The sequence below is a fragment of the Rutidosis leptorrhynchoides genome, chromosome 4 (genome assembly GCF_046630445.1).
Source record: "Rutidosis leptorrhynchoides isolate AG116_Rl617_1_P2 chromosome 4, CSIRO_AGI_Rlap_v1, whole genome shotgun sequence".
Taxonomy (NCBI): domain Eukaryota; kingdom Viridiplantae; phylum Streptophyta; class Magnoliopsida; order Asterales; family Asteraceae; genus Rutidosis; species Rutidosis leptorrhynchoides.
This window is the reverse complement of record NC_092336.1, coordinates 274,103,151-274,175,239: the sequence shown is the minus strand read 5'-3', so window position 1 is coordinate 274,175,239 and position 72,089 is coordinate 274,103,151.

Genomic DNA, 72,089 nt, shown 5'->3' with positions numbered 1-72,089 from the left:
GTTAGGGCCTGGGCGAAATGTGACTTAATATCAAACAACCAACATATTATAATAAATGAGAACAATACTAAATGATAAAATCAAACTTTATTGAGAGTACGCAGCGGAAAATGAAATGTCGTTACAAAGGAATAAAGTAAATGTTTAAATGCAATAGTAATAAATGCGATATCTCTTGATCCTATGTCCAAGTAGGTTGAGTGAAGTTCATAGGTTTAACAAAAGTTTGACCATTGTTTTAGACCACAAGATTTAGTTTGCAAAGTTGATCTCCCGCATGATCAAAAAGTTATGCCAATGCGTGATATTTAGACTTAACGTTCAAGTTTACCCCAAGACAAGTTGTAGTTTATAATTGTCGGTTTAATTTCATTATTAAGTAATACAAAGACTTAGTCAAATGTATCAGGGACGTTACTCTCGATAGGCCTACCCCCAATAATTAAGCATGCATTCAACGAGCAATTAAAAATATCACTGTAGGGACTTAGTCGGACATAGCCTGGTATAACATAGTTTTACAGTTTGGTACTTGTGTCTAAATTGTAAAATGTAAAAACAGCATGTGTCTCACCCCAAGTAAAAGTAAATAAGTTGTGCATAATCGAAAGTGGGGCTATGAGTTCACCTTAGTAAGCAGAGAGAGATGACGATTATTCCTTGGAATAGAAAGTTGGAACGAACAGAAAGTCAACCTATTGACATTTAAGAGTAGTAAGTATTTTTGCCCATGTTTAAGTAAATGTTTAAGTATGATAGTGTTTTAAGTATAGTTCGTTTTCCTTTTCTAGTAAGTTTATATTTTTAGAAAGTTTCCACTTTTAGTAGGTTCCTTATTTTAGTAAGTTTCTATCACTAGAAAGTTTCTACTTTTAAGAGTGTTTTCCATTTTAGGATACTTGCCGTGTTAGATAAGCTTCCAATCACCCCTTTCCCTTCGAATGGCCATTTTAGGTCTAAGGGCTTGAGCTATATGACCCTTTAAATCGAAAATCCAAACTCTTCCGCGTAGAGTTTCGTAGAAACCATTCGTCAAGAAAGTTCGAAGATCTATACATCTCTAATGCATACCCTAAAATGTTTTTATGTGTTATAATATAAGTAGTAGGTTATAGGTGTTAGTAATAGTAATAGTGTATACATGTTAATTAATAGTATATGTAGTATTAGGGTTTCATTAATTAGGGTTAGTTAATTAAAGTAGTATTTAATAACTAAGGTTTAGTACTTAATGTCCTAGGGTTTAATAAATTAGGGTTTAGTAAATTAGGGTTTTATTTAATGTAGTAATGATTAGGTAATGATTAGGGTTTTAATAATTAAAGTGGTATTAAATAATTAGGGTTAGGTTTAATGAATTAGGGTTTAATAATTAATTAGGTTTAGGGTTTAAGTAATTAGGGTTTAGTATATAAATATGTATATTTTTGTGTGTGTATGTGTGTGTATATATATATATATATATATATATATATATATATATATATATATATATAATAAAAATATTTCTTTACATGTATTTATATTTATTTTTTTTCCTAAATTAACCATAAACAAATTTTTATCTAATCTCCTAGCTTTTAAAGATCAAACTTCCTTTTCCCCTTTTTTTTTAAAAGTCAACATGTATATTTGTATATGTATATTTATATTTTTTTTTACATGATCAATATAAATGTATATGATCTAGGTGTGTTTATGTATATACTTATGAATAAACAAGTTTATAACATGAATTAAAGATCAAAGAGTATGTAAACAAGTTAGGGTTTATGGTATACCTTTGAAGATTTAAGGTGACTAACAAAGAAGTGATGAACACGATGAAGATTGAAGATCAAAACCTTGAAAAACTTGAAGAACTCCTTGAAAATTCTTGAAGAATGCGAAGAACACTTGAAGATCACTTGGAAATCCCTTGAAGATTTCGATGGTGATGATGGTGTTGGGGTTCGGTTTTGGCCAAAAACAAGAGAAGGGAAAGAGATTTTTGGGAGAGAGTTGTAATTGTGATTTAGTATATTGAAAAGGTTTAGGTTAAGCCTCTATTTATATGAGTGTTAGGATTATTCTAGAGTTAGGGTTTAATAAGGAATTACTTAGGGAACAAGTTGGCTTGAAGAGGGGGTTATGGTTGGTCATGGGAGCCAAAATTTTGAGGGGTAGAAGGGGTATTTTACCCTTACAAAATTGGCTAGGATTTATGGGGCTAGGGTTTAGGATTTTTCACTTTAGTCCTTGTACTTAAATTTAGCTTAAATAATTCCTTAATTATCCAAGTTTAATTATTTTAATCACACAAGTTTTAATGTTATTTATTTATTCACAAAAGTTAATAAGCTTATTATTTTTATCTTGTATTAACTTGTCGTTTACAAAGTTAATTATTATTATTCTTAACAATCATTAAATAAAGTCTTAATTGTTAAGTTTAATTATTTAGTTGGGCATTTAATAAGGAAAAGTATTGAATGGAAAAATGAGAAATATATAATGGAAAAATGAGGGTCGTTATAGTACCTCCCCGTTATTGAAAACTTCGTCCCGAAGTTTTTAGGTAGATTCCTCGTTTGCATCAGCAGTTGAGAAGAGATGGAGATATTTCCGTTTCATGTGGTCTTTGCATTCCCAGGTATATTCGGGGCCTCTACGCGAATTCCAACGAACTTTAACGATAGGTATGTTGCTTTTACGCATTTGTTTGACCTCTCCTTCCATGATTTCTATAGGTTCTTCAACGAAGTGCATTTGTTCATCAATGCGGACATCATCCAAAGGAATAACCAGTGTGTCATCAGCAAGACATCGTTTAAGATTTGAGACATGAAACACATCATGTACTTGACTGAGTTCGATTGGTAGTTCTAATCGGTACGCCACGGGACCGACTTTTTGAGAGACTGTGAAAGGTCCAACATATCGTGGACTGAGTTTACTTCGTTTACTGAAGCGGACAACACCTTTCCAAGGGGATACTTTCAACATGACTTTATCTCCAACTTGGTATTCGATGTCTTTTCATTTCTTGTCGGCATAGCTCTTTTGTCGGCTACGAGCAGTTTCTAAATGTTGCTTAATCTGAGCGATCTTTTCGGTTGTTTCGTGAATGATTTCAGGACCAGTTAAATTTCTATCCTCGAGTTCGTCCAAACACAAAGGAGATCTACACTTCTGTCCATATAAAGCTTCAAAAGGTGCAGCTTTAATGCTAAAGTGATCACTGTTATTGTAAGAAAATTCAACTAAAGGTAGATGTCTATCCCATCCTTTGCCGAAATCGATTGCACAAGCACGTAGCATATCTTCCATGGTTTGGATAGTTCGTTCACTTTGACCATCAGTTTGCGGATGATATGCTGTACTCATATCGAGTTGAGTTCCAAGAGCAGATTGTAAAGTTTTCCAGAATTTGGATACGAATCGACTGTCGCGATCAGAAATAATCGAAATAGGAACACCATGACGTGAGACAATTTCTTTAATATAAAGCTGTGATAATCGCTCCATCTTGTCGGTTTCCTTGATCGGTATGAAATGCGCAGATTTAGTAAAGCGATCAACTACGACCCAAATAGTATCGTTACCGTTTACAGTCTTAGGTAACTTAGTAACGAAGTCCATAGTGATGCACTCCTACTTCCACTATGGAATATCGGATTGTGTCAGCAGACCAGAAGGCTTTTGATGTTCGGCCTTGACCTTCAAACAAGTGAGACACTTACTAACATAAGTAGCAATGTCGGCTTTCATGTTATGTGACGACCCGGAAATCTCCGACCAAATTTAAACTTAAATCTTATATGATTTCGACAAGATAAGCAAAGTCTGTAATGTTGGGTTACAAAATTTTGAAACTATTTCATGATAACATTTGACCTTTGACTATTCCCGATGATTCACGAACATTTGCGTGTAAATAAATATGTAAATAAATATATATAGATATATATAAATATCAACATAAGTGTATATATAATAATTTGAATTAATACACTATAATCATTTGAATTAAAAATGTAAAATAATAAACAGAATAATTAAGTATTATTAAAAAGAATAAATATAGATGATTCTTATTAATAATTATAATTATAAAATATAAATGTATAAATATTAAGTATAAATGCTATATAATAATCACATATTACATAATTAATAAATTGTACTTTTAATATAGATACAAAGTAATTGCAAGATATATATTGTTGTTATACTAATAATAATAATATTATTATTATTATTAATTTCATTATTATTATTAAAATAGGTATTAATATTAATACTAATATCAGTGTTATTAATGTTACACTATATGAAATTTGATATATTATGATTACTAATATTATTTTTATCATTATTGATATCATAATTAGTAGTAAAATTATAATTTTAGTTATTATCAAGATTATTAATATTAAGAATACTAAAAACTATCTTTTTATTTGTATCATTATCATTATAGCTAGGAATAAGATTATAATTTTCTTTATAAATAATATTGGTTTTATTATTTATTATTAATACTATTATCATTAAGAATCATTATCATTACTAACATTAGTATATATGTGTTATTATTCTTATTTAATATTTTGATATTATTATTATTATTAGTATAATTGTTAATAATTCGGTATTATTATTAATAATTTTATTATTGTATTAGTATTTTTTTATAACATTATTAATATTAAAAATTTCGAATTACATATATATATAATTAAATATATAAACAAATATATATAAATGCATATACATATATAAAATACAATTATATATATATATATATATATATATATATATATATATATATACACGGATAAATATATAACTAATATATATGTATACAATTATAGATAAATAGGTATTATATTCATAGGATCCTAAGTTCAATTTTTCATCACACTCAGACTGTAATAGATTTTGTTTTTATCACTAAAACTCGTTACTTAACTGTATCAAATGTATGAATTGTTGAAGTTAGATATCTAGTTAATTATTTTACGTATCTGATTAGGTATTCTCTCTCCATTTTTGTTATCAGTTCAAACCACATGGCATTACAGACAAATTGATCAAATCATCTTTAATAAGCTTCAATTATTGGATATCTAAGATTATTTAAAACTCTACTCTTCTGCAAATCGAAATTAAAAAGCCAAAAACCCAGAAAAATAGAACGTATCCCCTGTTCGTGCTCATTTTATTCAATCCTCCTAATTCTTAATGATTTTCAAAAATTTTAAATGCAGTTACGTTTGGAATCTTTATTTCAAACTATTTGCAAATTTCAAATTTCAATTTTACATAACGAATCCGAATTTTTGAAGTCAAACCTGATTTTCAAAAAGTCAAACATTGTTCTTGAATAAAATTCGAAGTTTCTGTTATGATTTAGGTTAAATTAACGAATCATATGGTTTCTAATAATGATTTAAAATATTTTTCATGTTATATGTATAGTCTGAAACATCCTTAAAATTCAGATTCGATTTTGAGTTCATATTACATTCACGTATGTTGTTGCTTTGTTTTTTTTTTCTGTCATGTAATTCAACTCAACCACAACAGGTCATTACTAACTTCATTGAAAGTTTTAAATTAAGTTAGATAAATTGTTGATTAGGTTATTAGAAGCTCTGGTCGAATTGAGAATTTAGAAGATGAAGGAATCAGATATTATGTTATTTTTTTTCTCTTGAAGAACACAGCAAGATACTGTTAACGTTTTATTTATTTATTTATTTTTTTTCTTTTGATTCAATACAATAGCGAAGGTATATGTTTCCATTTTTTTATCCTCAAACCCCAGAGGTATGATTGGACTAGCTCTGATCGTTTTTTTTATATAAATGGAGAAGAAGATGAAAAGCAGATAAATAAATTAGGGGTTAAATAATAATAGATGATGTAATATTTCAGAAATAGGGCAACAGCCCAACTGGTTTAGTGTGTTTGCGGGAGAACGGGTGGTCACGGGTTCGAGTCTTGGCGGAGGCATTATTCTTTTTATAAGCTTAATGAGGTAGTTCCGTTATCAAATTATTGTTATCTAATTATTATTATTATTAATATTATTATTGTTGTTGTTGTTATTATTATTAATTAAGATTGTTGTTATTACAAGTATTATAATTATTATTATTATTATTATAAAAATAATCAAAGTTATTATTACTTTCATCAAATATTAGTATTAGTATCATTTATAAACATTAGTATTATTATTAACATAGTTATAATTATTATTACCTTTATAATTATTATTAATAGTATTACAAGTATTATTACTATCGATATTATTATTATTAGTAAAAGTATTATTACTATAGATATTACTGTTATTATTACTAGTATTAGCATCATTAACATTAATAATAAAAGTATTATTATTAAGATTACCATTAGTAATAAGAATGTTATAAGTATTATTATTATTATTATTAAGTATTATGCACTAATATCAAAAATTATTATTTTCACTACCATTATTACTAAATTATTCATTTTATCAAAAAATACCGATATTATCATTATGATATTTATAATTAAAAACTATCATCAATATTATTATTAACAAAATTATTAACTTTAATATTTTATCAGTAAAATTAAGTATTATCATTATTATCATTTTTACCATTACAAATAACATTTTGGTATTTTTATAATTACTAATTTTAACAAACAAATGTTATATACATATATATATATATATAAATAAAAAGACAATATAACATAACAAGATTTAATATTTTAGAATATAAGTTATTAATATAAATAATTATATCATAAATAATAATATATAGATTTATTCGATTACAAGTATATGTGTTAATACATACATTAATGATATAGGTTCATGAATCCGAGGCCAACCTTGCATTGTTCAGTTCCATCGTATGCATATTTTTACTACAAATATCGTATGGTGAGTTTCATTTGCCTTTTTACCCTTTATATTTTTGGGCTGAAAATACATGCGCAATTTTTATAAATGTTTTACGAAATAGACACAATTAATTGAAACTACATTATATGGGTGAATGATCGAAGCCGAATATGCCCCTTTTGCTTGGTAACCTAAGAATTAGTAAATCAATCTACTAATTGACGTGAATCCTAAAGATAGATCTATTGGGCCTAACGAACCCCATCCAAAGTACCGGATGCTTTAGTACTTCGAATTCGTTTTTATCATGTCCGAAGGATTTCCCGGAATGATAGGGGATATTCTTATATGCATCTTGTTAATGTCGGTTACCAGGTGTTAACCATATGAATGATTTTTGTCTCTATGCATGGGACGTATATTTATGAGAAATGGAAATCTTGTGGTCTATTAAAATGATGAAAATGATCGATTATGATAAACTAATGAACTCACCAACCTTTTGGTTGACACTTTAAAGCATGTTTATTCTCAGGTATGAAAGAAATCTTCCGCTGTGCATTTGTTCATATTAGAGACATTACTTGGAGTCATTCATGACATATTTCAAAAGATGTTGCATTCGAATCGTTGAGTTCATCAAGATTATTATTAAGTCAATTATAGTTGAATATATTATGAAATGGTATGCACGCCGTCAACTTTTGATGAAATGAAAGATTGTCTTTTCAAAAACGAATGCAATGTTTGTAAAATGTATCATATAGAGGTCAAGTACCTCGCGATTTAACCAAATGTAATGTATTCGTCCAGATGGATTAGGACGGGTCATTATAGTTGGTATCAGAGCGGTGGTCTTAGCGAACCATGTCTTGCATTAGTGTGTCTAACTGATAGTTGTTTAGATGCATTAGTGAGTATGGACTTTGACCGTGTCTGCATGTCAAAAGTTTTGCTTATCATTTAGTGTCAAAAATTATTTCCTTATCATCATTAAAGTCTAGATACGTCTTACTGCCTCTATTGCATGAATAGTGTATAGACAAAAAATTCATATCTTAGCGTATTTGTTACTTTAGACTTTTCCTGACAGCTTCCGTAGATTTTTCCGTAACTTATGGGATTTTAGTATTATATATGCATATGTAAATTATGTATTGTAGGGTACAAATCTACATCCTATAATCTATTTCTTATCGAAAATCCTTCATCTGATCGTACGAGATGAATCCCTCAACCAGTTCGAGTCCCTTACATTCCGATAGCTATTCCGATAGTTATTTCAACAGCTATTCCGATATGGATTTTCAATCGAACTCCGAAAGCAGTGTGACCGGAATGGATCAACCAATCATCCATCCCCAATCCATCTAATGGGTTCGTAGTCTACTAAATCATTGGAGACAAGAAGAAGATGATCCTTTCCACCAACCGAATTCACCTCTTGGCGATGAACCTGAAGCACTTACCGGCGAACCTGTTCGTAATACTATTTTCTCTCTCATTTCCAGAGTATCTCGTCACGATTATATACTATCTCACATTTTAGACCTTATTCATCCGCTCGTTCCGACCGACAATCATCCTGGAGTAATAAGTCAACGAACTTCGCTCTCGAATAATCAATTTGAAGAATATGGTGCAAAATGTACCAGCTTCAGGAACATCACCGGCACTAACAGTACCATCAGTAACAGCACCAGTACCATCAACAATCCATGCCTCAACATCTCATTCTGTACCTCGAGTATAATTATCGTTCTACAAATCGTTCTACATCATTTATCTTCGTTCGACATGGCGATTATGTAATCTTTAATGTTTTAGAGATTATATATTCTTATTCTAACGGTAAATTAAATGAGTCTAATATCATATTGACTCATTAAATCCCTGACTACATCTAAAGAAAATATATGTATATATGTTTTCATAAGGATTGTAATTAAAAAAATTCTTTTGTACAAACTGTTAATGGTGAAAATATTTTAACTGGTAGGTAATACCCGAGGAATATTTAGATTTCACATTAATAAGTTACACTGTACATTCTTCGAATCTGATTCAACAGTCATTTACTATCCTACTTACATCTACCGATATACGAATCCGTTCACCACCGAATAACCATTTTCATTCAATTTCATATTTGGATTTTGATTTATCAGAATCCAACAAGTGGCATAATGAAGATAAACATTGGACAAAATAAAATTTTGTTAGAAACAAACAAATTAACTATAAGAAATTTTGTTAAGAAACCACGCTAACAAAATCCTAGCTAACTGTTCCTAGCTAACTGTTAATTCCATATTACAGTTTTTTTATCGCAATTTAATTATCGCAATTTTATTTATCGTCATTTAATTTTTGTTATTTACTTTACGCACTTTATTTATCGTCATTTAATTTCTGTTATTTATTTTATGCACTTTAAATATCGGGACACGTATACAAGGTTTTGACATATCATATCAACGCATCTATATATATTATTTGGAATAACCATAGACACTCTATATGCAATAATGATTGAGTTCTCTATACAGGGTTGAGGTTGATTCTATAATAATATATATACTTTGAGTTGTGATCGAGTCTGGGACATGTACACTGGTCACGATACGTATTAATTAATTTGAATATTATATATTAAACTATATATGAATTATTGGACTGTTAACTGTAGACTATCGACTGTGGACTAATAACATTGGACAATTAAAATGAATTAAAATATTAATTATAACATATGAAACTAAACATTCCTTCAAGTTTGCCACTTGATTTCATCTTAAACCTCATTTGTATCTCGACGATTACAATCTACGTTCAAACCTTTCATGAATCTTGAAAACACCTAAATCGAGAGGATGAACCAACCGCACTTCAACTACGGAAGAAAAGATTGATGCATATAGTTATGCACCTGAAAACACTCGGAACCTAAGCAAACGTTTAACACGTACCTGTGCTAGCTCCTTTGGCATTGTTATTACCGAAAATAACTTTGCAAACCCTTTCCAAAGTAGTCAAATTTGTCATAGCTTCAGCAAATCAATTTTGACTTTTCATTCGAATAAACTCTATTATAACCTTGATATATAAGTTGCCTTTCGTCATCGTTACCGGGAAACCGTTTATATCCCATTACATTAGCAGTAAACTTACCAACAATTTAGTTGATCCTTAAGTTTTCGAAAAATCATCATCTTTATCGAAACCCTATTATATATTCATCCGCATCTCTAACAAAAATGGTCCTACTAATTACCAGAAATCAGCAATCAGTATTTTGAATCTCGCAGCATGCCTACATCAACAGTTATATGTAAACATATAACATTTATCTCTTAGAATTATGATCTTCCATTCTAAATTCTGAAAAACACCCAGTTCACGAACCAATACTCCAAATTCTGAAAAAGGTAAATGAAGCAACAGAAACTGTAGACAACCGTAAACGACCTTAACAGTCAAAAGTGATGATAAAAATAGTATGTTGGCAGGGCTCAGAAAAGTTGGAACTAGAAAATGGATTGAGCGAATCATGAAGGAGACTCTGGACAAATTACAAGGACTAAACTTGTACATAAAGAATCCTGATGATTCTGTTTCTGATAAAATCTTTAGCATATACCTTACTCCTTAATCGCTCTAAATCATCGTGAATGAATTTCTTCATCACAATTTGATTATGAAATTCTAAGATATTATCGTATCTTTCATTGTAAATATCCTCAATATTTCTGAAGATATCTTCATAAATATTCTCGTTCGATATTAATTATCTCTCCACTCTATCTGTAGTACATCATAAAAGAAACTATTTTAGTTTCTAAATTCTGAAACTTTCGAGTTTAAAATAAGAATGTTTTTGAAGTAGTGTTGGGAATTGAAGCATGAGTTAGTATAATATAATGACACTTGATCAACGTCATCATGTGCCATGTTATACGACTCTTACATTCTATCTAATCTATAAACCTATCAAGAACATATCTTCTTGATAGTTCTATTTTTCGAATATTATGGTAATTTGACAAATCAAGATCGTGCCATTATAATATCCTTTTTAGAACATTAACTATGTTCATATCGAAACTCATATCTACAAATTCTGAACCATTATTCGCTTGACTAAAAGTCGAGAAGAGAAAGCAAAAGTATGGGACTCCAAAAAATAAAGGAAATGAAGAGGGTGGATTTATAGTGAAATATTAGACAGAGCAATCAAGTCAGATTATCGCATTTAATCAAAGAGGATCCTAATTTCCTCAATTTCTGAAGGATCAAATCTTATATAGATTACAAAGATTTTCTTTAAATTCCTTGAATTCCGAAATTCAACCGTTACCACGTCAAAGGTTAAAACGAATCTTTAATTCCTAATTAAACTCTTTGGTGATAGCTTCATTCTACTCTTCGAATAATCGAATTATTTATCCTTATTACTCAATGGTGATAAAGCTCTAAATTCCAACTCGTATGAATCATGAAAGCATATTTATTGTTAGCAATGACCATCCATATCAAATTTCAGGACGAAATTTCTTTAACGGGTAGGCACTGTGACGATCCGGAAATCTCTGACCAAATTTAAACTTAAATCTTATATGATTTCGATAAGATAAGCAAAGTCTGTAATGTTGGGTTACAAAATTTTGAAACTACTTCATGATAACATTTGACCTTTGACTATTCCCGATGATTCACGAACATTTGCGTGTAAATAAATATGTAAATAAATATATATAGATATATATAAATATAAACATAAGTCTATATATAATAATTTGAAATAATACACTATAATCATTTGAATTAAAAATGTAAAATAATAAAAAGAATAATCAAGTATTATTAAAAATAATAAATATAGATGATTCTTATTAATAATTATAATTATAAAATATAAACGTATAAATATTAAGTATAAATGCTATATAATTATCAAATATTACATAATTAATAAATTGCACTATTAATATAGATACAAAGTAATTGCAAGATATATATTGTTGTTATACTAATATTATTATTATTAATATTATTATTATTATTAAAATACGTATTAATATTAATACTAATATCAGTGTTATTAATGTTACTCTATATGAAATTTGATATATTATGATTACTAATATTATTGTTATCATTATTGATATCATAATTAGTAGTAAAATTATAATTTTAGTTATTATCATGATTATTAATATTAAGAATACTAAAAACTATCTCTTTATTTGTGTCATTATCATTATAGCTAGTAATAAGATTATAATTTTCTTTATGAATAATATTGGTTTTATTATTTATTATTAATACTATTATCATTAAGAATCATTATCATTACTAACATTAGTATATCTGTATTATTATTCTTATTTAATATTTTGATATTATTATTATAATTATTAGTATAATTGTTAATAATTTGGTATTATTATTAATAATTTTATTATTGTATTAGTATTTTTTATAACATTATTAATATTAAAAATTTCAAATTATATATATATAATTAAATATATAAACAAATATATATAAATGCATATACATATATAAAATACAATTTTATATATATATATATATATATATATATATATATATATATATATATATATATATATATATATATATATATATAATACGGATAAATATATAACTAATATATATGTATACAATTATAGATAAATAGGTATTATATTCATATGATCCTAAGTTCAATTTTTCATCACACTCAAACTGTAATAGATTTTGTTTTTAACACTAAAAATCGTTACTTAACTGTATCAAATGTACGAATTGTTGAAATTAGATATCTAGTTAATTATTTTACGTATCTGATTAGGTATTCTGTCTCCATTTTCGTTATCAGTTCAAACCACATGGTATTACAGACAAATTGATCAAATCATCTTTAATAAGCTTCAATTATAGGATATCTAAGATTATTTAAAACTCTACTCTTCTGCAAATCGAAATTAAAAAGCCAAAACCCAGAAAAATAGAACGTATCCCCTGTTCGTGCTCATTTTATTCAATCCTCCGAATTCTTAACGATTTTCAAAAATTTTAAATGCAGTTACGTTTAGAATCTTTATTTCAAACTATCTGCAAAGTTTCAAATTTTAGTTTTACATAACGAATCCGAATTTTCGAAGTCAAACCTGATTTCAAAAAGTCAAACATTGTTCTTGAACAAAATTCGAAGTTTCTGTTATGATTTAGGTTAAATTAACGAATCATATGGTTTCTAATAACAATCTAAAATATTTTTCATGTTATATGTATAGTCTGAAACGTCCTTAAAATTCAGAATCGATTTTGAGTTCATATTACATTCACGTCTGCTGTTGCTTTGTTTTATTTTATATTTTTCTGTCATGTAATTCAACTCAACCACAGCAGGTCATTACTAACTTCATTGAAAGTCTTAAATTAAGTTAGATAAATTGTTGATTAGGTTATTAGAAGCTCTGGTCGAATTAAGAATTTAGTAGATGAAGGAATCAGATATTATGTTTTTTTTTTCTCGTGAAGAACACAGCAAGATGCTGTTAACGTTTTATTTATTTATTTATTTATTTATTTTTTCTTTCTTTTGATTCAATACAATAGCGAAGGTATCTATTTCCATTTTTTTATCCTCAAACCCCAAAGGTATGATTGGACTAGCTCTGATCGTTTTTTTTATTATATAAATGGAGAAGAAGATGAAAAGGAGATAAATAAATTAGGGGTTAAATAATAATAGATGCTGTAATATTTCAGAAATAGGGCAACAGCCCAACTGGTTTAGTGTGTTTTTAGGAGAGCGGGTGGTCACGGGTTCGAGTCTTGGCGGAGGCATTATTCTTTTTATAAGCTTAATGAGGTAGTTCATTTATCAAATTATTGTTATCTAATTATTATTATTATTAATATTATTATTGTTGTTGTTGTTATTATTATTAATTAAGATTGTTGTTATTACATGTATTATAATTATTATTATTATTATTATTATTATTATTATTATTATTATTATTATTATTATTTTATTATTATTATTATTATTATTATTATTATTATTATTATTATTATAAAAATAATCAAAGTTATTATTACTTTCATCAAATATTAGTATTAGTATCATTTATAAACATTAGTATTATTATTATTAACATAGTTAAAATTATTATTACCATTATTATCATTATTAATAGTATTATAAGTATTATTACTATCGATATTATTATTATTAGTAAAAGAATTATTACTATAGATATTACTGTTATTATTACTAGTATTAGCATCATTAGCATTAATAATAAAAGTATTATTATTAAGATTGTTGGGATTTAACAAGTTTCATAATACTTATAATCATTCAAGAAATAAGATTTGCGAAAGCGTATAAATTACCATTTTAAAACTTGTAAATCTTTAACCATTTAAAGTTAAATCCCAAATAGGATCAAGTTGTGAAACATACTTACAAACTAAGAGTGGGTTTAGAGATTATACCTCCTCAAGCTAGTTGAGGGTTGTTTTCAAAGTTTCAAGATGATGATGAAGATGATGATGAATGCAAGCCTCAAAGTGATGAAACCTCAAGAGATTATACCCCAAACTTGACACCAACACCTTGTACAATGGTTAGGATTTATTAACACTTGAAAATAAGCTTCCAAATAAGCTCAAGAACTCCCTCTTGGATAGCAGAAAAATCAGCCAGAATTCAGTAAAAGGAGCTGAATTTCACTTGCTATTTTTTGTGTATTTTATGTATCACTTGAGTCAAGCCTTGGTAAACTAGTTAGGCATGTTCCTTAGGAGTTGTGTCAACTTTAAAATAACCAAAATAAGCATGGGGTGTCTCCTTGGAGTCCCAAAATCTGCACACTTATAATGTTTAATAATAATACTTGTAAGTTTATAAAAGTTTATAAACTTGTTATAAACTTATGTATTATTTTGTTACTTATATATTTTATAAAACCTTTTATAAAATATAACACAATATAATCACTTAAACCCATAAACAATTATATATAAATTATCCAAATAATTTATCTCAAGTGATGATATTTTAGAAACCCGATTTTCTAAAATCCAAGTGTCGCGTATTTGTTTAATGATCCAATCGTTAAGATCAAATACGTATAAGGTGTCGGTAAGCTTGTTATTGGGTATGACCCGAATTGGATCAAAACATATTAGCCACGTTAATTTGATATGTCTCTCGGGCATACGAAAAACCTTCAATCTCCCACTTGCACGAGAAACATAAGAAATTAATGCAAGTGACGGATACCACCTAACGACGGTCCATCACCCCCAATATGTTATGAATTAGTGCCATTCAATAACATCATCCCTTTCGAGTTCCCATCTCGAATATGAATAGGTGAATCTTTTCATTATATCCTTTCATCCTAGATGTCATGTTAAATCCAAGAGACATAGAGTGATCACTCTCTTCTAGATTTAACTTTATCAGGCCTTAGACATCTGACTCTCAACGAATAAGAGGGACAAATTCCATCTTGACTACATATGTCCTAGATATACACTATGCATTATACCTGAGCTCTTCCTTATGAACTTCCATATTTCAGAATAGCGAAGGAAAGAATCAAGGCACAATACTTAGTGAATATCCGAACCCAATATGTATCTCAGGTCAGAGGATACGATGATATTCGCCTTTACTCAAGATTACATGTGATCAACCACAAAGGCTCCATTTAGTGAATCTTGAGGGCGGGTCTTCCAATATTTGTATCCCACAAATATCTATGAACCTTGGTTGCAACCTTGCCCCACATTCATCCCGTGAATGTATACCAATCCAAGTTCACAATAGTCTAAACCTCACACTTGTTCCCACAAATGTGATCGACTACGAAATTTAGAATAATTACTTATTCTTGGATAAAATATGCAAAATAGGAACATAACTCAAAATAAATTAATACCATAATTATATTAATGAGTTTGAACAATTTCATTCCGTTACAATACTTAAAACAGATCATGACCAATCACTAGAATATCGAAGCCCTAATGCACTAACATGCCCTTAATGTTTTGCACCATGTAAGAGTTTCGTGAGTGGATCCGCTATATTAAGATCTGTGTGAACTTTGTGAATACATATCTTTCCCTTTTCAACTTCATCCCTTATGTAGTTGAATCTCCGCTCAATGTGACGGGTCTTTTGGTGAGCACGAGGTTCCTTGATTTGAGCAATCGCACCCTCGTTGTCACAAAAGATCTCAAGAGGGTCCTGAATGGAAGGGACTACTCCTAAGTCGTCGATGAATTTCTTCATCCATGCAGCTTCCTGCACTGCCAATGAGGCGGCAATGTACTCCGACTCTGTAGTGGATTATGCAACAACATCCTGTTTTGAACTCTTCCAAGAGACCGCACCTCCATTTAACGTGAAGACATAACCGGATTGTGATCGAGAATCATCTCGATCAGTTTGGAAACTCGCGTCCACGTAACCTTTTACAGCGAGTTCCTCCTCACCAGACCCATATATTAGAAACATATCCTTAGTCCTCCTAAGGTATTTCAATATACTTTTAATAGCAATCCAATGACTGTTTCCTGGGTTATTCTGGTATCTACTTGTCAAGCTTAGAGCGCATGACACATCCGGTCTAGTGCATATCATTGCATACATGATTGACCCAATAGCAGATGCATATGGGACATTCTTCATTCTTTCCTGTTCATCTTTCATGGTGGGGCACTGAGATGAACTAAGGAGTGTTCCTCTTTGAATAGGTACCAAACCTTTCTTAGAGTTCTCCATCTTGAACCTTTTCAAGACCTTTTCAATGTATGCACTTTGATTCAAACCTATCAGTTTCTTGGATCTATCCCTGTAGATCCCAATCACCAAAACGTATTGTGCTTCTCCAAGATCCTTAATGGAGAAGCATTTACTTAGCCAAGTTTTAACACCTTGCATTACCGGAATATCATTTCCAAATAACAATATATCATCCACATATAGTACAAGGAACATGATAGTGCTCCTACTAGCTTTCTTGTAAACACAAGCTTCATCACCATTTTTAATGAAGACAAATTTCTTGGCCTCCTCATTAAATCGATGATTCCACATTCTAGATGCTTGTTTCAATCCGTAGATTGACTTCTTTAACTTGCATACCTTTTTAGGATATTTCTGTAGTGACCCGAACTTTTCCATGTTTATATATATTAATTGAGATTGATATTTACATGACTAAATGTTTCCAACGTGTTAAGCAATCAAACTTGTTAAGACTTGATTAACTGAAATAGGTTTCATATAGACAATTGACCACCCAAGTTGACCGGTGATTCACGAAAGTTAAAACTTGTAAAAACTATACGATGACATATATATGGTTATATATATAGTTAACATGATTTTATTATAAGTATGTATCTCATTAGGTATTTTAACAATGATTTATATACATAAAAATGAGACTATTAATTTAAGAAACTCGAAAACGATATATATAACGATTATCGTTATAACAACGTCTTACTAGGTACATATGAATCATATTAAGATATTGATACACTTGGTTAATTATGTTAAATGATAAGTAAATATATTATTAAGTGTATTAACAATGAAATACATATGTAAAAATAAGACTACTAACTTAATGATTTCGAAACGAGACATATATGTAACGATTATCGTTGTAACGACATTTAACTGTATATATATCATACTAAGATATATTATATATCATAATATCATGATAATATAACAATTTAACATCTCATTTGTTATAATAAACAATGGGTTAACAACATTCAACAAGATCGTTAAAATAAAGGTTTTAAATCAACATTTACATATAACGACTAACGATGACTTAACGACTCAGTTAAAATGTATATACATGTAGTGTTTTAATATGTATTCATACATTTTTCAAAGACTTCAAGACACTTATCAAAATACTTCTACTTAATAAAAATGCTTACAATTATATCCTCGTTCAGTTTCATCAACAATTCTACTCGTATACACCCGTATTTGTACTCGTACAATACACAGCTTTTAGATGTATGTACTATTGGTATATACACTCCAATGATCAGCTCTTAGTAGCCCATGTGAGTCACCTAACACATGTGGGAACTATCATTTGGCAACTAGCATGAAATATCTCATAAAATTACAAAAATATGAGTAATCATTCATGACTTATTTACATGAAAACAAAATTACATATCCTTTATATCTAATCCATACACCAACGACCAAAAACACCTACAAACACTTTCATTCTTCAATTTTATTCATCTAATTGATCTCTCTCAAGTTCTATCTTCAAGTTCTAAGTGTTCTTCATAAATTCTACAAGTTCTTGTTTCATAAAATCAAGAATACTTCCAAGTTTGCTAGCTTACTTCCAATCTTGTAGAGTGATCATCCAACCTCAAGAAATCTTTATTATTTACAGTAAGATATCTTTATAATACAAGGTAATAATCATATTCAAACTTTGATTCAATTTCTATAACTATAACAATCTTATTTCAAGTGATGATCTTACTTGAACTTGTTTTCGTGTCAAGATTCTGCTTCAAGAACTTCGAGCCATCCAAGGATCCGTGGAAGCTAGATCCATTTTTCTATTTTCCAGTAGGTTTATCCAAGGAACTTAAGGTAGTAATGATGTTCATAACATCATTCGATTCATACATATAAAGCTATCTTATTCGAAGGTTTAAACTTGTAATCACTAGAACATAGTTTAGTTAATTCTAAACTTGTTCGCAGACAAAAGTTAATCCTTCTAAATTGACTTTTAGAATCAACTAAACACATGTTATATATCTATATGATATTCTAACTTAATGATTTAAAACCTGGAAACACGAAAAACACCGTAAAACCGGATTTACGCCGTCGTAGTAACACCGCGGGCTGTTTTGGGTTAGTTAATTAAAAACTATGATAAACTTTGATTTAAAAGTTGTTATTCTGGGAAAATGATTTTTATTATGAACATGAAACTATATCCAAAAATTATGGTTAAACTCAAAGTGGAAGTATGTTTTCTAAAATGGTCATCTAGACGTCGTTCTTTCGACTGAAATGGCTACCTTTACAAAAACGACTTGTAACTTATTTTTCCGACTATAAACATATACCTTTTCTGCTTAGATTCATAAAATAGAGTTCAATATGAAACCATAGCAATTTGATTCACTCAAAACGGATTTAAAATGAAGAAGTTATGGGTAAAACAAGATTGGATAATTTTTCTCATTTTAGCTACGTGAAAATTGGTAACAAATCTATTCCAACCATAACTTAATCAACTTGTATTGTATATTATGTAATCTTGAGATACCATAGACACGTATACAATGTTTCGACCTATCATGTCGACACATCTATATATATTTCGGAACAACCATAGACACTCTATATGTGAATGTTGGAGTTAGCTATACAGGGTTGAGGTTGATTCCAAAATATATATAGTTTGAGTTGCAATCAATACTGAGATACGTATACACTGGGTCGTGGATTAATTCAAGATAATATTTATCAATTTATTTATGTACTGTTATAGGTTCGTGAATCGACCAGTGGCCAAGTCTTACTTCCCGACGAAGTAAAAAATCTGTGAAAGTGAGTTATAGTCCCACTTTTAAAATCTAATATTTTTGGGATGAGAATACATGCAGGTTTTATAAATGATTTACAAAATAGACACAAGTACGTGAAACTACATTCTATGGTTGAATTATCGAAATCGAATATGCCCCTTTTTATTAAGTCTGGTAATCTAAGAATTAGGGAACAGACACCCTAATTGACGCGAATCCTAAAGATAGATCTATTGGGCCTAACAAACCCCATCCAAAGTACCAGATGCTTTAGTACTTCGAAATTTATATCATATCCGAAGGGTGTTCCGGAATGATGGGGATATTCTTATATATGCATCTTGTTAATGTCGGTTGCCAGGTGTTCACCATATGAATGATTTTTATCTCTATGTATGGGATGTATATTGAAATATGAAATCTTGTGGTCTATTATTATGATTTGATAATATATAGGTTAAACCTATAACTCACCAATATTTTTGTTGACGTTTTAAGCATGTTTATTCTCAGGTGATTATTAAGAGCTTCCGCTGTCGCATACTTAAATAAGGACGAGATTTGGAGTCCATGCTTGTATAATATTGTGTAAAAACTGCATTCAAGAAAACCTATTTCGTTGTAGCATATTTGTATTGTAAACCATTATGTAATGGTCGTGTGTAAACAGGATATTTTAGATTATCATTATTTGATAATCTATGTAAAGCTTTTTAAACCTTTATTGATGAAATAAAGGTTATGGTTTGTTTTAAAATGAATGCAGTCTTTGAAAAACGTCTCATATAGAGGTCAAAACCTCGCAACGAAATCAATTAATATGGAACATTTTTAATCAATAAGAACGGGACATTTCAGTTGGTATCCGAGCGTTGGTCTTAGAGAACCAGAAAATTTGCATTAGTGTGTCTTATCGAGTTTGTTAGGATGCATTAGTGAGTCTGGACTTCGACCGTGTTTTCTTTAAAAATGATTGCTTAACATTTTTGTTGGAAACTATATATTATTAACATGTATATATTATGTGATATATTAATCTCTTAACATGTTTGATATTGTGTGATAGATGTCTACCTCTAGCACAAATCCCATTGACTCATCTAATAATAACGAAGAGTCAAATATATATTGGACTGATTCACAAGTTTCCAAAGAAGAACCGGAAGAAGAGTCGGAACCGGAAGAAGAATCGGAACCGGAAGAAGAATCGGAACCGGATGAAGAAATAGAACCGGTGGGGGAAATAATAAAACGGTTAAGTAAAAGAAAATCCTCAGCCAACCGACCAAAGTTAATTATGGTCAATGGTGTTTCCGCCAAGGAAGCAAAATATTGGGAGGATTACCAATTCTCCGATGAATCGGATTCCGACGAGAATTCCGATGATGTTATAGAAATTACCCTAACTGAATTTAAAAAGTCAAAAGAAAATAATAAGGGAAAGGGCATAAAAATAGAGAAATCTAATTCCAACCCCGATGAACTTTATATGTATCGTCAACCCCCGAAGTCCTTAAGTTGTAACAATGACCCGGGAACCTCTAAACCACCAGGTTTTTCTAAACCAATGTGGACAACGACGGCTCGTATTAGGGGAACATCATATATCCCTAGAAACTTGGCAAAACGAACCAAAACCGAAGAAGAAGAAACGAGCGAGTCGGAATAAGATAGTTGTATTCGTGTGGTGTAATATATGGAATATAGTGTTCTTATGCTTTATGATATATGTAAAAATTGCTTGTATTAATAAGTATTTTTTTTATGAATCTAACTCTTGTCTATTTTACAGTTTAAAAACACAAAATGGATAGACAACCCAATATTTTAAGAGACCTACCCGGAGACATGATTGATGAAATCTTGTCTAGAGTCGGCCAGAATTCTTCGGCACAACTATTTAAGGCGAGATCAGTTTGTAAGACATTCGAAGAACGTTCCAAGAATGTCTTGGTTTATAAGAGACTTTCGTTTGAAAGATGGGGGATATCACATTGGGAAACCCATAAGTTACGATGTGTTTACTTTGACGCATATATTGCGGGGAACCCAAATGCTATTTTACGCAACGGGTTAAGAAATTATTTTGACTCAATATATCCGAATATTGGACTTCGTGATTTAGAAAAAGCGGCTAACATGCAACATAAAGAAGCATGTTATGCTTACGGATTAGTAATGTTCGCTTCTCACCAAAGTGAGAACAAGAACATCGGGCTACAACTATTAAACAAAACGTTTCCACAAGTGACGGAGTCGGTAATTGGGGTAAGAAATGAGGTTTTTAGATTATTACGGGACTGTTGGACATTACGTAACCCTCGTCCCTTTGATGACGTTACAACACGCTGTCTTATCAACGGCCATAACGGTTATGTTGCACAAGACCAAGGATGGGAAGTAGTCCTAGTAAAACCAGAATGCATGACTTGTTTCTGGACGTATGAATTACGTGTCTTTATTGCCTTTGCTGAACGACTTGTGTACTAGCTAGAATTGTCTTCACAACTATCTTGTATCAAAGTTATTGTGTGCTATATTTCATGCTTTATGTAAAATAAGCGGTATTGTAAGTTTGTAAAATATTGTATAACAGTTTGAACGCGAAATATTATTATAATCAGTTTTTCATATAGAATTGTAGTAGTTGAATTGTATATTAGCTACTAAGTATGAACTTAACGGGTAGGTACTACCCGAATTTAAACTTATAAAACGCTAATATGAAGAAAAAGCTTTTATAAATGAGTTCATATTATGCTACGAAATACTATTAACTACTCTTAATATTCTGTATGATTAACTTGTTCCATTTAACTATTTTGAAGGAAATGGCACCGACTACTCGACACACCGTGAATATGAATGAAGAGGAATTCCGTACTTTTCTAGCTTCAAACATAGCCGCAGTACAGGCTGCGCTACATACCAACAATAACCTTGGATCTAGCAGTACAGGAAATCGTGTAGGATGCACCTACAAAGAATTCACTGCCTGCAAACCTTTGGAATTTGATGGAACCGAAGGACCGATCGGATTGAAACGGTGGACCGAGAAGGTTGAATCGGTGTTTGCCATAAGTAAGTGTACTGAAGAGGACAAAGTGAAGTACGCTACGCATACCTTCACAGGTTCTGCGTTAACATGGTGGAATACCTATCTAGAGCAAGTGGGACAAGATGATGCGTACGCACTACCGTGGTCAGCATTCAAGCACTTGATGAACGAGAAGTACCGTCCCAGAACCGAGGTCAATAAGCTCAAGACAGAACTTAGAGGGTTACGAACCCAAGGATTTGATATTACCACGTACGAAAGACGATTCACAGAATTGTGCCTATTGTGTCCGGGAGCGTTCGAAGATGAGGAAGAGAAGATCGACGCGTTTGTGAAAGGATTACCGGAAAGAATCCAAGAAGATATAAGTTCACACGAGCCCGCCTCCATACAACAGGCATGTAGAATGGCTCACAAACTAGTGAACCAGATTGAAGAAAGAATTAAAGAACAGACTGCTGAAGAGGCCAATGTGAAGCAAGTCAAAAGAAAGTGGGAGGAAAACGGTGATAAGAATCACCAATACAACAACAACAGCAATTACAACAATAATCGCAACAATTATCCCAACAATCGAAACATCAATCGCAACTACAACAAACGGCCCAACAACAACAACAACAACAACAACAACAACAACAGCAACTACAACAATCATCCCAACAACAATAATAACCGCAACAACAACAACAATCAGAAGCAACTATGCCAAAGGTGTGAAAAGAATCACTCGGGGTTCTGCACCAAATTTTGCAACAAGTGTAAAAGAAATGGTCATAGCGCGGCGAAGTGTGAGGTCTACGGACCAGGGGTTAATAGAACGAAAGGAACAAATGGTGTCGGAACGAGTAATGGCGGAGCAAGTAGTGTCGGAGCAAGTTATGCCAATGTAGTTTGTTATAAATGTGGAAAACCAGGCCACATTATTAGAAATTGCCCGAACCAGGAGAACACGAATGGACAAGGCCGTGGAAGAGTTTTCAATATTAATGCGGTAGAGGCACAGGAAGACCCGGAGCTTGTTACGGGTACGTTTCTTATTGACAATAAATCTGCTTACGTTTTATTTGATTCGGGTGCGGATAGAAGCTATATGAGTAGAGATTTTTGTGCTAAATTAAGTTGTCCATTGACGCCTTTGGATAGTAAATTTTTACTCGAATTAGCAAATGGTAAATTAATTTCAGCAGATAATATATGTCGGAATCGAGAAATTAAACTGGTTAGCGAAACATTTAAGATTGATTTGATACCAGTAGAGTTAGGGAGTTTTGATGTGATAATCGGTATGGACTGGTTGAAAGAAGTGAAAGCGGAGATCGTTTGTTACAAAAATGCAATTCGCATTATACGAGAAAAAGGAAAACCCTTAATGGTGTACGGAGAAAAGGGCAACACGAAGCTACATCTTATTAGTAATTTGAAGGCACAAAAACTAATAAGAAAAGGTTGCTATGCTGTTCTAGCACACGTCGAGAAAGTACAAACTGAAGAAAAGAGCATCAATGATGTTCCCATTGCAAAAGAATTTCCCGATGTATTTCCGAAAGAATTACCGGGATTACCCCCACATCGATCCGTTGAATTTCAAATAGATCTTGTACCAGGAGCTGCACCAATAGCTCGTGCTCCTTACAGACTCGCACCCAGCGAGATGAAAGAACTGCAAAGCCAATTACAAGAACTTTTAGAGCGTGGTTTCATTCGACCAAGCACATCACCGTGGGGAGCTCCTGTTTTGTTTGTCAAGAAGAAAGATGGTACATTCAGGTTGTGTATCGACTACCGAGAGTTGAACAAACTTACCATCAAGAACCGCTACCCACTACCGAGAATCGACGACTTATTTGATCAACTACAAGGCTCGTCTGTTTATTCAAAGATTGACTTACGTTCCGGGTATCATCAAATGCGGGTGAAAGAAGATGATATTCCAAAGACTGCTTTCAGAACACGTTACGGTCATTACGAGTTTATGGTCATGCCGTTTGGTTTAACTAATGCACCAGCTGTGTTCATGGACCTTATGAACCGAGTGTGTGGACCATACCTTGACAAGTTTGTCATTGTTTTCATTGATGACATACTTATTTACTCAAAGAATGACCAAGAACACGGTGAACATTTGAGAAAGGTGTTAGAAGTATTGAGGAAGGAAGAATTGTACGCTAAGTTTTCAAAGTGTGCATTTTGGTTGGAAGAAGTTCAATTCCTCGGTCACATAGTGAACAAAGAAGGTATTAAGGTGGATCCGGCAAAGATAGAAACTGTTGAAAAGTGGGAAACCCCGAAAACTCCGAAACACATACGCCAGTTTTTAGGACTAGCTGGTTACTACAGAAGGTTCATCCAAGACTTTTCCAGAATAGCAAAACCCTTGACTGCATTAACGCATAAAGGGAAGAAATTTGAATGGAATGATGAACAAGAGAAAGCGTTTCAGTTATTGAAGAAAAAGCTAACTACGGCACCTATATTGTCATTGCCTGAAGGGAATGATGATTTTGTGATTTATTGTGACGCATCAAAGCAAGGTCTCGGTTGTGTATTAATGCAACGAACGAAGGTGATTGCTTATGCGTCTAGACAATTGAAGATTCACGAACAAAATTATACGACGCATGATTTGGAATTAGGCGCGGTTGTTTTTGCATTAAAGACTTGGAGGCACTACTTATATGGGGTCAAAAGTATTATATATACCGACCACAAAAGTCTTCAACACATATTTAATCAGAAACAACTGAATATGAGGCAGCGTAGGTGGATTGAATTATTGAATGATTACGATTTTGAGATTCGTTACCACCCGGGGAAGGCAAATGTGGTAGCCGATGCCTTGAGCAGGAAGGATAGAGAACCCATTCGAGTAAAATCTATGAATATAATGATTCATAATAACATTACTACTCAAATAAAGGAGGCGCAACAAGGAGTTTTAAAAGAGGGAAATTTAAAGGATGAAATACCCAAAGGATCGGAGAAGCATCTTAATATTCGGGAAGACGGAACCCGGTATAGGGCTGAAAGGATTTGGGTACCAAAATTTGGAGATATGAGAGAAATGGTACTTAGAGAAGCTCATAAAACCAGATACTCAATACATCCTGGAACGGGGAAGATGTACAAGGATCTCAAGAAACATTTTTGGTGGCCGGGTATGAAAGCCGATGTTGCTAAATACGTAGGAGAATGTTTGACGTGTTCTAAGGTCAAAGCTGAGCATCAGAAACCATCAGGTCTACTTCAACAACCCGAAATCCCGGAATGGAAATGGGAAAACATTACCATGGATTTCATCACTAAATTGCCAAGGACTGCAAGTGGTTTTGATACTATTTGGGTAATAGTTGATCGTCTCACCAAATCAGCACACTTCCTACCAATAAGAGAAGATGACAAGATGGAGAAGTTAGCACGACTGTATTTGAAGGAAGTCGTCTCCAGACATGGAATACCAATCTCTATTATCTCTGATAGGGATGGCAGATTTATTTCAAGATTCTGGCAGACATTACAGCAAGCATTAGGAACTCGTCTAGACATGAGTACTGCCTATCATCCACAAACTGATGGGCAGAGCGAAAGGACGATACAAACGCTTGAAGACATGCTACGAGCATGTGTTATTGATTTCGGAAACAGTTGGGATCGACATCTACCGTTAGCAGAATTTTCCTACAACAACAGCTACCATTCAAGCATTGAGATGGCGCCGTTTGAAGCACTTTATGGTAGAAAGTGCAGGTCTCCGATTTGTTGGAGTGAGGTGGGGGATAGACAGATTACGGGTCCGGAGATTATACAAGAAACTACCGAGAAGATCATCCAAATTCAACAACGGTTGAAAACCGCCCAAAGTCGACAAAAGAGCTACGCTGACATTAAAAGAAAAGATATAGAATTTGAAATTGGAGAGATGGTCATGCTTAAAGTTTCACCTTGGAAAGGCGTTGTTCGATTTGGTAAACGAGGGAAATTAAATCCAAGGTATATTGGACCATTCAAGATTATTGATCGTGTCGGACCAGTAGCTTACCGACTTGAGTTACCTCAACAACTCGCGGCTGTACATAACACTTTCCACGTCTCGAATTTGAAGAAATGTTTTGCTAAAGAAGATCTCACTATTCCGTTAGATGAAATCCAAATCAACGAAAAACTCCAATTCATCGAAGAACCCGTCGAAATAATGGATCGTGAGGTTAAAAGACTTAAGCAAAACAAGATACCAATTGTTAAGGTTCGATGGAATGCTCGTAGAGGACCCGAGTTCACCTGGGAGCGTGAAGATCAGATGAAGAAGAAATACCCGCATCTATTTCCAGAAGATTCGTCAACACCTTCAACAGCTTAAAATTTCGGGACGAAATTTATTTAACGGGTAGGTACTGTAGTGACCCGAACTTTTCCATGTTTATATATATTAATTGAGATTGATGTTTACATGATTAAATGTTTCCAACATGTTAAGCAATCAAACTTGTTAAGACTTGATTAATTGAAATATGTTTCATATAGACAATTGACCACCCAAGTTGACCGGTGATTCACGAACGTTAAAACTTGTAAAAACTATATGATGACATATATATGGATATATATATAGTTAACATGATACTATGATAAGTAAATATATCATTAAGTATATTAACAATGAACTACATATGTAAAAACAAGACTACTAACTTAATGATTTTTAAACGAGACATATATGTAACGATTATCGCTGTAAAGACATTTAATGTATATATATCATATTAAGAGATATTCATACATGATAATATCATGATAATATAATAATTTAAAATCTCATTTGATATTATAAACATTGGGTTAACAACACTTAACAAGATCGTTAACCTAAAGGTTTCAAAACAACACTTACATGTAACGACTAACGATGACTTAACGACTCAGTTAAAATGTATATACATGTAGTGTTTTAATATGTATTTATAAACTTTTGAAAGACTTCAATACACTTATCAAAATACTTCTACTTAACAAAAATGCTTACAATTACATCCTCGTTCAGTTTCATCAACAATTCTACTCGTATGCACCCGTATTCGTACTCGTACAATACACAGCTTTTAGATGTATGTACTATTGGTATATACACTCCAATGATCAGCTCTTAGCAGCCCATGTGAGTCACCTAACACATGTGGGAACCATCATTTGGCAACTAGCATGAAATATCTCATAAAATTACAAAAGTATGAGTAATCATTCATGACTTATTTACATGAAAACAAAATTACATATCCTTTATATCTAATCCATACACCAACGACCAAAAACACCTACAAACACTTTCATTCTTCAATTTTCTTCATCTAATTGATCTCTCTCAAGTTCTATCTTCAAGTTCTAAGTGTTCTTCATAATTTCCAAAAGTTCTAGTTTCATAAAATCAAGAATACTTTCAAGTTTGCTAGCTCACTTCCAATCTTGTAAGGTGATCATCCAACCTCAAGAAATCTTTGTTTCTTACAGTAGGTTATCATTCTAATACAAGGTAATAATCATATTCAAACTTTGGTTCAATTTCTATAACTATAACAATCTTATTTCAAGTGATGATCTTACTTGAACTTGTTTTCGTGTCATGATTCTGCTTCAAGAACTTCGAGCCATCCAAGGATCCATTGAAGCTAGATCCATTTTTCTCTTTTCCAGTAGGTTTATCCAAGGAACTTAAGGTAGTAATGATGTTCATAACATCATTTGATTCATACATATAAAGCTATCTTATTCGAAGGTTTAAACTTGTAATCACTAGAACATAGTTTAGTTAATTCTAAACTTGTTCGCAAACAAAAGTTAATCCTTCTAACTTGACTTTTAAAATCAACTAAACACATGTTATATATCTATATGATATGCTAACTTAATGATTTAAAACCTGGAAACACGAAAAACACCGTAAAACCGGATTTACGCCGTCGTAGTAACACTGCGGGCTGTTTTGGGTTAGTTAATTAAAAACTATGATAAACTTTGATTTAAAAGTTGTTATTCTGAGAAAATGATTTTTATTATGAACATGAAACTATATCCAAAAATTATGGTTAAACTCAAAGTGAAAGTATGTTTTCTAAAATGGTCATCTAGACGTCGTTCTTTCGACTGAAATGACTACCTTTACAAAAACGACTTGTAACTTATTTTTCCGACAATAAACCTATACTTTTCTGTTTAGATTCATAAAATAGAGTTCAATATGAAACCATAGCAATTTGATTCACTCAAAACGGATTTAAAATGAAGAAGTTATGGGTAAAACAAGATTGGATAATTTTTCTCATTTTAGCTACGTGAAAATTGGTAACAAATCTATTCCAACCATAACTTAATCAACTTGTATTGTATATTATGTAATCTTGAGATACCATAGACACGTATACAATGTTTCGACCTATCATGTCGACACATCTATATATATTTCGGAACAACCATAGACACTCTATATGTGAATGTTGGAGTTAGCTATACAGGGTTGAGGTTGATTCCAAAATATATATAGTTTGAGTTGTGATCAATACTGAGATACGTATACACTGGGTCGTGGATTGATTCAAGATAATATTTATCGATTTATTTCTGTACATCTAACTGTGGACAACTAGTTGTAGGTTATTAACGAGGACAGCTGACTTAATAAACTTAAAACATCAAAATATATTAAAAGTGTTGTAAATATATTTTGAACATACTTTGATATACATGTATATATTGTTATAGGTTCGTGAATCAACCAGTGGCCAAGTCTTACTTCCCGACGAAGTAAAAATCTGTGAAAGTGAGTTATAGTCCCACTTTTAAAATCTAATATTTTTGGGATGAGAATACATGCAGGTTTTATAAATGATTTACAAAATAGACACAAGTACGTGAAACTACATTCTATGGTTGAATTATCGAAATCGAATATGCCCCTTTTTATTAAGTCTGGTAATCTAAGAATTAGGGAACAGACACCCTAATTGACGCGAATCCTAAAGATAGATCTATTGGGCCTAACAAACCCCATCCAAAGTACCGGATGCTTTAGTACTTCGAAATTTATATCATATCCGAAGGGTGTCCCGGAATGATGGGGATATTCTTATATATGCATCTTGTTATTGTCGGTTACCAGGTGTTCACCATATGAATGATTTTTATCTCTATGTATGGGATGTGTATTGAAATATGAAATCTTGTGGTCTATTATTATGATTTGATATATATAGGCTAAACCTATAACTCACCAACATTTTTGTTGACGTTTTAAGCATGTTTATTCTCAGGTGATTATTAAGAGCTTCCGCTGTCGCATACTTAAATAAGGACGAGATTGGAGTCCATGCTTGTATGATATTGTGTAAAAACTGCATTCAAGAAACTTATTTTGTTGTAACATATTTGTATTGTAAACCATTATGTAATGGTCGTGTGTAAACAGGATATTTTAGATTATCATTATTTGATAATCTACGTAAAGCTTTTTAAACCTTTATTGATGAAATAAAGGTTATGGTTTGTTTTAAAATGAATGCAGTCTTTGAAAAACGTCTCATATAGAGGTCAAAACCTCGCAACGAAATCAATTAATATGGAACGTTTTTAATCAATAAGAACGGGACATTTCACATCACCCCTAATATGTTATGACTTTGTGCCATTCAATAACATCATCCCTTTCGAGCTCCCTACTCGAACTGATATATGTAGGTGAATCTTTCATTATATCCTTTCGTCCTAGATGTCATGTTAAATCCAAGAGATACAGAGTGATCACTCTCTTATAGATTTAACTTTTCAGGCCTTAGACATCTGACTCTCAACGAATAAGAGGGACAAATTCCATCTTGACTACATACGTCCTAGATATACACTTTGTAATATACCTGAGTTCTTCCTTATGTACTATCATGTTTCAGAATAGCGAAGGAAAGAATCAAGGCACAGTACTTGGTGAATATCCGAACCCAATATGTATCTCAGGTCAGAGGATACAATGATATTCTCCTTTACTCAAAATTACATGTGATCAACCACAAAGGCTCTATACAGTAATTCTTGAGAGCGGGTCTTCCAATATTTGTTTCCCACAAATATCTATGAACCTTGGTTGCAACCTTGCCCCACATTCAACCTATGAATGTATACCAATCTGAGTTCATAATAGTCTAAACCTCACACTTGTTCCCACAAATGTGATCGACTATGGAAATTTAGAATAATTGCTTATTCATGGATGAAATATGCAAAATAGGAACATAACTCAGATAAATTAACACCATAGTTATATTAATGAGTTTGAATAATTTCGTTCCGGTACAATACATAAAATAGATCATATCCAATCACTAGAATATCGAAGCCCTAATGCACAAACATGTCCCTCATGTTTTGGCCCATGTAAAAGCTTCGTGAGTGGATCCGCAACATTATGATCTGTGTGAACTTTGCGAATACATATCTTTCCTTTTTCAACTTCATCCCTTATGTAGTTGAATCTCCGCTCAATGTGACGAGTCTTTTGATGGGCACGAGGTTCCTTGATTTGAGCAATCGCACCCTCGTTGTCACAAAAGATCTCAAGAGGGTCCTGAATGGAAGGGACCACTCCTAAGTCGTCTATGAATTTCTTCATCCATGCAGCTTCCTGAGCTGCCAGTGAGGCGGCAATGTACTCTGACTCTGTAGTGGATAACGCAACAACCTCCTGTTTCGAACTCTTCCAAGAGACCGCACCACCATTTAACATGAAGACATAACCGGATTGTGATCGAGAGTCATCTCGATCAGTTTGGAAACTCGCGTCCACGTAACCTTTTACAGCGAGTTCCTCCTCACCAGACCCATATATTAGAAACATATCCTTAGTCCTCCTAAGGTATTTTAATATACTTTTAACAGCAATCCAATGACTGTTTCCTGGGTTATTCTGGTATCTACTTGTCAAGCTTAGAGCGCATGACACATCCGGTCTAGTACATATCATTGCATACATGATAGACCCAATAGCAGATGCGTATGGGACTTTCTTCATTCTCTCTTGTTCATCTTTCGTGGTAGGACACTGAGATGAATTGAGAACGGTTCCTCTTTGAATAGGTACCAAACCTTTCTTAGAGTTTTCCATCTTGAACCTTTTCAAGATTTTATCAATGTATGTACTTTGACTTAAACCTATCAATCTCTTGGATCTATTCCTATAGATCCCTATCCCCAATATGTATTGTGCATCTCCAAGATCCTTAATGGAGAAGCAACTCTTTAGCCAAGTTTTGACTCCTTGCATTGTGGTAATATCATTCCCAAATAATAATATATCATCCACATATAGTACAAGGAACATGATAGTGCTCCCACTAGCTTTCTTATATACACAAGCTTCATCACCATTTTTAATGAAGCCAAATTTCTCGGCTTCCTCATTAAAACGATGATTCCACATTCTAGATGCTTGTTTCAATCCGTAGATTGATTTCTTCAACTTGCATACCTTTTTAGGATTTTTCGGATCAACAAAACCTTCGGGCTGTACCATATAGACATTTTCCTCAAGATATCCATTTAGGAAAGCGGTTTTGACATCCATTTGCCATATTTCATAGTCATAGTGAGCAGCAATGGCAAATAATATCCTAATAGACTTTAGTATTGCCACTGGCGAGAAAGTTTCATCATAATCAACCCCTTGAGTTTGAGTGAAACCTTTTGCTACAAGTCTAGCTTTGTATGTATCCAAGTTTCCATGTATGTCAGTTTTCTTCTTGAAAAGCCATTTACAATCAACTAGCTTGGAGCTAGGAGGTTGCACAACAAGTTCCCAAACTTGGTTTTCATACATGGATTGCATCTCGGCGTTCATGGCTTCCTGCCATTTATCTTTATCAATTCTTGATAAAGCATCTTTGTAGTTTGTCGGTTCATCCAAATCAACCGTATAGCAACCTTCCACGAGAAACCCATATCTCTCGGGAGGATTACTAATCCTACTAGATCTTCGAACGTCTTGTGTACCTTGATCATCCACTTGATCATTTTCAACATCCTCATGTTGAGTACTAGTGCCAACCAATTGTGTATCATCGGCTTGATCTTGTACCTCTACAAGATCTATCTTCCTTTCACCATCACCTTCCATAAGGAACTTGGTTTCAAGGAATTTCGCTTTTCGAGCAACAAATACTGTTTGCTCGGATGTATCATAGAAGTAATATCCCATGTCATCTTTGGGATATCCTATGAAGATACACTTTGTGGATCGAGCATGTAGCTTATTTGCTACATAACGCTTAGGATAAGCTTCACATCCCCATACTTTCAAGTATGAAAGAGAAGGAGGTTTTCCAAACCACATCTCATGAGGAGTTCGTTCCACCTTCTTGGTTGGGGCCATATTTAAAATACGAGCCGCGGAGCTTAGACAATAACCCCAAAATGATAGAGGCAGCGAGCTTCTTGCCATCATAGATCGAACCATATCCATTAGGGTTCGGTTCCTCCTTTCGGAAACTCCATTAAGTTGGGGTGTTCCGGGTGGAGTAAGTTGTGAGATAATCCCACAACTCCTAAGATGATCTTGGAAGGCATCGCCTAGGTATTCACCTCCTCTATCGGTACGTAGTACCTTAATTGTCTTATTGAGTTGATTTTGTACTTCGTTTTGATATTCTTTGAATGCTTCAAACGTTTCGTCCTTGTGTCTTAATAAGTAGACATATCCGAAACGACTAAAGTCATCAATGAAAGTAACAAAGTATCTTTCACCTTTCCTAGTCATGGGTTTAAAGGGTCCACATACATCCGAATGTATTAATCCCAATAAATCTTTAGCCCTTTCATAGGTCCCTTTGAAAGGTGCTTTAGTCATCTTGCCTTGTAAACAAGATTCACATACTTCAAACGAATCCATTTCATTTGATTTCAAAAGTCCATTCTTTTGAAGTGTATGTATTCGGTTCTTGTTTATATGACCAAGGCGACAATGCCATAAGTAGGAATCACTCAAATCCCTTTTGAGTTTCTTGGTGCTTGTATGGTACATTGAGCTACTAGATGATGTGTCATCATGAACCAATTCATAAATTCCATTTGAAGGCGAAGCCTTGAAATAGAATACATTATCTTTAGAAACATGAATATCATCATCAATTAAATTAACAACGTAACCACATTGTTTTAAGCGAGAAATAGAAATAATGTTTCTACACAAATCCGGAGCATACAAAACATTTTCTAAAATAAGTTCCAATCCGCTTGGAAGCTTTAAAATAAAATCTCCTTGAGCTTTAACATGCACCTTTGCACCATTGCCCATATAGAGACTTGATGTTCCCGCCTTATGATCACTTCTTTTGAACCCCTGCAAAGAATTGCAAATATGAGTTCCACATCCAGTGTCTAATACCCATGTATTAGAGGAAGTAATACTTAGCTCTATATATACCATATATATATTACCTGAGGTTTGCCCTGCATCCCTCTTGTCCTTCAACTCCTTAAGGTAGACCGGACAGTTTCGTTTCCAATGACCCATCTCACCGCAACCGAAACATGGGTCTTCCTTAGGGTTTGCCTTCTCGGTGACCTTTTGCTTCTTGGCCTTGTTGATGGTTGGGGTAACCATCTTCCCCTTCCCTTTGCCTTGATAAGCGGGTCCTTTTCTCTTAGCCACCTTTGGCTTAGAGGTCTTACCTTTGGACCCACCTTGGTCGATTGCTAACACGGGTAAAGCCCTTTTACCCATGCTAGTTTCCGCCGTTCTAAGCATACCGTGAAGCTCACCTATGCTCTTATCCATCCCATTCATATTGTAATTAATTACAAATTGATCAAACCTTTTTGATAGGGAATTAAGGATAAGATCGGTGGCTAACTCATTTGATATGTTTAGGTTAAGACGGTTAGCACGATCAATAAGGCTCTTCATTTTGAGGACATAAGAGGAGACGGATTGGGTGTCATCCATACGACATGCATGTAGCGCTCGAACCGTTTCGAAGCGCTCGACACGTGCTTGTTGAAGGAACATCTCCTTCAATTGCGTAATCATGTCATATGCACTATGATGTTCGAAATCCTTTTGGAGTTCGGGTATCATAGTCCCAAGCATTAGACAAGCGACTTGCACCGAATCGGCGCAATACTTGTCATAATAAGCCATGCCCTCTATATCTTCCTCATCCGGTTGGTCGGGAATAGGGTCCTCCAACACATACGCTTTGTCCTCAAGTTTGAGGACAATCCTAAGATTACGGAACCAATCCATAAAGTTCGTATGGTTGAGTTTGTCTTTCTCGAGGAGAGACCTTAATGATAGGTTGTTTAGGTTAAGTGGTGCATTTTGCATGTTGTTGTTATTTGCGGCCATCTACAAAATTTAACAAAGTCCTTTTAAGTATCGATTTTAAATTTAATAAACAATACCCTTTTATTTTTAATTGTTTTATTAAATCTTAGAATCCAACGGTAAATTAAATTTCGGTTAGGTGACCTTTATCCCGTTATTTGATTTAGCTAGGTAGTCATTTATGTGACAATTGCAATCCTTTTGCAACTTCTAAGTTATGGGATCATGCAATCCTTTTGCATGGCATATTTATCCCATCAACGCCTATTTGTTCATCATGCTTCGGTGACCCTAAGTTCATGATTCCCAAATCAAGTCGTCCTACTTGTGTAAACATGTAGACTTAACATACAAGTGGTTAGGTGACCTTTATCCCACATGTATGCGAAGTGCACCTTATTCATATTAGTTCGCTCATGACGGTTAGGTGACCTTTATCCCATCAAGAGTTTCCTAATACGTCTAAGTGTTTCCACAAAAGGATGGCATTTAACTTGTTTACCTTGTTTTAGTTAAGGGATTTTAAGTTTTCATAAATTCTAGTTTAAGAAAACATTTGCCATACACCAACATGCATTTGGTGTATAGTTCATTATGAAAAGCCAATTTCATGTCTATAAACCATTTTATATATATGATCCTAATCATGATCTTAATAACCGTTTATTAATGTCCTTTTAGCCATTTTTAATTTAACCATTTAAATTGACGTTTAGCATGTCGTTAATAATGTCAATTTTAACCAATTTAAATTGCCATTTTAGATTGTTGTTAACTTGTGTGATTAACTTGTAGCATACAAACATACAATCCACATAATCATACAAAACAACCACGCATGCAAAATCATATGTTCACAATCAAGCCATTTTTGGTAGACATTTGTTTAGCCGAAAACAAATGCCACCGGTTAAGGGTAATTACACAAAGTAGGAGATTTCAAATCTCCCACTTAACCTTGCATCCAAATGCTTCTTCATGTGTTCTTCAAGTCTTCATCATTCTTCATCATTTTACAAAATATATCCTAATACATTTTGTCTAAAAAATGAAATTACAACCTAATCTATTTTACATACCAAATATAAAATAAATTACATAACCAAATGAATTATTACATGCCAAATGAATAAATATCAATCAACCATGCATGCAACCAAACACAAGGTCAAGGCTTAGATTGTGAACATCATCAACATAAGTGATAGGCAATACAGAATCACAAGTGATTGGAAACACAGAATCACAAGTGATCTGCAACACAGAATCACAAGTGATTGGCAATACAGAATCACAAGTGATCGGCAACACAGAATCACAAGTGATTGGCAATACAGAATCACAAGTGATCGGCAACACAGAATCACAAGTGATTGGCAGTACAGAATCACAAGTGATTGGGAGTACAGAATGCAGAATCACAAGTGATTTTGGCCAAAATGACAACCACCCAAAACCGAAAATTTTACATTCTACTTCATGCATGTTCATAGAATGCAAAATTATAGTGGGTTTAATAACCATCTCGAAGCATATTTCAACAACTTCGGCTCTAGATACCATTGTTGGGATTTTAAGTTTTCAAAATATACTTAAACCATTTTGAGAATTAAGAAAGCGGAAGCATGTTAATTACCAATTTTAGACTTGTTAAACTTTAACCAATTAAAGTTAAATCCCAATTAGGATCAAGTTGTGATATATACTTACAAACTACAAGCAAGTAAAGAGATTATTTATACCTTCTCCAAGCAAGGTAGTAAGTAATGAAGATGATGAAGAATGGAGCTTCAAAATGATGAAACCTCAAGGAGAAATACCCCAAACTATTAACCCAACACTCTTGCTATTGGTTAGGATTTGTGTGACACTTGAAACTTGCTTGCAAAACCAAATTTTGACCCTCTCTTGCTCCCAAACAGTCCACGGCAGCTGCAGGGTTTTTTTTTGCAGTTTTTTCTTGCTAGTTTTAATGTCTAGTTGCATGTGAGAGTCAAGGTTACTTGGTAGAAGTGTGTGGTCTTGCACTTGAGGAATTGTGCATATAGAAAGTAACAAAAGGCAAGCATGGGTGGTCTCCTAGGAGTCCCAAAATCTGCACTCTTCTTATATTAATAACAATGTTTTAATATATAAAACATGTTACATATATATAAAACATGTAATTGTTTTTGTTACTTTTATATTTTATAAAACCTTTTATAAAATATAACACAATATAATCATTTAAACCTATAAACAATTATATATAAATTATCCAAATAATTTATCTCAAGTAATAATATTTTAGAAACCCGATTTTCTAAAATTCAAGTGTCGCGTATTTGTTTAATGATCCAATCGTTAAGATCAAATACGTATAAGGTGTTGGTAAGTTTGTTATTGGGTATGACCCGACTTGGATCATAACATATTAGCCACATTACTTTAATATGTCTCTCGGGCACACGAAATACCTTCAGCGCGCCGCGCCATCTGTCTGCGATAGATTCCTTTCTTCTTTTTTAAATAGATATTTTGAGGGTGATTGTGTAATTTCACTTTGGGGCCTAATTTAATACCCTAGATCAGTTTTGGGGAGCTCATTTACTACTCCCACAACAACCTCATCTTCTCCAATTAAACTCTAGAGAGAGAGTGCAATCCTTGAGAGAGAAAGCTCCATTAAAGGGTAAAAGAGGTTGAATCGGGTCTCGGTGCAAGTTATAAAGTCGTTCATCTAGTCGATAGCTACGTGGTGATTGTGTTGGTAAGTTATAAAACCCAATTTCTTACTTTAATTGCTTTAAGGGTTAGGGTTTGGGCTAGTGATGAAGCAAAGACCCATTTTGTTAGTATTTTGGGGATTTTGGGTGAATATGGGTTATGAAGGCTCATTGATGACTAACCTAGGGTTTGAATGTGTTAATTGGACTTTTGAGTCTTAAATTTAGTTAGTTAGTGCTAGAACACTTTAATAATATGTAAATGGGTGTTATTGGGTATGGATGACCCAAATGGGTGTGTTGACCTTGAAATGGGTCAAATGAGTCTTTAATGACCTAAGTGGCCTAGCAATTATGAAAACGATTTAGCCTTGTGACCTAAATGTTTTTTAAACCCATCTTGACGAATGATTAGGGTTTTGGTGTGTGTTGACCCAATTTAGGGTTAAGGGTGCAAATGGGTTGAAATTGCACCATTGGGTCAAAATGGCTTAGAATGGTGAAAGGGTTTGGTTGACCGACTTGAGTTTGCGTTTGATGATGTGTATAATATGATAGGTACGTTACTTTGAGGTCTTGCAAGCTCGGGTATCTTTTCACAAGACTTTAAGGTGAGTGGAATAATTATATGTGTAGGTATATAATGTATCTATTTGTTGTAGCGTGAAATGTGTAGTGTCGAGGTGTTAAGACACCACGTTTCACGTGAAGAGTGTAGCATCGAGGTGTTAAGATGCCACTCGGGTGTAGCATCGAGGTGTTAAGATGCCACCTAGGAGTGTAGTGTCGAGGTGTTAAGACACCACTCCGTAAAAATAATGAGTGATGCATCGAGGTGTTAAGATGCCACTCGGGGTGATGTGCCGAGGTGTTAAGGTGCCACCCTAGGGGTTAGTGGTGCGAGGTGTTAAGTGCCCTAACGGATGTTACGAACACCGATGGTGTTTTCGCGAGCGCCGTTCCCTTGTACTATTGGTTAACCATGGTTATTTGTGTTGTAAGCATATTATATTATTCGAGTTATATTCATATGCGGTTATTATGCTAGCTTGTAGTATTGGTGATTTATAGCTCGTTATTGTGACGGTAAGCTAAGTGTGTATGCTAGCGTGTTTGCGGTTTGGTGTGTAAATGTATGCAAGTAGGTATAATTATATATGTATTTGTATAATTATTGCATTCACTATGCTTTGCTTACCCTCTCGTTGTTTACCATTTTATAGGTTTGGTTTTGGACAAGGGTAAGGGCATCGTTTTGGACTAGAGATCCCGCTTGATGCTAGGGGACGCCTTTGGCTTTAGTAGCTCTTGGAGTTTGACCGATAGTTGGGTAGTTTAATCTCAAACGCCATGCTCATTGTGTAGTTTGGAACTTAAACTTTTTGGTGGTCGAAACTCGTAGATTGTATTAAACTCGTAAAACGGCCGATGTGGGCCCCACTTGTAAAACATCATTTTTATGTTTGGATCGTGATAGTTTTACATATTTGAATGTGTGGTTAAAAGCGTGTCGTCTAAAAATGTCGGGAACTAGCCGATCTTTTTCGCATTTTAAAACTTTCCGGACAGACCACTTTGGCGCGCCGCGCCCCTACCTGGCGCGCCGCGCGGGTATGCTGCAAAGGAAATTTTTTTTTTTTTGTATTTTCGCGTGGTTTGGTCGAGCGTTGGTTTGGGTTGTTACAAGTGGTATCAGAGCATGGTCTAAGGGATTTAGGTGACTTGAGATAGGCGCCTAGACTTAGACTTTTTGTGTGCGCGTTTATGCGAGACTTGTAGGACTTTGGGTCGGATCGGGATGGTTAGTGCATAGGTTTATGTGAACTAATCATGCGCTATTTGTTGTGTTGTGTTTAGCAATCATCAAGCGAGATGGACGTTGTACTAGCGAGTTAACGCGACGTGCTCGCGTAGTAATGACTAGCTACCATCACTACGAGTGCAAATCGTGTCAAACAAGTAATGTACGACGATTGTTGAGCGAGATGGAGTAGTGTGGCATATATGTATGTATATATGTAATCTGTCCTTCCGTTTTGTGGTTTAACCTAATTCGTTTTATAGAATGAAGACGAGACACGGTCCCGAACATGATAATGGAAGTACAAGCGGGGACGCCGAGTTCTCAACCAAGGTTGAGGCCATCTTTAAGAAGTTAAAATCGGATTTTCTTGTGGACGTTCGAAAGGTCTTCCAAGATTCGGTTGATGAGAAAATAACCGATCTAATTAATGAACGAATGAAGGCCACTATCGAAGAGGCCCTTGACGCTAGGAATATCTACCCTCGCGGTGAAGGAGGTGAAGGAAGGCGGGACTTCCACTACAAGAACTTCAAGGATGCTTAACCCCCGATGTTTAATGGGGTGCGGGATCCTTTAAAAAGTACATGTTGGATCTCCGATATTAAGGGAGCTTTCCGTACCGCGGAATGTCCTCCCGAAAGGAAGACGAGGTATGGTTCTAGCATGTTACGCGAAGAAGCTAAGTTGTGGTGGGACGATAAAATCAACTTGTATGGTGAAGAACAATGTATGGGCTTGACATGGGAGGAGTTCAAGAAAGAATTTTTCAGAGAATACCGAACTTCATCCGATCTCGATAGAATCCGGGACGAGTTGCACCATTTGCAACAAGGTTCCATGGATTTGGTTACCCTCAAGTCTACATTCTTGGCAAAGACTCGTTTTTGCCCGGAATATGTGGGTGATGATCATAAGCTCATGAAGGATTTCTACCGTACTTTGAATGATGAGTACAAGGGGAAGATTAGTCGGGGTATGGCTAAGTCTTTTGATGAATTGTTCGAGTTGGCTCGGGGTTTTGAGCCGGAGGTTCCAAGAAAGAGTGATTTCATGTTTTCCAAAAGAAAGTTTGAAGGTTCTAGTTACTCTAACGCCTCAAGCAAGAAGAGCAAGAGCAAGAGGGGGGCCGAAAGTGTCAATAGTGCGAAGAAGGGCAATACCGGCGGGTTTTCTTATACGTGCTACAACTATGGGCAACCTGGTCATATGGCTCGTGAGTGTCCAAAACCACGTTCCGGAAACAAAATCACTTGTTTTATTTGCGGCAAAGAGGGGCATAAGAAGCCGGAGTGTCCCGATTTGCGAAATGATAATGTGAAGCGGTTAGAGAAGGCGGCGGGTACGGCTAGGGGTTGCAACTACTTGATGACTAATGATGAAGCCAAACAATCGAACGAAGTTGTCTCAGGTACTTTCATGGTTAATTCTAATCCGACGAGGATTCTTTTTGATAGCGGTGCAAATTTGTCGTTTGTGTCTCCTAAATTTGTGCCTAAACTTGATAGACCATTAGATAAGTTGAGTCGTCCGGTAGAAGTCGAAATAGCGAACGGCAAGACGGTGCTAGTGGTTGATGTGTGTGAAAATTGTGATGTTGTTTTTGGTGCCGAAACCTTTAAAATTAATCTTATTCCAATGACCTTGGGCGACTTTGATATTTTCATTGGTATGTATTGGCTTGATCGTTATAGAGCCGATATTGCATGCCATGATAAGTTTATTCGTGTGAAGACCCCAAGTGGGGGAGAGTTGATTATTCATGGTGATAGGCGGAGGAGACCGGTGCCGATATGCACTTTTGCACGGGCACATCGTCATGTTGTTACCGGCGGCATGGCTTTCCTTGCTCATGTTGTTGATACTCGTGATGAGCCGCCACCCATTCGTGGAATTCCGGTTGTTAGTGATTTCGAAGACGTTTTTCCGGACGAATTACTGGGTGTTCCGGCGGAAAGACAAGTTGAATTTTGCATCGAGTTGGTTCCGGGGGCTACCCCCATTGCTAAAACTCCTTATCGTTTAGCGCCAACGGAGATGCAAGAGTTGTTAAATCAAATTCAAGAATTGCTCGAGAAGGGTTTTATTCGACCGAGTGCTTCACCGTGGGGCGCTCCGGTGTTATTTGTGAAGAAGAAAGATGGTAGTATGCGTATGTGCATTGAATACCGTGAGTTGAATAAAGTGACGATCAAGAATCGTTATCCATTACCTAGGATTGACGATTTATTTGATCAACTTCAAGGTGCAACGTATTTCTCTAAGATCGACCTACGGTCCGGCTATCACCAAATGCGGGTCCGTGAGGAAGATATTGAGAAAACGGCTTTTAGAACGCGGTATGGGCATTTTGAGTTTGTGGTGATGCCTTTTGGCCTTACGAATGCACCGGCGGCATTCATGGATCTTATGAACCGAGTGTGCCAACCTATGTTGGACAAGTCGGTAATAGTGTTCATTGACGACATACTAGTCTACTCGAAAAGTATGAACGAGCATGAACGTCATTTGCGTGAAGTATTGAAGACGTTACGAAAGGAGAAGTTGTATGCTAAGTTCTCCAAATGTGAATTTTGGCTAAGGGAAGTCCAATTCCTTGGTCATATTGTGAACAAAGACGGTATTCAAGTAGATCCGGGGAAGATAGAGACGGTGAAGAGTTGGAGACGACCGACTACACCTACGGAAATCCGAAGTTTTCTCGGATTGGCCGGTTATTATCGTCGATTTATCCAAGACTTTTCTAAGATTGCTTCTCCATTAACGAAGTTGACGAGGAAGAATGCTAAGTTTATTTGGGAGAACGAACAAGAAATTGCTTTTCAATTGTTAAAAGTGAAGTTGTGTCAAGCTCCGGTGTTAGTATTACCGGAAGGTGTGGAAGATATGACGGTTTATTGTGATGCTTCGCTAAATGGGCTCGGGTGTGTTCTAATGCAAAGAGGTAAAGTCATCGCTTATGCTTCTCGACAATTAAAGGAACACGAAACAAGATATCCGACTCATGATCTTGAGTTGGCGGCGGTAGTGCATGCGTTGAAAATTTGGCGCCATTACTTGTATGGTGTCAAGTGTACGATTTATTCGGATCATAAGAGTTTGAAACATCTCTTTAATCAACGAGATTTGAATTATCACCAACATAGGTGGATGGATGTGGTGAAAGACTACGATTGTGAAATACTTTATCATCCGGGTAAGGTGAATGTTGTCGCGGATGCGTTGAGTCGAAAGAGTCAACATCCGGTGATAAAAGTGGGGTCGTTACGTTTGATTATTTCCAACGATTTTCTTGAGAAGCTTGGCGAGATTCAAATAGAGGCTTACGTTCACAATAAGCATGTGGAACGAATCGTGGGCCAATCGGAGTTCATTACTATGGGCCCGCGTGGTTTGTTGTCCTTTCAAGGAAGGGTGTGGGTGCCTAAGATGGGTGATTACCGACGGGTGCTACTTGATGAAGCACATAAGTCAAAATATTCCATTCATCCGAGCGCGACAAAAATGTATCATGACTTGAAGAAAGATTATTGGTGGCCGGGCATGAAACGTGATGTTGTGAAGTATGTTGAGCAATGTGTCACGTGTTTACAAGTAAAAGCCGAACACCAAAAGCCGTATGGTAAGTTGCAACCGTTAGAAATCCCAAAATGGAAATGGGAGCACATTACCATGGATTTCATTACAAAGTTACCTAAAACGGCGAGAACCCAATTCGATTCGATTTGGGTTATAGTTGACCGATTGACAAAAAGCGCTTTGTTTCTTCCCATTAAAGAAGCGATATCGTCGGAGACCTTGGCTAAGTTGTTTATCAAGGAAGTGGTCTCGCGACATGGGGTTCCAATATCTATTATTTCGGATCGAGATACCCGTTTTACATCTCGGTTTTGGGAAAAGTTTCATGAAGATATGGGTACGCAATTGAAGTTGAGCATAGCGTATCATCCTCAAACGGACGGTCAAACCGAACGTACGAATCAAACTTTGGAAGATATGCTACGAGCGTGCATCATTGACTTCGGTGGTAGTTGGGATGAGCATTTGCCTTTGGTGGAATTCTCGTACAATAATAGTTATCATACTAGTATCGGGATGCCACCTTACGAAATGCTTTATGGGCGTAGGTGTCGAACTCCCGTTTGTTGGGGAGAAGTGGGTCAAAGAGAGATCGGGAGTACCGATTTGGTTTTAGAGACTAATAGCAAGATCGATTTGATTCGGGAACATTTGAAGAAGGCTCAAGATAGGCAAAATTCGTATGCCGATAGACGTAGGCGATTGATTGAGTTCCAAGAAGGCGATATGGTGATGCTTAAGGTTTCGCCATGGAAAGATATTATTCGATTTCGAAAACGGGGAAAGTTAGCTCCTCGGTTTATTGGACCGTTCAAGGTTTTAGCTCGTGTTGGTGAAGTTGCATATCGATTAGAATTACCCGAAGAGCTTGCGGGGATCGATAATACATTTCATGTTTCCCACCTCCGTAAGTGTCTTGCGGATGATTCCTCATGGATGCCTTTAGACGAGATCGAGCTAAACAACAAGTTAGAATATGTCGAAGAACCGATTGCTATCCTTGACGAGAAGGTGAAAATGTTGAGGAATAAAGAGGTGAGGACCTTTAAGGTTCAATGGCGACGAAGTAAAGGTTCCGTGTTCACTTGGGAGCCCGAAGAGTTCGTGTTAGTTTATCTTCCCTCGTGTCATGCGGCTTGGATTGCGAGGACGCAATCCGAATAAGTGGGGGAGAGTTGTAAGACTCGAATATTCGTAGTGTACATATGTGTATATGAGTTACTCAAGTTTGGGGTTTTTGTTGCACATAATTAAAAAGACAAAACATGCTGAACTAGGAGGAGGCGCGCCGCGCGGCTAGGTGGCGCGCCGCGCCATCTGTCTGCGACAGATTCCTTTCTTCTTTTTAAAATAGATATTTTGAGGGCGATTGTGTAATTTCACTTTGGGGCCGAATTTAATACCCTAGATCAGTTTTGGGGAGCTCATTTACTACTCCCACAACAACCTCATCTTCTCCAATTAAACTCTAGAGAGAGAGTGCAATCCTTGAGAGAGAAAGCTCCATTAAAGGGTAAAAGAGGTTGAATCGGGTCTCGGTGCAAGTTATAAAGTCGTTCATCTAGTCGATAGCTACGTGGTGATTTTGTTGGTAAGTTATAAAACCCAATTTCTTATTTTAATTGCTTTAAGGCTTAGGGTTTGGGCTAGTGATGAACCAAAGACCCATTTTGTTAGTATTTTGGGGATTTTGGGTGAATATGGGTTATGAAGGCTCATTGATGACTAACCTAGGGGTTGAATGTGTTAATTGGACTTTTGAGTCTTAAATTTAGTTAGTTAGTGCTAGAACACTTTAATAATATGTAAATGGGTGTTATTGGGTATGGATGACCCAAATGGGTGTGTTGACCTTGAAATGGGTCAAATGAGTCTTTAATGACCTAAGTGGCCTAGCAATTATGAAAACGAGTTAGCCTTGTGACCTAAATGTGTTTTAAACCCATCTTGACGAATGATTAGGGTTTTGGTGTGTGTTGACCCAATTTAGAGTTAAGGGTGCAAATGGGTTGAAATTGCACCATTGGGTCAAAATGGCTTAGAATGGTGAAAGGGTTTGGTTGACCGACTTGAGTTTGCGTTTGATGATGTGTATAATATGATAGGTACGTTACTTTGAGGTCTTGCAAGCTCTGGTATCTTTTCACAAGACTTTAAGGTGAGTGGAATAATTATATGTGTAGGTATCTAATGTATCTATTTGTTGTAGTGTGAAATGTGTAGTGTCGAGGTGTTAAGACACCACGTTTCACGTGAAGAGTGTAGCATCGAGGTGTTAAGATGCCACTCGGGTGTAGCATCGAGGTGTTAAGATGCCACCTAGGAGTGTAGTGTCGAGGTGTTAAGACACCACTCTGTAAAAATAATGAGTGATGCATCGAGGTGTTAAGATGCCACTCGGGGTGATGTGCCGAGGTGTTAAGGTGCCACCCTAGGGGTTAGTGGTGCGAGGTGTTAAGTGCCCTAACGGATGTTACGAACACCGATGGCGTTTTCGCGAGCGCCGTTCCCTTGTACTATTGGTTAACCATGGTTATTTGTGTTGTAAGCATATTATATTATTCGAGTTATATTCATATGCGGTTATTATGCTAGCTTGTAGTATTGGTGATTTATAGCTCGTTATTGTGACGGTAAGCTAAGTGTGTATGCTAGCGTGTTTGTGGTTTGGTGTGTAAGTGTATGCAAGTAGGTATAATTATATATGTATTCGTATAATTATTGCATTCACTAAGCTTTGCTTACCCTCTCGTTGTTTACCATTTTATAGGTTCGGTTTTGGACAAGGGTAAGGGCATCCTTTTGGACTAGAGATCCCGCTTGATGCTAGGGGACGCCTTTGGCTTTAGTAGCTCTTGGAGTTTGACCGATAGTTGGGTAGTTTAATCCCAAACGCCATTCTCATTGTGTAGTTTGGAACTTAAACTTTTTGGTGGCCGAAACTCGTAGATTGTATTAAACTCGTAAAACGGCCGATGTGGGCCCCACTTGTAAAACATCATTTTTATGTTTGAATTGTGATAGTTTTACATATTTGAATGTGTGGTTAAAAGCGTGTCGTCTAAAAATGTCGGGAACTAGCCGATCTTTTTCGCATTTTAAAACTTTCCGGACAGGCCACTTTGGCGCGCCGCGCCCCTACCTGGCGCGCCGCGCGGGTATGCTGCAAAGGAAATTTTTTTTTTTTGTATTTTCGCGTGGTTTGGTCTAGGGTTGGTTTGGGTTGTTACAAGATTGCAGAACCAATCCATGAAGTTCGTATGGTTGAGTTCCTTTTTGAGGATTGACCTCAACGATAGGTTGTTAAAGTTTAGTGGTGCGTTTGGAATGTTGTTGTTATTGGCGGCCATCTACAAAATTTAACAAAGTTGTTTAAGTATCAATTTTAATTTAACGATCAATACCCTTTAAATCCAATTGATATTTATTAAATTTTAGAATCCAACGGTAAACCAAATTTCAGTTAGGTGACCTTTATCCCGTCATTTGATTTAGCTAGGTAGTCATTATATGACAATTGCAATCCTTTTGCAACTTCTAAGTTATGGGATCATGCAATCCTTTTGCATGGCATATTTATCCCATCAACGCCTATTTGTTCCTCATGCTTCGGTGACCCTAAGTTCATGATTTCCAAATCAAGTCGTCCTACTTGTGTAAACGTGTAAACTTAACATACAAGTGGTTAGGTGACCTTTATCCCACAAGCATGCGAAATTCACCTTAATCATATTAGTTTGCTCATAACGGTTAGGTGACCTTTGTCCCATTGTGAGTTCCCTAATATTTTTAAGTGTTGCACAAAAGGATGGCGTTTAACTTGTTTGCCTTGTTAATAAGGGATTTTAAGTATTCATTAATTCTAGTTTGAGAAAACTTTTATGCCATACACCAACATGCATTTAGTGTATGGTTCATTTGAAATCCATTTTCATATCTATAAACCATTTTATATATATGATCCTAATCATGTTCTTAATAACCGTTTATTAATGTCCTTTTAGCCATTTTTAATTTAACCAATTAAATTATCGTTATGCATGTCGTTAATTAATGTATAATTTAACTAATTAAATTGCCATTTTGCTTGTTGTTAACTTGTGTGATTAACTTGTAGCATACAAACATACAATCCACAATCATACAATAAACAACCATGCATGCAAAACAAATATGTTCACAATCAAGCCATTTTGGTAGACATTTGTTTAGCCGAAAACAAATGCCACTGGATAAGGGGTTATAACACAAAGTAGGAGATTTTAAATCTCCCACTTAATCTTGCATCCAAATGCTTCTTCTTGTGTTCTTCAAGTCTTCATCATCTTCATCTTTTTACAAAATATATCTTAATACATTTTGTCTAAACAAGTGAAATTACAACCTAATCTATTTTACATACCAAATATAAAATAAATTACATAACCAAAATAATATTATTACATACCAAATGAATAAATATTAAATCAACCAAACACAAGGTCAAGGCTTAGATTGTGAACATCATCAACATAAGTGATAGGAAATACAGAATCACAAGTGATTGGAAACACAGAATCACAAGTGATTGGCAACACAGAATCACAAGTGATCGGCAACACAGAATGCAGAATCACAAGTGATTTTGGCCAAAATGACAAACCACTTAAAACCGAAAATTTTACATTCTACTTCATGCATGTTCATAGAATGCAAAATTATAGTGGGTTTAATAACCATCTCGAAGCATATTTCAACCTCTAGATACCATTGTTGGGATTTAACAAGTTTCATAATACTTATAATCATTCAAGAAATAAGATTTGCGGAAGCGCATAAATTACCATTTTAAAACTTGTAAATCTTTAACCATTTAAAGTTAAATCCCAAATAGGATCAAGTTGTGAAACATACTTACAAACTAAGAGTGGGTTTAGAGATTATACCTTCTCAAGCTAGTTGAGGGTTGTTTTCAAAGTTGCAAGATGATGATGAAGATGATGATGAAGATGATGATGAATGCAAGCCTCAAAGTGATGAAACCTCAAGAGATTATACCCCAAACTTGACACCAACACCTTGTACAATGGTTAGGATTTATTGACACTTGAAAATAAGCTTCCAAATAAGCTCAAGAACTCCCTCTTGGACAGCAGAAAAATCAGCCAGAATTCAGCAAAAGGAGCTGAATTTCACTTGCTATTTTTTTGTGTATTTTATGTATCACTTGAGTCAAGCCTTAGTAAACTAGTTAGGCATGTTCCTTAGGAGTTGTGTCAACTTTAAAGTAACCAAAATAAGCATGGGGTGTCTCCTTGGAGTCCCAAAATCTGCACACTTATAATGTTTAATAATAAGACTTGTAAGTTTATAAAAGTTTATAAACTTGTTATAAACTTATGTATTATTTTGTTACTTATATATTTTATAAAACCTTTTATAAAATATAACACAATATAATCATTTAAACCTATAAACAATTATATATAAATTATCCAAATAATTTATCTCAAGTGATAATATTTTAGAAACCCGATTTTCTAAAATCCAAGTGTCGCGTATTTGTTTAATGATCCAATCGTTAAGATCAAATACGTATAAGGAGTAGGTAAGCTTGTTATTGGGTATGACCCGACTTGGATCAAAACATATTAGCCACGTTAATTTGATATGTCTCTCGGGCATACGAAAAACCTTCAAAGATTACCATTAGTAATAAGAATGTTATAATTATTATTATTATTATTAAGTTTTATGCACTAATATCAAAAATTATTATTTTCACTACCATTATTACTAAATTATTCATTTTATCAAAAAATACCGATATTATCATTATGAGATTTATAATTAAAAACTATCATCAATATTATTATTAACAATATTATTAACTTTAATATTTTTATCAGTAAAATTAAGTATTATCATTATTATCATTTTTACCATTACAAATAACATTTTGGTATTATTATAATTACTAATTTTAACAAACAAATGTTATATACATATATATATATATATATATATATATATATATAAATAAAAAGACAATATAACATAACAAGATTTAATATTTTTGAATATAAGTTATTAATATAAATAATTATATCATAAATAATAATATATAGATTTATTCAATTACAAGTATATGTGTTAATACATACAGGAATGATATAGGTTCGTGAATTCGAGGCCAACCTTGCATTATTCTGTTCCATCGTATGCATATTTTTACTACAAATATCGTATGGTGAGTTTCATTTGCCTTTTTACCCTTTATATTTTTGGGCTGAGAATACATGCGCAATTTTTATAAATGTTTTACGAAATAGACACAAGTAATTGAAACTACATTATATGGGTGAATGATCGAAGCCGAATATGCCCCTTTTGCTTGGTAACCTAAGAATTAGTAAATCGATCTACTAATTGACGCGAATCCTAAAGATAGATCTATTGGGACTAACGAACCCCATCCAAAGTACCGGATGCTTTAGTACTTCGAATTCGTTTTTATCATGTTCGAAGGATTTTTCGAAATGTTAGGGGATATTCTTATATGCATCTTGTTAATGTCGGTTACCAGGTGTTCACCATATGAATAATTTTTGTCTCTATGCATGGGACGTATGTTTATGAGAAATGGAAATCTTGTGGTCTATTAAAATGATGAAAATGATCGATTATGATAAACTAATGAACTCACCAACCTTTTGGTTGACACTTTAAAGCATGTTTTGAAATGTCCCGCTCTTATTGATTAAAAACGTTCCATATTAATTGATTTCGTTGCGAGGTTTTGACCTCTATATGAGACGTTTTTCAAAGACTGCATTCATTTTAAAACAAACCATAACCTTTATTTCATCAATAAAGGTTTAAAAAGCTTTACGTAGATTATCAAATAACGATAATCTAAAATATCCTGTTTACACACAACCATTACATAATGGTTTACAATACAAATATGTTACAACAAAATAAGTTTCTTGAATGCAGTTTTTACACAATATCATACAAGCATGGACTCCAAATCTTGTCCTTATTTAAGTATGCGACAGCGGAAGCTCTTAATAATCACCTGAGAATAAACATGCTTAAAACGTCAACAAAAATATTGGTGAGTTATAGGTTTTACCTATATATATCAAATCATAATAATAGACCACAAGATTTCATATTTCAATACACATCCCATACATAGAGATAAAAATCATTCATATGGTGAACACCTGGTAACCGACAATAACAAGATGCATATATAAGAATATCCCCATCATTCCGGGACACCCTTCGGATATGATATAAATTTCGAAGTACTAAAGCATCCGGTACTTTGGATGGGGTTTGTTAGGCCCAATAGATCTATCTTTAGGATTCGCGTCAATTAGGGTGTCTGTTCCCTAATTCTTAGATTACCAGACTTAATAAAAAGGGGCATATTCGATTTCGATAATTCAACCATAGAATGTAGTTTCACGTACTTGTGTCTATTTTGTAAATTATTTATAAAACCTGCATGTATTCTCATCCCAAAAATATTAGATTTTAAAAGTGGGACTATAACTCACTTTCACAGATTTTTACTTCGTCGGGAAGTAAGACTTGGCCACTGTTGATTCACGAACCTATAACAATATATACATATATATTAAAGTATGTTCAAAATATATTTACAACACTTTTAATATATTTTGATGTTTTAAGTTTATTAAGTTAGCTGTCCTCGTTAGTAACCTATAACTAGTTGTCCACAGTTAGATGTACAGAAATAAATCGATAAATATTATCTTGAATCAATCCACGACCCAGTGTATACGTATCTCAGTATTGATCACAACTCAAACTATATATATTTTGGAATCAACCTCAACCCTGTATAGCTAACTCCAACATTCACATATAGAGTGTCTATGGTTGTTCCGAAATATATATAGATGTGTCGACATGATAGGTCGAAACATTGTATACGTGTCTATGGTATCTCAAGATTACATAATATACAATACAAGTTGATTAAGTTATGGTTGGAATAGATTTGTTACCAATTTTCACGTAGCTAAAATGAGAAAAATTATCCAATCTTGTTTTACCCATAACTTCTTCATTTTAAATCCGTTTTGAGTGAATCAAATTGCTATGGTTTCATATTGAACTCTATTTTATGAATCTAAACAGAAAAAGTATAGGTTTATAGTCGGAAAAATAAGTTACAAGTCGTTTTTGTAAAGGTAGTCATTTCAGTCGAAAGAACGACGTCTAGATGACCATTTTAGAAAACATACTTCCACTTTGAGTTTAACCATAATTTTTGGATATAGTTTCATGTTCATAATAAAAATCATTTTCTCAGAATAACAACTTTTAAATCAAAGTTTATCATAGTTTTTAATTAACTAACCCAAAACAGTCCGCGGTGTTACTACGACGGCGTAAATCCGGTTTTACGGTGTTTTTTCGTGTTTCCAGGTTTTAAATCATTAAGTTAGCATATCATATAGATATAGAACATGTGTTTAGTTGATTTTAAAAGTCAAGTTAGAAGGATTAACTTTTGTTTGCGAACAAGTTTAGAATTAACTAAACTATGTTCTAGTGATTACAAGTTTAAACCTTCGAATAAGATAGCTTTATATGTATGAATCGAATGATGTTATGAACATCATTACTACCTTAATTTCCTTGGATAAACCTACTGGAAAAGAGAAAAATGGATCTAGCTTCAATGGATCCTTGGATGGCTCGAAGTTCTTGAAGCAGAATCATGACACGAAAACAAGTTCAAGTAAGATCATCACTTGAAATAAGATTGTTATAGTTATAGAAATTGAACCAAAGTTTGAATATGATTATTACCTTGTATTAGAATGATAACCTACTGTAAGAAACAAAGATTTCTTGAGGTTGGATGATCACCTTACAAGATTGGAAGTGAGCTAGCAAACTTGAAAGTATTCTTGATTTTATGTAACTAGAACTTGTAGAATATATGAAGAACACTTAGAACTTGAAGATAGAACTTGAGAGAGATCAATTAGATGAAGAAAATTGAAGAATGAAAGTGTTTGTAGGTGTTTTTGGTCGTTGGTGTATGGATTAGATATAAAGGATATGTAATTTTGTTTTCATGTAAATAAGTCATGAATGATTACTCATATTTTTGTAATTTTATGAGATATTTCTTGCTAGTTGCCAAATGATGGTTCCCACATGTGTTAGGTGACTCACATGGGCTGCTAAGAGCTGATCATTGGAGTGTATATACCAATAGTACATACATCTAAAAGCTGTGTATTGTACGAGTACGAATACGGGTGCATACGAGTAGAATTGTTGATGAAACTGAACGAGGGTGTAATTGTAAGCATTTTTGTTAAGTAGAAGTATTTTGATAAGTGTATTGAAGTCTTTCAAAAGTGTATAAATACATATTAAAACACTACATGTATATACATTTTAACTGAGTCGTTAAGTCATCGTTAGTCGTTACATGTAAGTGTTGTTTTGAAACCTTTAGGTTAACGATCTTGTTAAATGTTGTTAACCCAATGTTTATAATATCAAATGAGATTTTAAATTATTATATTATCATGATATTATCATGTATGAATATCTCTTAATATGATATATATACATTAAATGTCTTTACAACGATAATCGTTACATATATGTCTCGTTTAAAAATCATTAAGTTAGTAGTCTTGTTTTTACATATGTAGTTCATTGTTAATATACTTTATGATATGTTTTCTTATCATAGTATCATGTTAACTATATATATATATCCATATATATGTCATCATATAGTTTTTACAAGTTTTAACGTTCGTGAATCACCGATCAACTTGGGTGGTCAATTGTCTATATGAAACATATTTCAATTAATCTAGTCTTAACAAGTTTGATTGCTTAACATGTTGGAAACATTTAATCATGTAAATATCAATCTCAATTAATATATATAAACATGGAAAAGTTCGGGTCACTACAGTACCTACTCGTTAAATAAATTTCGTCCCGAAATTTTAAGCTGTTGAAGGTGTTGACGAATATTCTGGAAATAGATGCGGGTATTTCTTCTTCATCTGATCTTCACGCTCCCAGGTGAACTCGGGTCCTCTACGAGCATTCCATCGAACCTTAACAATTGGTATCTTGTTTTGCTTAAGTCTTTTAACCTCACGATCCATTATTTCGACGGGTTCTTCGATGAATTGAAGTTTTTCGTTGATTTGTATTTCATCTAACGGAATAGTGAGATCTTCTTTAGCAAAACATTTCTTCAAATTCGAGACGTGGAAAGTGTTATGTACAGCCGCGAGTTGTTGAGGTAACTCAAGTCGGTAAGCTACTGGTCCGACACGATCAATAATCTTGAATGGTCCAATATACCTTGGATTTAATTTCCCTCGTTTACCAAATCGAACAACGCCTTTCCAAGGTGCAACTTTAAGCATGACCATCTCTCCAATTTCAAATTCTATATCTTTTCTTTTAATGTCAGCGTAGCTCTTTTGTCGACTTTGGGCGGTTTTCAACCGTTGTTGAATTTGGATGATCTTCTCGGTAGTTTCTTGTATAATCTCCGGACCCGTAATCTGTCTATCCCCCACTTCACTCCAACAAATCGGAGACCTGCACTTTCTACCATAAAGTGCTTCAAACGGCGCCATCTCAATGCTTGAATGGTAGCTGTTGTTGTAGGAAAATTCTGCTAACGGTAGATGTCGATCCCAACTGTTTCCGAAATCAATAACACATGCTCGTAGCATGTCTTCAAGCGTTTGTATCGTCCTTTCGCTCTGCCCATCAGTTTGTGGATGATAGGCAGTACTCATGTCTAGACGAGTTCCTAATGCTTGCTGTAATGTCTGCCAGAATCTTGAAATAAATCTGCCATCCCTATCAGAGATAATAGAGATTGGTATTCCATGTCTGGAGACGACTTCCTTCAAATACAGTCGTGCTAACTTCTCCATCTTGTCATCTTCTCTTATTGGTAGGAAGTGTGCTGATTTGGTGAGACGATCAACTATTACCCAAATAGTATCAAAACCACTTGCAGTCCTTGGCAATTTAGTGATGAAATCCATGGTAATGTTTTCCCATTTCCATTCCGGGATTTCGGGTTGTTGAAGTAGACCTGATGGTTTCTGATGCTCAGCTTTGACCTTAGAACACGTCAAACATTCTCCTACGTATTTAGCAACATCGGCTTTCATACCCGGCCACCAAAAATGTTTCTTGAGATCCTTGTACATCTTCCCCGTTCCAGGATGTATTGAGTATCTGGTTTTATGAGCTTCTCTAAGTACCATTTCTCTCATATCTCCAAATTTTGGTACCCAAATCCTTTCAGCCCTATACCGGGTTCCGTCTTCCCGAATATTAAGATGCTTCTCCGATCCTTTGGGTATTTCATCCTTTAAATTTCCCTCTTTTAAAACTCCTTGTTGTGCCTCCTTTATTTGAGTAGTAAGGTTATTATGAATCATTATATTCATAGATTTTACTCGAATGGGTTCTCTGTCCTTCCTACTCAAGGCATCGGCTACCACATTTGCCTTCCCCGGGTGGTAACGAATCTCAAAGTCGTAATCATTCAACAATTCAATCCACCTACGCTGCCTCATATTCAGTTGTTTCTGATTAAATATGTGTTGAAGACTTTTGTGGTCGGTATATATAATACTTTTGACCCCATATAAGTAGTGCCTCCAAGTCTTTAATGCAAAAACAACCGCGCCTAATTCCAAATCATGCGTCGTATAATTTTGTTCGTGAATCTTCAATTGTCTAGACGCATAAGCAATCACCTTCGTTCGTTGCATTAATACACAACCGAGACCTTGCTTTGATGCATCACAATAAATCACAAAATCATCATTCCCTTCAGGCAATGACAATATAGGTGCCGTAGTTAGCTTTTTCTTCAATAACTGAAACGCTTTCTCTTGTTCATCATTCCATTCAAATTTCTTCCCTTTATGCGTTAATGCAGTCAAGGGTTTTGCTATTCTGGAAAAGTCTTGGATGAACCTTCTGTAGTAACCAGCTAGTCCTAAAAACTGGCGTATGTGTTTCGGAGTTTTTGGGGTTTCCCACTTTTCAACAGTTTCTATCTTTGTCGGATCCACCTTAATACCTTCTTTGTTCACTATGTGACCGAGGAATTGAACTTTTTCCAACCAAAATGCACACTTTGAAAACTTAGCGTACAATTCTTCCTTCCTCAATACTTCTAACACCTTTCTCAAATGTTCACCGTGTTCTTGGTCATTCTTTGAGTAAATAAGTATGTCATCAATGAAAACAATGACAAACTTGTCAAGGTATGGTCCACACACTCGGTTCATAAGGTCCATGAACACAGCTGGTGCATTAGTTAAACCAAACGGCATGACCATAAACTCGTAATGACCGTAACGTGTTCTGAAAGCAGTCTTTGGAATATCATCTTCTTTCACCCGCATTTGATGATACCCGGAACGTAAGTCAATCTTTGAATAAACAGACGAGCCTTGTAGTTGATCAAATAAGTCGTCGATTCTCGGTAGTGGGTAGCGGTTCTTGATGGTAAGTTTGTTCAACTCTCGGTAGTCGATACACAACCTGAATGTACCATCTTTCTTCTTGACAAACAAAACAGGAGCTCCCCACGGTGATGTGCTTGGTCGAATGAAACCACGCTCTAAAAGTTCTTGTAATTGGCTTTGCAGTTCTTTCATCTCGCTGGGTGCGAGTCTGTAAGGAGCACGAGCTATTGGTGCAGCTCCTGGTACAAGATCTATTTGAAATTCAACGGATCGATGTGGGGGTAATCCCGGTAATTCTTTCGGAAATACATCGGGAAATTCTTTTGCAATGGGAACATCATTGATGCTCTTTTCTTCAGTTTGTACTTTCTCGACGTGTGCTAGAACAGCATAGCAACCTTTTCTTATTAGTTTTTGTGCCATCAAATTACTAATAAGATGTAGCTTCGTGTTGCCCTTTTCTCCGTACACCATTAAGGGTTTTCCTTTTTCTCGTATAATGCGAATTGCATTTTTGTAACAAACGATCTCCGCTTTCACTTCTTTCAACCAGTCCATACCGATTATCACATCAAAACTCCCTAACTCTACTGGTATCAAATCAATCTTAAATGTTTCGCTAACCAGTTTAATTTCTCGATTCCGACATATATTATCTGCTGAAATTAATTTACCATTTGCTAATTCGAGTAAAAATTTACTATCCAAAGGCGTCAATGGACAACTTAATTTAGCACAAAAATCTCTACTCATATAGCTTCTATCCGCACCCGAATCAAATAAAACGTAAGCAGATTTATTGTCAATAAGAAACGTACCCGTAACAAGCTCCGGGTCTTCCTGTGCCTCTACCGCATTAATATTGAAAACTCTTCCACGGCCTTGTCCATTCGTGTTCTCCTGGTTCGGGCAATTTCTAATAATGTGGCCTGGTTTTCCACATTTATAACAAACTACATTGGCATAACTTGCTCCGACACTACTTGCTCCGCCATTACTCGTTCTGACACCATTTGTTCCTTTCGTTCTATTAACCCCTGGTCCGTAGACCTCACACTTCGCCGCGCTATGACCATTTCTTTTACACTTGTTGCAAAATTTGGTGCAGAACCCCGAGTGATTCTTTTCACACCTTTGGCATAGCTGCTTCTGATTGTTGTTGTTGTTGCGGTTATTATTGTTGTTGGGATGATTGTTGTAGTTGCTGTTGTTGTTGTTGTTGTTGTTGTTGTTGTTGTTGGGCCGTTTGTTGTAGTTGCGATTGATGTTGCGATTGTTGGGATAATTGTTGCGATTATTGTTGTAATTGCTGTTGTTGTTGTATTGGTGATTCTTATCACCGTTTTCCTCCCACTTTCTTTTGACTTGCTTCACATTGGCCTCTTCAGCAGTCTGTTATTTAATTCTTTCTTCAATCTGGTTCACTAGTTTGTGAGCCATTCTACATGCCTGTTGTATGGAGGCGGGCTCGTGTGAACTTATATCTTCTTGGATTCTTTCTGGTAATCCTTTCACAAACGCGTCGATCTTCTCTTCCTCATCTTCGAATGCTCCCGGACACAATAGGCACAATTCTGTGAATCGTCTTTCGTACGTGGTAATATAAAATCCTTGGGTTCGTAACCCTCTAAGTTCTGTCTTGAGCTTATTGACCTCGGTTCTGGGACGGTACTTCTCGTTCATCAAGTGCTTGAATGCTGACCACGGTAGTGCGTACGCATCATCTTGTCCCACTTGCTCTAGATAGGTATTCCACCATGTTAACGCAGAACCTGTGAAGGTATGCGTAGCGTACTTCACTTTGTCCTCTTCAGTACACTTACTTATGGCAAACACCGATTCAACCTTCTCGGTCCACCGTTTCAATCCGATCGGTCCTTCGGTTCCATCAAATTCCAAAGGTTTGCAGGCAGTGAATTCTTTGTAGGTGCATCCTACACGATTTCCTGTACTGCTAGATCCAAGGTTATTGTTGGTATGTAGCGCAGCCTGTACTGCGGCTATGTTTGAAGCTAGAAAAGTACGAAATTCTTCTTCATTCATATTCACGGTGTGTCGAGTAGTCGGTGCCATTTCCTTCAAAATAGTTAAATGGAACAAGTTAATCATACAGAATATTAAGAGTAGTTAATAGTATTTCGTAGCATAATATGAACTCATTTATAAAAGCTTTTTCTTCATATTAGCGTTTTATAAGTTTAAATTCGGGTAGTACCTACCCGTTAAGTTCATACTTAGTAGCTAATATACAATTCAACTACTACAATTCTATATGAAAAACTGATTATAATAATATTTCGCGTTCAAACTTTTATACAATATTTTACAAACTTACAATACCGCTTATTTTACATAAAGCATGAAATATATAGCACACAATAACTTTGATACAAGATAGTTGTGAAGACAATTCTAGCTAGTACACAAGTCGTTCAGCAAAGGCAATAAAGACACGTAATTCATACGTCCAGAAACAAGTCATGCATTCTGGTTTTACTAGGACTACTTCCCATCCTTGGTCTTGTGCAACATAACCGTTATGGCCGTTGATAAGACAGCGTGTTGTAACGTCATCAAAGGGACGAGGGTTACGTAATGTCCAACAGTCCCGTAATAATCTAAAAACCTCATTTCTTACCCCAATTACCGACTCCGTCACTTGTGGAAACGTTTTGTTTAATAGTTGTAGCCCGATGTTCTTGTTCTCACTTTGGTGAGAAGCGAACATTACTAATCCGTAAGCATAACATGCTTCTTTATGTTGCATGTTAGCCGCTTTTTCTAAATCACGAAGTCCAATATTCGGATATATTGAGTCAAAATAATTTCTTAACCCGTTGCGTAAAATAGCATTTGGGTTCCCCGCAATATATGCGTCAAAGTAAACACATCGTAACTTATGGGTTTCCCAATGTGATATCCCCCATCTTTCAAACGAAAGTCTCTTATAAACCAAGACATTCTTGGAACGTTCTTCGAATGTCTTACAAACTGATCTCGCCTTAAATAGTTGTGCCGAAGAATTCTGGCCGACTCTAGACAATATTTCATCAATCATGTCTCCGGGTAGGTCTCTTAAAATATTGGGTTGTCTATCTATTTTGTGTTTTTAAACTGTAAAATAGACAAGAGTTAGATTCATAAAAAAATACTTATTAATACAAGCAATTTTTACATATATCATAAAGCATAAGAACACTATATTACATATATTACACCACACGAATACAACTATCTTATTCCGACTCGCTCGTTTCTTCTTCTTCGGTTTTGGTTCGTTTTGCCAAGTTTCTAGGGATATATGATGTTCCCCTAATACGAGCCGTCGTTGTCCACATTGGTTTAGAAAAACCTGGTGGTTTAGAGGTTCTCGGGTCATTGTTACAACTCAAGGACTTCGGGGGTTGACGATACATATAAAGTTCATCGGGGTTGGAATTAGATTTCTCTATTTTTATGCCCTTTCTCTTATTATTTTCTTTTGCCTTTTTAAATTCAGTTGGGGTAATTTCTATAACATCATCGGAATTCTCGTCGGAATTCGATTCATCGGAGAATTGGTAATCCTCCCAATATTTTGCTTCCTTGGCGGAAACACCATTGACCATAATTAACTTTGGTCGGTTGGTTGAGGATTTTCTTTTACTTAACCGTTTTATTATTTCCCCCACCGGTTCTATTTCTTCATCCGGTTCCGATTCTTCTTCCAGTTTCGATTCTTCTTCCGGTTCCGACTCTTCTTCCGGTTCCTCTTCGGGAACTTGTGAATCAGTCCACAAATCATTCCAATTTACATTTGACTCTTCATTATTATTAGGTGAGTCAATGGGACTTGTTCTAGAGGTAGACATCTATCACATAATATCAAACACGTTAAGAGATTAATATATCACATAATATTCATATGTTAAAAATATGTAGTTTCCAACAAAAATGTTAAGCAATCATTTTTAAAGAAAACACGGTCGAAGTCCAGACTCACTAATGCATCCTAACAAACTCGATAAGACACACTAATGCAAATTTTCTGGTTCTCTAAGACCAACGCTCGGATACCAACTGAAATGTCCCGTTCTTATTGATTAAAAACGTTCCATATTAATTGATTTCGTTGCGAGGTTTTGACCTCTATATGAGACGTTTTTCAAAGACTGCATTCATTTTAAAACAAACCATAACCTTTATTTCATCAATAAAGGTTTAAAAAGCTTTACGTAGATTATCAAATAATGATAATCTAAAATATCCTGTTTACACACAACCATTACATAATGGTTTACAATACAAATATGTTACAACAAAATAAGTTTCTTGAATGCAGTTTTTACACAATATCATACAAGCATGGACTCCAAATCTTGTCCTTATTTAAGTATGCGACAGCGGAAGCTCTTAATAATCACCTGAGAATAAACATGCTTAAAACGTCAACAAAAATGTTGGTGAGTTATAGGTTTAACCTATATATATCAAATCATAATAATAGACCACAAGATTTCATATTTCAATACACATCCCATACATAGAGATAAAAATCATTCATATGGTGAACACCTGGTAACCGACAATAACAAGATGCATATATAAGAATATCCCCATCATTCCGGGACACCCTTCGGATATGATATAAATTTCGAAGTACTAAAGCATCCGGTACTTTGGATGGGGTTTGTTAGGCCCAATAGATCTATCTTTAGGATTCGCGTCGTTCCCTAATTCTTAGATTACCAGACTTAATAAAAAGGGGCATATTCGATTTCGATAATTCAACCATAGAATGTAGTTTCACGTACTTGTGTCTATTTTGTAAATCATTTATAAAACCTGCATGTATTCTCATCCCAAAAATATTAGATTTTAAAAGTGGGACTATAACTCACTTTCACAGATTTTTACTTCGTCGGGAAGTAAGACTTGGCCACTGTTGATTCACGAACCTATAACAATATATACATATATATTAAAGTATGTTCAAAATATATTTACAACACTTTTAATATATTTTGATGTTTTAAGTTTATTAAGTTAGCTGTCCTCGTTAGTAACCTATAACTAGTTGTCCACAGTTAGATGTACAGAAATAAATCGATAAATATTATCTTGAATCAATCCACGACCCAGTGTATACGTATCTCAGTATTGATCACAACTCAAACTATATATATTTTGGAATCAACCTCAACCCTGTATAGCTAACTCCAACATTCACATATAGAGTGTCTATGGTTGTTCCGAAATATATATAGATGTGTCGACATGATCGGTCGAAACATTGTATACGTGTCTATGGTATCTCAAGATTACATAATATACAATACAAGTTGATTAAGTTATGGTTGGAATAGATTTGTTACCAATTTTCACGTAGCTAAAATGAGAAAAATTATCCAATCTTGTTTTACCCATAACTTCTTCATTTTAAATCCGTTTTGAGTGAATCAAATTGCTATGGTTTCATATTGAACTCTATTTTATGAATCTAAACAGAAAAAGTATAGGTTTATAGTCGGAAAAATAAGTTACAAGTCGTTTTTGTAAAGGTAGTCATTTCAGTCGAAAGAACGACGTCTAGATGACCATTTTAGAAAACATACTTCCACTTTGAGTTTAACCATAATTTTTGGATATAGTTTCATGTTCATAATAAAAATCATTTTCTCAGAATAACAACTTTTAAATCAAAGTTTATCATAGTTTTTAATTAACTAACCCAAAACAGTCCGCGGTGTTACTACGACGGCGTAAATCCGGTTTTACGGTGTTTTTTCGTGTTTCCAGGTTTTAAATCATTAAGTTAGCATATCATATAGATATAGAACATGTGTTTAGTTGATTTTAAAAGTCAAGTTAGAAGGATTAACTTTTGTTTGCGAACAAGTTTAGAATTAACTAAACTATGTTCTAGTGATTACAAGTTTAAACCTTCGAATAAGATAGCTTTATATGTATGAATCGAATGATGTTATGAACATCATTACTACCTTAATTTCCTTGGATAAACCTACTGGAAAAGAGAAAAATGGATCTAGCTTCAATGGATCCTTGGATGGCTCGAAGTTCTTGAAGCAGAATCATGACACGAAAACAAGTTCAAGTAAGATCATCACTTGAAATAAGATTGTTATAGTTATAGAAATTGAACCAAAGTTTGAATATGATTATTACCTTGTATTAGAATGATAACCTACTGTAAGAAACAAAGATTTCTTGAGGTTGGATGATCACCTTACAAGATTGGAAGTGAGCTAGCAAACTTGAAAGTATTCTTGATTTTATGTAACTAGAACTTGTAGAATATATGAAGAACACTTAGAACTTGAAGATAGAACTTGAGAGAGATCAATTAGATGAAGAAAATTGAAGAATTAAAGTGTTTGTAGGTGTTTTTGGTCGTTGGTGTATGGATTAGATATAAAGGATATGTAATTTTGTTTTCATGTAAATAAGTCATGAATGATTACTCATATTTTTGTAATTTTATGAGATATTTCTTGCTAGTTGCCAAATGATGGTTCCCACATGTGTTAGGTGACTCACATGGGCTGCTAAGAGCTTATAATTGGAGTGTATATACCAATAGTACATACATCTAAAAGCTGTGTATTGTACGAGTACGAATACGGGTGCATACGAGTAGAATTGTTGATGAAACTGAACGAGGGTGTAATTGTAAGCATTTTTGTTAAGTAGAAGTATTTTGATAAGTGTATTGAAGTCTTTCAAAAGTGTATAAATACATATTAAAACACTACATGTATATACATTTTAACTGAGTCGTTAAGTCATCGTTAGTCGTTACATGTAAGTGTTGTTTTGAAACCTTTAGGTTAACGATCTTGTTAAATGTTGTTAACCCAATGTTTATAATATCAAATGAGATTTTAAATTTTTATATTATCATGATATTATCATGTATGAATATCTCTTAATATGATATATATACATTAAATGTCTTTACAACGATAATCGTTACATATATGTCTCGTTTAAAAATCATTAAGTTAGTAGTCTTGTTTTTACATATGTAGTTCATTGTTAATATACTTTATGATATGTTTTCTTATCATAGTATCATGTTAACTATATATATATATATCCATATATATGTCATCATATAGTTTTTACAAGTTTTAACGTTCGTGAATCACCGATCAACTTGGGTGGTCAATTGTCTATATGAAACATATTTCAATTAATCAAGTCTTAACAAGTTTGATTGCTTAACATGTTGGAAACATTTAATCATGTAAATATCAATCTCAATTAATATATATAAACATGGAAAAGTTCGGGTCACTACATGTTTATTCTCAGGTATGAAAGAAATCTTCCGCTGTGCATTTGCTCATATTAGAGACATTACTTGGAGTCATTCATGACATATTTCAAAAGATATTGCATTCGAATCGTTGAGTTCATAAAGATTATTATTAAGTCAATTATAGTTGGATATATTGTGAAATGATATGCATGACGTCAACTTTCGATGAAATGAAAGATTGTCTTTTCAAAAACGAATGCAATGTTTGTAAAATGTATCATATTGAGGTCAAGTACCTCGCGATGTAACCAAATGTAATGTATTCATCCAGATAGATTAGGACGGGTCATTATATGTTAGGCCAGCAGTAGAATTCCTTCACATCATGATACGTCTTACTAGAACCGGGATGAATAGAATTTCTAGTCTTATGAGCTTCATCCAAGACTAGCTCACGGAGATTACCGAAACGAGGAACCCAAATTTTGTTGCTAAAGTACCGTGTACCATTAGCTTTCACTTGAAGTTGGTTCTCAAAACCAATAGATCCTTCACCTTCGATAAGTGCCGGTTTAATAGCTTCCAGTTGAGCTTTACAGATTCGTGATATAAGATTCGATTTGATTTTCAGGTTTAAAGCACGAACACATTTAACATCGTCCTTTCGACTAAGGGCATCGGCAACTACATTCGCCTTGCCATGATGATATTTCAGCTCACAGTGATAATCGTTCAATAACTCGAGCCATCAGATTTGCCTCATGTTTAGCTGTTTTTGATCAAAGATGTGTCGAAGACTTTTATGATCAGTGTACACCGTAAAATGGGTACCATACAAATAATGTCTCCATATCTTTAATGCAAATACCACGACACCTAACTCAAGGTCATGTGTGGTATAGTTCTCTTCATGTTTCTTCAACTGCCTAGATGCGTAGGCAATAACCTTTTCTCGTTGCATTAAAACACAACCAAAGCCTTGCTTCGAAGCATCGCAGTAAACAAAAAAGTCGTCAGTACCTTCGAGTAAAGATAGAATTGGGGCTGTGGTCAATTTCTCCTTCAGAATCTTGAAAGCAGATTCCTGTTCTTTGGACCACTCAAACTTCTTTCCTTTTTGAGTTAGCTTTGTAAGAGGTTTAGCAAGTAGGGAAAAATCTCTTATAAACCATCGATAGTAGCAGGAAAGTCCCAAAAATTGACGAATATGCTTCGCATTCTTTGGTATCTCCTAGTTCTGAATAGCAGTAATCTTGGCTGGATCGACATGTATTCCATTTCTATCGGCAACATGTCCAAGAAATTGTACGGTTTTGAGCCAAAACTCGCACTTAGAAAATTTAGCATAGAGTTGTTCCTTTCGTAAGAGTTCAAGAATCATGCGCAAATGTTGCTCATGTTCTTCCTCACTCTTGGAGTAGATCAAAATGTCATCAATGAAAACAATGACGAATTTATCGAGATAGGGTTTGCAAACACGATTCATAAGATCCATGAACATAGCAAGAGCGTTGGTCAAACCAAAAGGCATAACACAAAATTCATAGTGTCCATATCGAGTGCGAAAAGCAGTCTTAGGAATATCGGATTCCTTGACTTGGAGTTGGTGATAACCAGATCTCAAATCAATCTTTGAATAGACGCTTGACCCTTTGAGTTGGTCAAATTAATCATCAATACGCGGCAACGGATAGCGATTCTTGATAGTAAGCTTGTTAAGTTCGTGATAATCAATGCACATCCTTAATGTACCATCCTTCTTCTTAACAAACAGAATAGGAGCTCCCCATGGGGACGAGCTTGGACGAATAAAACCATTATCCAATAGCTCTTGGAGTTTGTTGGATAATTCCTTCATCTCAGAGGGTGCTAAATGATACGGAGCTTTAGCAATAGGAGCAGCACCGGGAGTTACATCAATTTGAAATTCAACTTATCAAGGAGGGGGAAAACCAGCAAGATCTTTGGGAAACACATCGGGAAAATCTTTAACCACTGGTACATCTTCAATACGCTTCTCTTTCGATTCAATCATCATAACGTGGGCTAGAATAGTTGGATAACCTTTCATAAGGTATTTGCATTTTTTAATACATGAGATGTTATTGAGATTGGAACCACTCTTTTCGCCTTGGATGATGAGAGTCTCTCCATTTCCCAACAGAATTTAGACAGTTTTATCATAACCCAGGATGGCAGCGTGTAATGGATGTAACCAATCCATTCCAACTATGACGTCAAAACTTCTGAGCTCGACCGGCACAAGGTCTATCTTAAATTCTTTATCGGCTAAGATTAGGTTGCAGTTTTTATAGATTTTATCGACTTTCATGATCTTTCCATTGGCTACTTCTACTAATCTTTTAGTTTCTAAGGGTTGAGGCTTTTCAGTAAATAGGGTACAAAAATCACTAGACACATAACTTCGATCGGCACCAGTATCGAATAAAATAGTTGCATAACAATTATTGACAAGATACATACCCGTGATGACCTCATCCTCATCTTGGGCTTCTGCAGCAGTAATAACAAACGCACGACCCTTCACAGCAGTTGCATTAGCTCCAGTAGCAGGATTATCCTTCTTCTTATGACAATTTGGACTAATGTGTCCCTTTTCTCCACAAATATAGCAAGTAGGAGGAGCTTTGGCTGGAATAATAGCCTTATCCTTTGGAGGAGTCTTACACGTCTTAGCAACGTGTCCCACTTTCTTACACAACGAACAAGTAGTAGTACACCTTCCCCTGGTGATGCCTCTCACAACGAACACAGAAAGGATAGGTACCTTATAATTCGACTTTGTACCATCCGCAAGCTTCTTACTAACATTCTGAGTCAAACCTTGAGATGGCTTAAACTTCCTCTTATCATCATTACCCTTAGTTTCAACCTGCTTATTAGCCGACGCTCTCCTTCTCTTGGCTAACATCAGATTTTGTGCCATGAGAATCACAGCATCAAGAGTAACCTTCTTGGCAGCAATAACATTCCCGTGAACATCCTCGGGAAGTCCTTCAATATACCTTTCAATTCTCCTAGCTTCGGTAGGAAACATTTCAGGACATAAAGTAGAAAGCTCAAGATAACGGTTGGTGTAGCTTTCAATATTCGTTCCATTCACCTTTAGTTCCCAGAACTCAGCTTCAAGTTTCTGAACTTGACTCCTTGGGCAGAATTTATTAATCATCATGCTTTTGAGTTCGTCCCATGGAATTGCATTAGCATTGTCAATTCCTACGGACTTGGCATGAGCAGACCACCAAGTTAAAGCATTGCCACCCAATGAGCTAGTGGCATACTTTACTCGATCGTTATCACAGCAGTTGTAAATACAGAAAATGGACTTCATCTTCTCGAACCAGCAAACTAGTTCAACTGCTTCTTCATTTCCCTTAAATGCAGGAGGATTACAGTTTGTGAAATCCTTGTATGAACAAGGTTTTGGTTGAGGATTAACATTATTAGCTTGATTGTTTCCTTGTGTGGCAGTGAGTAGTTGTTGGAATTGCTCGGTAGTCAATACGATATTGTTAACAGTAGGTGCAGCTGGACGAACCATGATGTTGCTACATAAGTGAACATAAGTCGGATAAATTAACAAATTATAGGGTTGAGCAATTACAAGTAGGAATAAGATAAAGTATTGATATCACATGATATATAAAAAACACTTTATATTATTAAGGAACGAGGTATTAAATAAGCCTTTTTAATACACAATTCGGAAATAGAAATAGTTTAAGGCATAGCCTTTACATAGATGGAAAATGGAAAAATAACTAAAGAATATTAAGATTGAAATAGTCTTCATATTTCTTCTTCTCATCCTCAAACTCCTTCATCACTTTCTCCATGTTATCCTTCACAAGTTTCTCTAGCCTTTCGGTTTGAGAATTGAGGGATTATTCCATAAACTTCTCATATTGCTCGTTCTTTTCTTTTTGCTTTTCGTAGAGGTACTCGAGGTTGTTGTAAAGGTTGGTAACACGACTGTTGACGGTATTGGTATCGTATTCCCTTAAGGCAAGTTGTTTGTCGACTCGACTTCTCTCCATTTTCATTCGGAAGTCAACATCCTCCTGGAGATGAGCAAGTGATTGCTTCCCCCAACAAGTGTTGCGTTCTTCCTCGTACTTTAGCAGCCTCAATTCTTTTCTTAGTTCAACATTTTCCTCCACCAACTTCTTAATTTCACGATCTTTCTCATCCATACGGACCTCCACTCTCGCCACGTGGTGAAGCAAACCCCCAAGTTTCTCTCGGTATCCTTTCGTAGGCTCATGATCTCACACCCCCAGTTATGGCCTGGGCGAAATGTGACTTAATATCAAACAACCAATATATTATAATAAACGAGAACAATACTAAATGATAAAATCAAACTTTATTGAGAGTACGCAACGGAAAATGAAATGTTGTTACAAAGGAATAAAGTAAATGTTTAAATACAATAGTAATAAATGTGATATCTCTTGATCCTATGTCCAAGTAGCATCACATAAGTAGTAGATAAGAAAGCTTGAATCAAACAGCACCTGAGACAAAACATGCTAAAGTGTCAACCAAAAAAGTTGAGTGAAGTTCATAGGTTTAACAAAAGTTTGACCGTTGTTTTAGACCACAAGATTTAGTTTGTAAATTTGATCTCCCGCAGGATCAAAAAGTTATGCCAATGCGTGATATTTAGACTAAACGTTCAAGTTTGCCCCAAGACAAGTTGTAGTTTATACTTGTCGGTTTAATTTCATTATTAAGTAATACAAAGATTTGCCCCAAGACAAGTTGTAGTTTATACTTGTCGGTTTAATTTCATTATTAAGTAATACAAAGACTTAGTCAAATGTATCGGGGACGTTACTCCCGATAGGCCTACCCCCAATAATTAAACATGCATTCAATGAGCAATTAAAAATATCACTGCAGGGACTTAGTCGGACATAGCCGGGTATAGCATAGTTTTACAGATTGGTACTTGTGTCTAAATTGTAAAATGTAAAAACAGCATGTGTCTCACCCCAAGTAAAAGTAAATAAGTTGTGCACAATAGAAAGTGGGGCTATGAGTTCACCTTAGTAAGCAGAGAGAGATGACGATTATTCCTTAGAATAGAAAGTTGGAACGAACAGAAAGTCAACCTATTGACATTTAAGAGTAGTAAGTGTTTTTGCCCATGTTTAAGTAAATGTTTAAGTATGATAGTGTTTTAAGTATAGTTCATTTTTCTTTTCTAGTAGGTTTCTATTTTTAGAAAGTTTCCACTTTTAGTAGGTTCCTTATTTTAGTAAGTTTCTATAACTAGAAAGTTTCTACTTTTAAGAGTGTTTTCCATTTTATGATACTTTTCGTATTAGATAAGTTTCTAATCCCCCCTTTCCCTTCGAATGGCCATTTCAGGTCAAGGGGCTTGAACTATAGGACCCTTTAAATCGGAAATTCAAACCCTTCCGCCTAGAGTTTCGTAGAAACCATTCGTCAAGAAAGTTCAAAGATCTATACATCTCTAATACATATCCCAAAATGTTTTTATGTGTTAAAATATAAGTAGTAGGTTATAGGTGTTAGTAATAGTAATAGTGTATACATGTTAGTTAATAGTATATGTAGTATTAGGGTTTCATTAATTAGGGTTAGTTAATTAAAGTAGTATTTAATAACTAGGGTTTAGTAATTAATGTCCCAGGGTTTAATAAATTAGGGTTTAATAAATTAGGGTTTTATTTAATGTAGTAATGATTAGGTAATGATTAGGGTTTTAATAATTAAAGTGGTATTAAATAATTAGGGTTAGGTTTAATGAATTAGAGTTTAATAAATAATTAGGTTTAGGGTTTAAGTAATTAGGGTTTAGATTATATATGTATATTTTCGTGTGTGTGTGTGTGTGTATATATATATATATATATATATATATAATAAAAATATTTTTTTACATGTATTTATATGTATATGTATAAATATTTATTTTGTTTCCTAAACTAACCATAAATAAATTTTTATCTAATCTCCTAGCTTTTAAAGATCAAACTTCCTTCCCCCCCCCCTTTTTTTTTTAAAGTCGACATGTATGTATGTATATGTATATTTAATTTTTTTTTTACATGATCAATATAAATTTATATGATCTAGGTGTGTTTATGTTTATACTTATGAATAAACAAGTTTATAACATGAATTAAAGATCAAAGATTATGTAAACAAGTTAGGGTTTATAGTATACCTTTGAAGATTCAAGGTGACTAACAAAGAAGTGATGAACACGATGAATATTGAAGATCAAAACCTTGAAAAACTTGAAGAACTCCTTGAAGAATCTTGAAGAACACGAAGAACGCGAAGAACACTTGAAGAGCACTTGGAAATCCCTTGAAGATTTCGATGGTGATGATGGTGTTGGGGTTCGGTTTTGGCCAAAAACAAGAGAGGGGAGAGAGATTTTTGGGAGAGAGTTGTAATTTTGATTTGGTATATTGAAAAGGTTTAGGTTAAGCCTCTATTTATAGGAGTGTTAGGATTATTCTAGAGTTAGGGTTTAATAATGAATTACTTAGGGAACAAGTTGGCTTGAAGAGGGGGTTAGGGTTGGTCATGGGAGCCGAAATTTTGAGGGGTAGAAGGGTTATTTTACCCTTCCAAAATCAGCTAGGGTTTATGGGGCTAGGGTTTAGGATTTTTCACTTTAGTCCTTGTACTTAAATTTAGCTTAAACAATTCCTTAATTATCCAAGTTTAATTATTTTAATCACACAAGTTTTAATGTTATTTATTTATTCACAAAAGTTAATAAGCTTATTATTTTTATCTTGTATTAACTTGTCGTTTACAAAGTTAATTATTATTATTCTTAACAATCGTTAAATAAAGTCTTAATTGTTAAGTTTAATTATTTAGTTGGGCATTTAATAAGGAAAAGTATTGAATGGAAAAATGAGAAATATAGAATGGAAAAATGAGGATTGTTATACTCGCGGACAGATCAGTTAAGATTCCTCAAGGAATAGCTGAGGATGTCCTAGTCAGAGTGGATAAGTTTGCATTCCTCGTTGATTTCGTCATTATGGATATTGAGAAAGACACGGAGGTCCCACTCATACTTGGCAGACCATTCTTAAATACTACCAAAGCCGTAATTGATGTACACGAGAAATCATTGAAATTAAGAGTTGAAGTGAATAACTCACATTTAATGTTGACCGTCTCATGAGCCATCCTCGCGAAGGAGATCTCAATCTCGAGGATTCTTTTCAAGAACTCGTCAACGAATATCTGGAGGATACCATGGCTATATGTAGTCAAGATCAAATATCTAAGGATCTGTTCTTTACACGTCTTGAAGGAAATCTAGACATCCATTCAGCCATCGATCCTGGTCAATATAAATCTCCCCTCTCCAAAAGAAACTTTCTTGGCAAGACTATCTGAATAGCACCGCTAGGACAAGGCATTCCCCTACCTCTATTAAGGAGAAGACCGAATGAAGAAACAGATTTCATTCCGGTATTCCAGGATCTGCAGTTAAAAGAAGACTGTGTTGAAATTCATGAACCAATCTTCGAAACTAAAGAAGAAGTTTCTGAAGATGAAGCATTAAGAAGGACAATTTCCAGAACCAACGAATAGATAGCATCAGTGACCGCTATTAAGGAAGAAGAATCAGAATTTCAGGAGAGATATGACTTGTTAGACAGAGAGGAGATAGCTAGAATGAAGCCATCTATCGAGGATCCTCCGGATTTGGAATTGAAAAAGTTACCAGGAAATCTGGAGTATGCATTCTTAGAAGGAGAATCGCAACTCCCTGTAATCATTAAAGACCGCACACTACAGGAGAAGGTGTTCTGAAATGACATAAGAAGGCAATTGCTTGGAAGATTTCCGACATAAAAGGAATTAGTCTCAACTATTGCACCCACAAGATCTTCATGGAAGATGATTTCAAACCATCAGTTCAGAGGCAAAGAAGGGTCAATCCAATGATTCAAGAAGTCATCAAGAAAGAAGTAATCAAACTTCTGGATGCCGGTCTGATCTATCCTATTTTTGATTCACCATGGATCAGTCCTGTTCAAGTGGTACCCAAAAAGGGAGGGACAACCGTAATCAAAAATGAGAATAATGAGCTTATTTCAGCAAGGGAGGTCACCGGTTCGAGGGTTTGCATAGATTTCGTAAACTAAATGATACAACCTGAAAAGATCATTTTCCCTTACCATTCATCGATCAAATGTTGGAACTTCTATCAGCAAATGAGTTTTATTGTTTCCTTGACGGTTCTTTCGGCTACTTTCAAATTCCCCTCGATCCAAAGGACCAAGAAAAGACAACCTTCACCTATCCTTATGGAACATTTGCCTATCGACGCATGCCCTTTGGGTTATGTAATGCACCAGCTACATTTCAGCGATGCATGGTAGCAATATTTCACAACATGATTGAACGTTGTATGGAAGTCTTCATGGATGACTTCTCAGTCTTCGGTAGCACCTTTGATTCGTGCCATTATAACCTTGACAAGATACTCACCCGGTGTAAAGATTCGAATTTAGTTCTAAATTGGGAGTAATGTCACTTCATGGTAAAAGAAGGAATAGTTTTAGGACATAAGATATCAAAGTCAGGAATAGAAGTCGATAAGGCTAAGATTGAGATCATAGCTAAACTTTCAGAACCTACCACAGTAAAAGCGGTAAGGAGTTTCCTTGGACACGCCGGTTTATACTGACGTTTTTTCAAAGATTTTTCAAAGGTCACGCGACCTATTACTCATCTCCTCGGAAAGGAAGTTCCGTTTGTCTTTAATGAAGAATGTGGTAAAGCATTCAACTATCTGAAGGAACAGCTCACACATGCACCCATCATGATAGCTCCTGAATGGAGTTTACCATTCGTAATAATGTGTGATGCGAGTGACTTCGTAGTTGGAGCTGTACTCGGACATCATAAAGATAAGAACTTTCTTCCAATCTATTACGCTAGCAAAACCTTAACCGAAGCTCAAGAGAATTACACCACTACGGAAACGGACTACTAGCAGTAGTTTTTCCCTTCGACAAATTTCATCCTATCTCATCCTGTCTAAAACTACGGTTTACACGAATCATTCAGCCTTTAAATATTTATTCACTAAGTAAGATGCTAAACCGAGACTCCTATGATGGATCTTACTCCTTCGGGAATTCAATATTGAAATCAAAGATAAGAAAGGAGCAGAGAACATCCCAACAGATCATCTTAGTCATTTGGAGAACCCAGTGATGGAACAACTTGCTAAACAAGATATCAGAGAC